At 41.1% G+C, this 67,235-nt stretch overlaps 2 protein-coding genes and 1 pseudogene across 4 annotated transcripts in view; 1 reads left to right on the forward strand and 2 right to left on the reverse strand.

The window, feature by feature from the left end:
• The window catches only part of EIF4G2 (eukaryotic translation initiation factor 4 gamma 2), a 12,823-nt gene extending 9,211 nt beyond the window's left edge, over positions 1-3,612 (forward strand). For both annotated transcript variants that reach the window (XM_067038612.1, XM_067038613.1), the window contains 5 exons: positions 14-272; positions 601-805; positions 962-1,173; positions 1,261-1,382; positions 2,784-3,612. In XM_067038612.1, the coding sequence (XP_066894713.1) occupies positions 14-272; positions 601-805; positions 962-1,173; positions 1,261-1,382; positions 2,784-2,849 (864 nt within the window). In that variant the 3' untranslated portion in view covers positions 2,850-3,612. The remainder of the gene's footprint in view (positions 1-13; positions 273-600; positions 806-961; positions 1,174-1,260; positions 1,383-2,783) is intronic.
• Positions 3,613-24,643: 21,031 nt separating this feature from the next.
• On the reverse strand, positions 24,644-49,343 carry CTR9 (CTR9 homolog, Paf1/RNA polymerase II complex component). 2 transcript variants are annotated; one of them, XM_059067900.2, is made up of 25 exons: positions 49,088-49,343; positions 47,460-47,558; positions 45,523-45,762; positions 44,891-45,008; positions 44,095-44,184; positions 42,885-43,033; positions 41,659-41,766; positions 38,934-39,041; positions 38,590-38,826; positions 38,269-38,358; positions 38,026-38,154; positions 37,732-37,915; positions 36,351-36,439; positions 35,655-35,840; positions 35,479-35,566; positions 35,188-35,336; positions 32,980-33,096; positions 32,694-32,839; positions 31,709-31,780; positions 30,429-30,564; positions 30,133-30,279; positions 29,361-29,518; positions 28,217-28,313; positions 27,881-27,993; positions 24,644-25,733 (listed from the first exon to the last, which is right to left on the reverse strand). In XM_059067900.2, exons 1-25 carry the CDS (start codon positions 49,130-49,132, stop codon positions 25,292-25,294), a joined length of 3,537 nt encoding a protein of 1,178 aa, XP_058923883.1. In that variant the 5' UTR covers positions 49,133-49,343; the 3' UTR covers positions 24,644-25,291. The 2 variants fall into 2 exon arrangements, with proteins under 2 accessions (XP_058923883.1, XP_058923882.1); XM_059067899.2 differs by having other exon boundaries at positions 38,026-38,358; positions 49,088-49,311.
• Positions 49,344-56,987: 7,644 nt separating this feature from the next.
• On the reverse strand, positions 56,988-57,310 carry LOC131759191 (large ribosomal subunit protein eL42-like; annotated as a pseudogene).
• Positions 57,311-67,235: the final 9,925 nt, after the last annotated feature.

The raw sequence follows: 67,235 nt of genomic DNA on the forward strand, positions 1-67,235 counted from the left end.
TATTCCTTCTAAGGCTTTCCTGAATGTATTGGACCAGTGCCCCAAACTGGAGGTTGACATCCCCTTGGTGAAATCATATTTAGCACAGTTTGCAGCTCGTGCTATCATTTCGGAGCTGGTGAGCATTTCAGAACTAGCTCAACCACTGGAAAGTGGCACCCATTTTCCTCTCTTCTTACTTTGTCTTCAGCAATTAGCTAAATTGCAAGATCGAGAATGGTTAACAGAGCTTTTCCAACAAAGCAAGGTCAATATGCAGAAAATGCTCCCAGGTAAGAGAATGCTGGGGATTTTTTTGTTTATTTTTAATACTAAATCTGGGGATTCCTTAGTACCCTGCGTGAATTTATATAGGTCAGTGTGATTATCCTGTCCAGATAACAATAAGCATTCCCATAGATAGACTTCATCTTTATAAAAAGAAGAGGTTATTATGATATAACTATTTTCATTTGGTCCAAATACTGAGTTTCCTTTGCTAGGTTAGTTCCTTATTATTTTACATGAATCTTGTGCATTTGGAAAATCATTTGTAGAGCAGTTTTCTAGGCCAGCATAGGTAAAATGAACTATCTGATGGGAATGGCTTTCTCTCTTCAGAAATTGATCAGAATAAGGACCGCATGTTGGAGATCTTGGAAGGAAAGGGACTGAGTTTCTTATTCCCACTCCTCAAATTGGAGAAGGAACTGTTAAAGCAAATAAAGTTGGATCCATCTCCTCAAACCATATATAAGTGGATTAAAGATAACATCTCTCCCAAACTTCATGTAGATAAAGGATTTGTGAACATCTTAATGACTAGGTAAGGTAACAGAGTTGTGGTTTTCTACATTTAATAGAGAGTTAACCTGTGTTTTGTTTCCTAGAGAAAAGTCTACAAGGCAAGGGACTAAGAATTGTCTGTTTCTTGAGCTAGAAAATTTACTTTGAGGTTCTAACAAGACCTCTTTCTGTGCAGCTTCTTACAGTACATTTCTAGTGAAGTAAACCCACCCAGTGATGAAACAGATTCTTCCTCTGCTCCTTCCAAAGAACAGTTAGAGCAGGAAAAACAGCTGCTTCTTTCCTTCAAGCCAGTAATGCAGAAATTCCTTCATGATCACGTTGATCTACAAGTCAGTGCCCTCTATGCTCTTCAGGTGCACTGCTACAATAGCAACTTCCCGAAAGGTGAGAGGACCAATATCAGAAGAGAATGATGAGTGAGGGGCAACTCTTAAACAGCACACTAAATAATGGGGTTACATTTTGTCTTAGGCATGTTACTCCGCTTTTTTGTTCACTTCTATGACATGGAGATTATTGAAGAAGAAGCTTTCTTGGCTTGGAAAGAAGATATAACCCAAGAGTTTCCAGGGAAAGGCAAGGCTTTGTTCCAGGTAAATCATGAAGAGAAATTTGATGTGCTTTTTCCAGTTGGTATTGTTTTATATTGAGCGTTTTAAAGTTGAAATACAAGCAAAATAGCCCTGGTAATTTGTTCGTACATGTCATTCTTCACTGTTATAAAAGCTGTGGTAAAGTAGGCAGTTAGCAAAATGAAGTGAAGCTATGAAATAAAAGGCTTCAATCCTAGTCGTGTCTAAGCTGTTAGATTAGAGGTGGCTGGCATTTTTTAGAAGTAAAGCTACTTACAAAGATAGGGTGATTGTACATGATTGGATTGAGACATTTTTTTAAATGTCAGTAAACGTGAGATTGTTTCTGATTTCTCATACCATGATTTTTTATCTTATTTAGTGGAGTAGAATTCTAGCCATGGGGAAGAATTTGTATGTCAGGGGCTTCCATAGCATACGTTAATCATCTGGAAAGTAATTTAAAAGGAAGTTCCAGGTCTGATCCTAGACATTCTGATTTAGTAGGCCTGTGTGTGTTACACAACCCAGGTGATCCTCATACTACTTTTCTAGGGGCCAGGCTGTGAGAAATGCTGGTCTATAGTATCTTTATTCCTAAGGTTCAGGAACTAGCTTTATGGGGATAACCCTCACAACATTTGTCCATAGTCTTGTCCTTGGGAAATCTGATCTACAGTTCTGGGGTGGGGCTGGAGATCTACTTCTCAGAATCTTCTTTGTTGTCCTGTGTGCCTCCCCGCCCCCCCACACCCCGCATTGCTAATGTATTTAAGTTTGGGAGGAGCCACTGTCCCATATTAAAACAGTCCTGAAGTGTAATGGGAGTGGTGTCAAAGAATGACACCCAAGTTGATGGTTCCTAAACAGCTTGTAATCCCAAATCCAAATAATAAGCCATTTTTTTAAACATCCTTATTGGAGTACAATTGCTTTACTGTGTTGTGTTAGTTTCTGCTGTATAACAAAGTGAATCAGCTATATGTATACGTATATCCCCATATCCCCTCCCTCTTGTGTCTCCCTCCCACCCTCCCTATCCCACCCCTCTAGGTGGACACAAAGCAGCAAGCCCATCTCCCTGTGCTATGTGGCTGCTTCCCACTAGCTATCTGTTTTACGTTTGGTAGTGTATATATGTCAGTGCTACTCTCACTTCGTCCCAGCTTACCCTTTCCCCTCCCCCTCCCTGTGTCAAGTCCATTATCTACGTCTGCGTCTTTATTCCTGTCCTTAAGCCATTCTTTAAAATAACTGACAGCTAATACACAAATGTAGGTTCTGAAGACTGTTTGCAATTACAAAATGTGTGGTACTATCTAAAACTTTTGTCCTTAGGTAGGTTATTTGATCTGGAATAAAAAATTCTGCCATTCTGTCTTCTGTAAGTACTACTTATTTCATTAAATTACAAATTTACAGGTGAATCAGTGGCTAACCTGGCTAGAAACTGCTGAAGAAGAAGAATCAGAGGAAGAAGCTGACTAAAAGAACCAGCCAAAGCCTTAAATTGTGCAAAACATACTGTTGCTATGATGTAACTGCATTTGACCTAACCACTGCGAAAATTCATTCCGCTGTAATGTTTTCACAATATTTAAAGCAGAAGCACGTCAGTTAGGATTTCCTTCTGCGTAAGGTTTTTTTGTAGTGTAATGTCTTAATCATAGTCTACCATCAAATATTTTAGGAGTATCTTTAATGTTTAGATAGTATATTAGCAGCATGCAATAATTACATCATAAGTTCTCAAGCAGAGGCAGTCTATTGCAAGGACCTTCTTTGCTGCCAGTTATCATAGGCTGTTTTAAGTTAGAAAACTGAATAGCAACACTGAATACTGTAGAAATGCACTTTGCTCAGTAATACTTGAGTTGTTGCAATATTTGATTATCCATTTGGTTGTTACAGAAAAATTCTTAACTGTAATTGATGGTTGTTGCCGTAATAGTATATTGCCTGTATTTCTACCTCTAGTAATGGGCTTTATGTGCTAGATTTTAATATCCTTGAGCCTGGGCAAGTGCACAAGTCTTTTTAAAAGAAACATGGTTTACTTGCACAAAACTGATCAGTTTTGAGAGATCGTAAATGCCCTTGAAGTGGTCTTTGTGGGTGTGAAACAAATGGTGAGAATTTGAATTGGTCCCTCTTATTATAGTATTGAAATTAAGTCTACTTAATTTATCAAGTCATGTTCATGCCCTGATTTTATATACTTGTATCTATCAATAAACATTGTGATACTTGATATAGTTGTGTGACTTTAAGTAGCACCTACAAATTTGTGAAGAATTGATAGGTCTGTCTTCGGAACTTTTAATTCATAATCAGAAATTCACAATTTTCTGATTAGACAGAAAATTCAAGGTGGTTATTCCTCTTTAGGTCATGTTACTGGAAGTAACCAATATACAATTCCTGTAATCAGGGGCAGTGCTGAGAATCACAAGTCTTAAGAATTCAGAGGGACGTTGCTAATGCATAACAACAAACTTGGTGACATTTGTCTTTCATCACCATACTGAACTATGTGTGAGCTGAGAGGTTCATCACCCTCATGGTCAAGACAAGTGTTAACAATCATCATTCTCAGTAATTGTTTGTTTCAAGGAAGGTTCCTCCTTGAAACCCCAGAGTAGCCCAGTAAAACTGGCTCCTTAATCTAGCTGAAGCCCTGCATGGAGGTTTAAAATATATTTTCAGAAACCACTTAATAAGCATTTGCTCAAATCCCCAACCCCTTCTTAACCAGCCCTAGGAATGTAACAGTCCTAGGCAGGCTTTGGCTTGGGTAGGGGCTCTTGAAAGTGTTGCTGGAGTCCTGGTTGCTTGTCTTAGCTTCTAAGAGCAACCTGTACTTGGTCTGGGGGAATCCTCTAGGCAGACAGTAATACACCATACTTCTAAATCTGATAGAACCTTTGTCTTCAGTGTTGCACCTGCTTATTCTCTGAGGGGTGGTGGGTAAAAGCAGTATTTGTCCTCTTGGCATCAGATGCTAGCTCTCCCTGTGCCCTAGCAGACCTCTTCATTGAAGTTATAACAGATTCAGAGCTTTTGGTGGTTATTGTAAATACCTTGAAATTAAAGCTAAGTGGAGACTTGTGTAAATTGACTTTAGATAGAATATCAGGAATCTGATTTTACTAGGCTGTAGAAATAAATGGCATTCCTGGTGCTCTGCGCAACCCTCCCCAAGGGGGAAACTGATTTTTAACCCAGCAAATGTGGCCTCTTTTGTTAGAGAGGTGGGCCTTGGCTTCAGTTTACAGCCAGAATTCTCCCAATTCAGCTAGAGAATTGGGCCAAAGGAAGTCCCAGAGTTCGACGTGGTGTGGCGGTTTGGCAGAAGTCAGACCTATGTCCCCCCAACCAGTGCTTCAAGAACAACTCAGATGACCCTTAAAAAGCAACACCTCCCCACTCCATCTTGTTGAAAAAACACTGAACAGGGTGTTTTACAACCTACCGTACTACGGAATGACAGTATGTGGATGTACTGGGCATGTGCCTTGTATGAAGGACATAATGCTTTTAGTATCAGCACACTAAGTCTACAGTGATGTATCTTAAAGATAAGATTCCACATCTTCAGGCTTCCCTGGTGGTGCAGTGGTTGAGAATCTGCCTGCCAATGCAGGGGACACGGGTTCAAGCCCTAGTCCGGGAAGATCCCACATGCCGCGGAGCAACTAAGCCTGTGCGCCACAACTACTGAGCCTGCGCGTCTGGAACCTGTGCTCCACAACGAGAGGCCACGATAGAGGCCTGCGCACCGCGATGAAGAGCGGCCCCTGCTTGCCGCAGCTGGAGAAAGCCCTCACACAGAAACGAAGACCCAACAGCCAAAAATAAAAAATTTAAAAAAAGGTTTCTACATCTTCCCCCAACGTTGGTTTTCCTTTAAATACAGCAAAACAGATTGCCTTCATTTTGCCAGCTCTTCTCCCCATCCCCCAAACAGGCTGCACTTCACTCCTACACCAAAACTTAACATCACCAGTAACTCCAGTGCTGCCTGTTAATCCAGTAGGTTTTGATCATCTTGTAGGCAGTATTTGACAGTAAATCACTCCTTGAGACTTCACTTCTTTTCAGGACACCTCTTAGTTTTCCTTCTTCCTCACTCTCTTCCTTCTTAATGGCAAATGCCTGATGTCAAACCCTATGTCCAGTTATCAAATCTTGTAAATTCTTCCTTCAAAACATTAGCAATTGGACAACTCACCTGTTCAACTGTGGCTCTCATTTCTCCCCTAGATACCACACCACCCTTAACTGGATTCTCTGCTTTACCCTTGCTCTCCTTTTAGTCTGCAACACAGCAGCCAGAGGAAGAGGAATCCTTCAAAACAAAACTTGCTTAGGACAAAATCCACCAAAACGACTTTCAACCTAGATTTTTAAGTGGAAATACTTAAAATTGATCTACACAGCCTTAGGTCTGATCTAGTCTCCCCTCCTCCCTGCCTCTACCCGCACCCTGTTTCTCAGGTCGTTTCTTGCCACTGGCTCTTGCTCATTCTGTTCCACCACCCTGGCCTCGTTTGAAGTTCCTGGGACATGCCAAGCACTGGAGGTTTTCTGTTCCTGCTGCCGACTGGAAAACTGGATGACTGGCTCTCTTCCCGTCAAGTCTTGGCTCAAATACCACTTTTACTAGTAAGGGCCACACCAGTCTGCCATATTTTAAATGTAATGCTGAGCACATCATCTCTTTTCCATCTCTTCATAATGTCTACCATAGTTATGTGACGTGCTGCGTATTTGCAGTTGACTCCCTCCAGAATGTGAGGAGCATGACATTTTTGACTGTCTTGTTCACTGCTGGATCTCCAGAACCTGGTGCCTAGCATGCATAAGCACTCAAGTATTTGTTGAACGAAATCGCAAAACAAATGATCCTACATTGCAGGATCTGGACATAGAAGAAAGGAGGAATGGAAAGAACTTGGACTTAAGTTGTAGATCTAGGGTTCATTCCTGTCACTAGCAATGTGATCTTAGGCAAGATATTTCATTTCTGAGTTGATTTCTTTTGAAAACAGGGCTAATGCTTAAGGGTTGCCATGAGAACTAAATAAGGTGGTACGTGGAAAGTTACTAGCAGAGAGGCTCAAACAGTAGTCCTTCGATGTATATGGGAATGACCTTAGCAGATTTTCCAAGACTTCTCGCCATGAGAACTGCTTCCAGCCTGAGCTTCCAATCGCCAGCTCAGTCCAGTGGGCATTTCTCAGTCTTCCTATTTGACCTATCAAAAGCATTCAACAGTTGACTGCTCTCTCTATTTTGTCTGTTTTCCTCTCAGGCTTCTCCTTGGTCTCCTTTTACATCTCTCTTTTGTTGCTTGGTTCACGAATGTTACTGTTTTACTTTCCTCTCTCAACACTCACTCCTGTAGCTCCACTTACCACCTGTGTGCTGATGATGTCTGTATCTTGAGTTCACACTTCTTTCCAAAATATCAAACTTGTGCATCCCACCAGCTGCTGGACATTTTATCTGAGTGTAACACAAGCACTTCAAACAACATGTCCATCGCTGAACCCTTTCCCTCAAACCAACATTTCCTCTTCTGGCTCTGTATGATACCCCATCCAAGCCAAAAACCCAAGTCATTCTTTACCCCCTTTTTAGCCAATCACCATGTGTTATCCATCTTACTTCCATTATAGCTCTTGAAGGTATTTACTTCCTATTTCTTCACTGCAGTGCTGTAAAACCACCCACATCAGACTCCAGAGTGTTCCCTGCCTGTATCTGAATGAACTGCCCAGTGACACCAGGTCCAGGTCAGAGGCCTGGGCAGAAGCCCCACAGTTGACAGCTTGAATCATGTGTCCACCCCTTGTTGCCTTGGTTTCCTTTAGTGGATCAAGCGTCTGGCTTTTGGGGCCCCCTTTGTGTCAAGCTGGCCCCAACTCCCAGCTATATAGTGTAGGGGGGGAAAAAGGAACTTTGGGAGGGATTTGGGTGGATAGCTAGGCAAAAAAACGATCATTGTCCACTGTGAGTCCACTCTGTACCCCACTTCCCCACCTAGCAATTACTACACTGCATTGTGACCAACTGCTTAATGCGTGTCTTTCCACTTTCTACTCCAAGAGGAGGGTGGGGACTGTCTCATTCATTGCTCTATTCCCAGTGTCTAGCACAGTGCTGGGCGGCACATATTAGGGATCAGTAAATAGGTATTGAATTCGACATGAATCTAGGTTTTGAGAAATCCTAATTTTATGCAGTTGGGGTGGGGGAGAAGTTGTGGCTCTTAAAAGAAGACAAAATTGTGTTCCGGGCCTAGAGGAGTCCTATGTGAGAAAATGGCCTTGAAACATAAGCTTCGTTGACTTCATGGTAACTCTGAGTGAGAGACTAGAGTCTATACACTACATTATAATAATTTTCATACCTATCTGTACCCATTAGACAGAAACTAAAAACGGTATTTATCAAAAAATTCTTGTTGAAGCGACTTGACTTTTTCTCATTAGTGGCTGCCCAGCCTTACCATTTCCCAATGCTTCCAGTCCAATTACAAAGCACCGAGTTCCCCACATTAAATTAATTTATTCATTTGTACATGCAAATGAATAAAGTGAATAAAGTGAGTTCCTCATCTGTGCCAGCCTGGCGCTAGGAGCTAGGACACAGCATGAGTTAAGATGCCATCTCTCCCCCCAGGGAACCCACTGTCAAGAGGGGGAGCAGACAGGAGCAGACCCCTGTGGCCATAGGGCAGGCAGTGGACATACTGAGATGGGAGAAAGGGGCCACCTGAGGGGAGAGGAGGAAACATCCTGGAGAAGCTGAGACTTCAAGGAAGAGTTGCTTTCCCAGCAAACGTTTGAGGGAGGGCTTTCCCGGCACAGGCGGGGAACCCACCTCCACCTTTCTCCTGGCTCCGCAGAGCTCCCATCTCCCTTCCACTCTACACCAGAGTCCACTTCCAAATGAGGGGGCATCTTTCATCTTCTGCTGGAGGACAGCAGCTGTGCAGTGGGGCCAGGAGGACAGGGAATCACGAAGCTGTTTCCCACTTAATAGATCCTGAGACTTCCAAGGAGCATCCTCCAAGGAAAGCCAGGGCTCTCGCCAAGGGGACTTCTCAGCGCAGAGCAGAGAGGAGCAGAGGCAGGACACTGAAGTCACACAGGCTGTCCAGACCCACAGGCTGTCCTCCGAGCCTACATCACCAGGAGTTAGTCCAGGAGGATGGGATAGAGCAAGGCCACCCGTCAGGATGCTGTCTCTATAGCGCCCTCTGCTGAGCTCCCAGGAGAAAGACCCTCTTGGCAGGATATTGTATCCTTGTTCCACAGGAAAGGCCAAGACCTATTGGGCACACCCATCAATGGGAGAAGAGGCAGTGAGAATTTTGGCCTCAACGATGCAACACTGTGACTGATAAGCAGTGAATCCTTGAGGGCTGTTCAGGTCTGCCTGGGACGTACAGAGTCACAGACCAGAGCCTGCATCCCAGCTCCCCCATTAATTAGTTCCATGAGCTTAGGTCAATCACTTTACCTCTCTGGGCTTCATTTGCCTTATCTGTGAAATAATCCTTGGTTTGTCCACCTTCTAGGGTGTTGTGAGGAGACAGATAGGTAATGAAAAACAGCGTTGGACAGGTGTGGGATTGCTCTCCAAGTCCATTCGTCTCATAAATATTGAGTCCAAGCTATGTGCCTGGCACTATTCCAGTGCTGGGGATATAACAGTGAATGAGACAAAGTCTTCTTACGGAGCAAACATTCCAGGTGATTGGAGAGAAAGAGAACAAACACACATATAATGTCAGTAGTAAAAAGTTCTCTACATAGAGAAATAAACAAAACAAGAGTGATGTAAATGCTACTTGAAATAGGGTATTATGAAGAAGTGACCTCTGAGCAAAGATCTAAATAAAGCGAGGGAGTGAACTATGCGGATATCTGCAGGAAGAGGGGTAGCAAAACCAATGGCCCTGAGATGGGAACACAGGTGGAGTGCCTGAGGGTCATTGCAGGGGTCAGTGTGACTGAGCAGAGTAGGGGCCTGAGGCTGGAAAGGGGCAGGGGCGACACATGGAACTAGTAGGACATGGTAATAACTTCGGTATGTTTTCTAAGTGGAATGGAGTGTCTTTGGAGGATTACTATCATTATTTATTAATGATATTAATAATGCATTAATACTATCCAGGGCTATGCTGTGGCTTATTATTATGATTATTTTAGCTAACATTTCTTGGGCATTTAGTATATGCCAGGCTGGACCAGGTACATTAATCATTCCATTTCATCTTCCCAACCTCCCTGAGGCAGGTACTTTATCATCTCTGTTTCATTGATGAGGAAACTGAGGCTCAGAGAAGTTAAGCACCTCACCCAAGATCTTTCATTTATTCAGCCAGTGGTTAGGAGCACCTTTCTTCATGCTCTTTCAAAAGTTTTACGTCACAGCATCGTGATTCGGACCCTGCACTGCATCTCAAGAGCCAGCCCTCACCACCACGTGCGCAACTGCATGTTGAGGGGACAGAGAGGGGGAGAGAAAGGAAGAGACCCGTCCCAGCGACAGTGAGTCCCTCCTTCCTGGGGGTGCGCAGAGCTAGTGAGTATGTGAGGGTCACAGGACCTGGAGTGAGGAGCAGTCAGCCTCCAAATCCCCCTGTAAATAGGTTCAGTTGTGTCCCTCTCAAAAGATATGCTGACTTCCTAACTCTCGGTAGCTGCCAATGTGACCTTATTTGGAAATCGGGTCTTTGCAGATGTCATCAAGCTGTGCCAGAAGGCGCAAATAAATTTAACACGGATTTAATCATTATTCCTGGGGACACTATCACACAATCTAAAGAGTTAGCAAAAGTTGTAAACAAGCCATTTTAAGGATCACTTAAAATCTCTGTATGCTAGGGACTTCCCACTCCAGTGGTTAAGACTCTGCGCTTCCACTGCAGGGGGCACAGGTTCGATCCCTTGTCAGGGAACTAAGATCCCACAATCCGTATGTTAAATGGAGATGGAAAATACCCCACCTACTGGACAAATGGAAAGGCCAAATGTCCTAATGTGATGCAGTTGGGCACTTGTAACTCGGGTGCCAGGAGCAACGTTGCTCCTGTAGTTCTTTTTTTGGGGGTTTTTTTTTTTTTTGGTGATACGTGGGCCTCTCCCATTGCGGAGCACAGGCTCCGGACGCGCAGGCTCAGCGGCCATGGCTCACGGGCCCAGCCGCTCCGCGGCATGTGGGATCTTCCCGGACCGGGGCACGAACCCGTGTCCCCTGCATCGGCAGGCGGATTCTCAACCACTGCGCCACCAGGGAAGCCCCAACTCCTGTAGTTCTTATGTGCCGCCCCGAAAAGGACTTGCGTGTTACCAGAGCTGCCGGAGCCGCTACCCCCTCGGCCCCACTCCCTGCAACCTGAACTGGTTACGTATCTTCCCACTGGGCCTCCCTCCCTCCTCAGGCCAGCAGAAGGCTAACTGCCCCCTGTCATCCACCCTGGACCCCCCACCCCCGAACGTCTCCATACACCTGCTAATCATGCCAATTCCCCGCCCCTGCTCTCTCAAGCCCTTCCTCCACACCCTCTGGGTCCCACAGTCCATCACCAGCAAATATCCCTGTATCCCCAATCTCTCTCTGAACATTGCTGCCACCTTGTTCTGAAGGAAACCCAGCTGTCCCCTGATGCCATCACTTCCCCTGCTGTCCTTCCTTTCCTGCCAATGGCCTCGGGTGGGCCAGTGTCCACCTTGCTTCCCACCAACGCTTTCCAGCCACGTCTGCCCTCCTTTCTTCCGAACACCCAGATCCTTTGAAGTTTGTGCCATCGGACGTCACTACCTTCCCAGTATGTTGACTTCCCTGTTCTTCAAAATAATCATCTCACATCTTCTCCTCCTTCCCTAAGCCTTCTCTGACTCTCCCCTCCCTGTCTCTCCACACCCCAGCCCTAGCTGGTGAAATTGCCTTGCCAGGCTTTTCAGCCCCAATGAAAAAAAAACTGTGGGTGTTCCCCCAGCGAGGGCACATTTGTAATGATATACAACCTTGCTACTCCAGGTATAGTCTTCGGACTGGTATCACCTGGGAACTTGTTAGAATTACAGAATAACTGGTCTCACTCCAGACCTACTGGATCAGAATCCCATTAAAGTTTGACAAGCCTTGATATACACCTAATACAGCCCCCCTTGCTGACCACCAAGGATTGTACTGTGTCCCCAGCTGTGGTGGCCGGGACTCAGCTTCTACTTCATTGAGAAGCAATTCTATTCCCCCATCTCTTCCTACCATTGAAACTACCGACTTGCCAACAATTGTCCCCATGTGATTCTCCTCCTTTTACTATGGATCAAAGGTCCTAGCTCTTTCCGGGACTTCCCTGTTGGCACAGTGGTTAAGAATCCACCTTCCAATGCAGGGTGCCTGGGTTCGATCCCTGGTTAGGAAACTAGATCCCACATGCATGCCGTAACTAAGAGTTCACATGCCATAACTGAGGAGCCCACGAGCCTCAACTAAGGAGCCCACCTGCCACAACTAAGACCCGGCGCAACTAAAATAAATAATAAATAAAATAAAATAATAGTTTAAAAATAAATAAAAAGGTCCCAGCTCTTTCCAAAATCCAAACCCTCTCTCCATTCTCAGACCCCATTCCCTGGGGCTAAATAACTATAAGGCACTTGCTGTCCACACCACAGGGAACAGAGGGCCACTGGCCATAGCACAACTGTCCCTGGGATTACACTGTCAGCTCATATGACAACTGAGAGCTTCAAAGCTGCTTTGAATAGGGGTTTTGCACAAGATCAGCTGTATGCAATGTGAGATTGCAGCATGAAGAGTCCCTGAGTCTTCTTGGAATCAGAAGAGTGGAAATCTGACTTCTGAAATTTCTGTGAACCATGAAAAAGAGGGATGCTCGTGGCTCCAATGCCAGAAAGTTCAGACTAGACCGATAAGAGGGCTGCAGGTGCTGAAGCAAGGTTTGAACATCCATTAAGCCAGCCCCAGAATTTGTTCCTCCTTTAATTGCTCACAGCCAAGGAATACGGTGGTGCTGCCTTTTCCCACCTCCTTGGCCCAAGAGGGCTCCTTTGCATTGCTTCGCTGCCACTGAAGGCTGGGAGCTACAAGAGGAGAGAGAAGCGAGGAACGTGTCTGCAGGCAGGCGCAGCGCATACACGCAGGTCAGGACAACCTGGCAGCGGGCTGTGGCAGGAAATGAAGTCTCCACTTCTTTCCAGTCAAGGAAATTGGAGCACTGGCTCCCACTGCAGAAATCAAAGCAGCATTGTTTCAAAGAACAAAACAGTCCAGGAGAGAACAAAGGTTTTGGCATTGAGCTCTCTCGGGAGAAGATGCTGTCAAAGACACTCCACCCCACTTAGAGGAATCCAGTCTATCTGGGACCAGAAACCAACCCACAGTTTCATTTTTTAGGCTCATGCTCAGAGGGGTCATCTTTTGGTAGTTTGACTAATATTTGGTGCCTTCACAATTGTCAAAATGAGACCAAAATCTGGTGAGCCGTATTAAAGGTTTCTAAGAAACTGCAACGTTACAATTTACAACCATGTGGAGAGTCTGGCAGTACACTTGCTGATGGCTGCCATGTCTGGGAAGGGGCATCTGGGCTCGGACCAAATGGCTGCCATGGACAGTCCAAGTGTAAACATGGCTCCAATAAAACAAATTTGCCAAAATCCATTGTAGGAGAGAAGGATGGAGGCACCAGATACCTCAGAGCAGAGAGTCCAGTCTTTTCCTGCAACCTCCATTTTTAGATAAGAAATTTGATTTTAAGAACAAACTATAAATGAGCACCTACTTCTTGTGGTCTTATGCTGGGCCCTTGGAAAAGAGATGAAAAAGATATAATCCTGGTCCTTGAGTTCACTGTCTGGTGGGGCCATATGAATAGATCATTTCAATCAATAGTCTGGGGTCATTCAGGGCAGAGCTGAGCAGCCTGACACACCTCGCTTTCTACAGGAACACGCAACAATAACCAGTGTTCAAATTATGGCCCTGAATCATCACAAGAGGGTTAATACCTCACTCAAAAGTATCGTATATGGGAATGGAGAGGGCAGCAACAGAGAAGGGGCATACAGGAAGCCTGTGGTAGGGGTATAGGTCTTGTATTGTTTTCATATTCCATTACATCACATATTCTTCTGTGTTCATGATAAAGTAATGAGTGAAGCTGAGTCTTTGACAATACTGAGTCTTCTGATTGAACTGTACCTTCCTTTCCCCAAATCCCAGATGTCCAGCACAGGATACAATAAATTTTCCTTACTGTTAAATCAGTTTGAAACAGTGTTTTCTGTGACTTGTCACTAAAAACATCCTAATTGCAATGGGACACAGCATTTTCCTAACCTATCTGGCTATGGAATTTCTTTTTCTTTTTTTTTTTTTTTGCGGTACGTGGGCCTCTCACTGTTGTGGCCTCGCCCGCTGCGGAGCACAGGCTCCGGATGCGCAGGCTCGGCGGCCTTGGCTCACGGGCCCAGCTGCTCCGCGGCATGTGGGATCTTCCCAGACTGGGGCACGAACCCGTGTCCCCTGCATCGGCAGGCGGACTCTCAACCAATGCGCCACCAGGGAAGCCCCTTGGAATTTATTTTTCAAAGAATATCTTTTGGGACTGATGTTTCATGGAAAACATTCTGGGGAATACACTGGATTAGAGTTCTACTTAGGAGACAGAATTGACAAGATGGTGAATTCAAAAATTTAGTGACCTCTGGATAAGAGGCTTGAAAATCCAGCTCTGATATCTTTTACCTAAAATTGTCCTCTTTGCTACTTAGCTGTGGACTACATTAAAAAAAAAAAAATACAGATTTGCCCTGGGAGTGTTGCCACAGGCAATCTAGAATTGATCAGCTATGTCAAGGGAGATGAATAAAAAGTTAAGATATTTTCCAAAACTCAATATTTTTCAAAAGGAAAAATGTTACAAAAACTTTTTTTTTGCTGTAGTAAGCAGAATAAATAAGCAAAAAGAGCAAATACATATATTTCGTAAGCAAAAAATATAACCTGTATTGATGAAAAAATAAGTTTCCAGTCACTTGACACAGAAAGACCTCAAGTTACTAATGCAGTTGACATAGACTAGACAGTCTGTTTAAAATTCTCTGCAATGACCCTGGAACATATAACTTAGAAGGATCTCAATCTTTTTTTTTTTTTTTTTTTTTTTTTTTTTGTGGTATGCGGGCCTCTCACTGTTGTGGCCTCTCCCGCCGCGGAGCACAGGCGCCGGACGCGCAGGCCCAGCGGCCATGGCTCACGGGCCCAGCCGCTCCGCGGCATGTGGGATCTTCCCGGACCGGGGCACGAACCCGTGTCCCCTGCATCGGCAGGCAGACTCTCAACCACTGCGCCACCAGGGAAGCCCCTCAATCTTATTTTATAGGTAGGGATACTGAGACTGAAAAGTGAAGCATTTTGTCACACCAGTGGGGGTGACAGTCAGGCTAGAGGCCAGGGCAGCCTTCCTATTGCCGGCGCTTGGTGCAAAGTAAGACTCTGAGGACAGGCTGCAATCTGTTGATCTACTCCACCCAAATCAGTGGGCGCACTGAGATCTAGATGAACTGGATTAGCCTGTAACATAAACCCTATCCTGTGCTCCTGATGTTACACAGCGAGCATATCACAACTGACCTGCACTGCTCTAACTTACCCAAATGACCAGAGCATCAAAACTATCTTTAGGAAAATGTTGTGCTGCCCTACACTCCAAATTCTAGTTTTAGGAGTTGATTCTTATCTCTTTTAAATGGTCTTTCTTACCTCTATTGGCTACTTACTCTCCCAGGGAAGAAATTATTCATTAGTGGATTCAAAACAAGGGATACTACTTAAAAATATTTTCCTCAACAGGAACTAGGAAGAAGCAAGCATTTTTAAAAGGATGACCTATGAAAGGGTAACTGACCCAGCCCCACTTGGTCTGAACAAGGATCTGTAAGTTTGACGGATACTGTCAGACGTTCGGAACAGATTTGATCATAGGGAGGACGTTACTGAGAACTGATCACAGGCTCATCACTGAATCTGCCTTCATAATCCTCCCAACAATCCTACAAGTTAGGTATAGTCTTCTGCTATATTAGAATAGTTGCCCAATTAGGAAACTTCATGTTATAAACACAGTAACTCCAGCGGAGGAAGTGAGTTTCGAGTCAGAATAACAAAGTGGTTTTTCTTGCCACAATTTAAGCAAAATTTATTTTAAAGCTTAATAGCTAGAATTATGGTTGTGGCACTTGGTCTGGTTCTGAATTAACATCAAAGCCAGAGCAAATAGCATTCTCTAATTGTGACAGATCCAATTGAGGCTTTCAAAACATCAGGGTAGGAGAAATGGCTCATGTTAGAAAGTGACCTAACTAGGTAAGTAGCTTGCCCTAGGTCCCACGGCTTATTAGTGGCAAAAGGCGAGATTCCAGGACTCCTGGACTCCAGTATCTCTGCTCTTCACCAGTTATTCCCTGATGCCTTCTGCTAACACCAAGTCCACTAAGAAATGGAAGGTGAATGTTCCAGTTCAAGGAGGGGACACAGAAGGATCCTGAATTCACCTCCTCCCACGGACCTGCTGAATCTACAGCTACATAGGGAACAATTTTCTCTGAAAACATTCCCTAAAAACCAGCAGAACAACTCCTTCCTAATGGGCACATGAGAAAAAAACCACATTAAAGTGGATAGGAAAGGCTGAAACACCATTTTGTTATGAAGCCCCCAACCCATAATGGGCACAATGAGAAGGGACCCCAAACCCAGAGCTTCTCCCCGAGGAGCAGACAGCTTGAATCCCACGTTGTGCACTCCACCTTTCAAGACCTGCTCCTGAGACGAGCCCCTGAAACATCTAGTTTTGAAAACCACCGGCTCATGCTCCAAAGACCCGTGAGGCCGTGGCAAACCAAGAAACGTCTCCAGAAGAGCTCACATGGACTCGCACACCCAGGACCCAGGGCAGGGCAGCCTTTGCAAAATGCCCAGCCTTGAGGTGACAGAGGTTCATCTGCTAATTTTTTGGTTTTTTTTGTTTTTGTTTTTTTGGCGGTTCGCGGGCCTCTCTCTGCTGTGGCCTCTCCGGTTGCGGAGCACAGGTTCCGGACGCGCAGGCTCAGCGGCCACGGCTCACGGGCCCAGCCGCTCCGCGGCACGTGGGATCTTCCCAGGCCAGGGCATGAACCCATGTTCCCTGCATCGGCAGGCGGACTCTCAACCACTGCGCCACCAGGGAAGCCCCATCTGCTAATTTTAAAGCATCGGACGGAGGGGCCCTGGCCTGCTGGCCCAGAAGGAGTCCTGTGATTTCCTTCTGCACGCCTTCTGCCTTGCTAAAGCCAGCAGGCACTATCTTTTTGTTTTTCTTAAAATTTTTATCTCTTTTATCTTTAAAAATATCTTTCTTTTTAAAAAAATTAAAAAAATTTTTTCAGTGGGCACCATCCTTGCACCTCCCCCCAACCTGGCTCCAGCTGGGCACCATCTTTCCTCCCCTGCTGCTTTCCAGAGCTGGGATCTCCTGGAGGGGAGCTGCTACACTCACCCGGTGCCCTGGATTTTACATCTGGTGACCCAGTTTTTACAGCTGTAGCCCGGGGGACCACCCCCTCCATTGCCTGGCTCTGGAGGCCAGGGGGGCCTTGAGTTCCCTGGGTCCATGGGATTGTAACAATCAGAGAAACAGTTGTTGGCAGACATCCACCCCCAGGCAGCACAGACAGAAGTTTGAAACTTACCCTGTCTTTCTGTTGAAAGAGGCCTATTTTCTTGTCCAGCAGCTGTGGCTGAGGGGCAGACACACTTCGAGGACCGGCTCAGGGAACAGAGACCGGTGGACGCCATCTTTGTGTTTTCCCTCTGCCTTGGCCCAGCTTACCTGAATCTGAAATACCTCCCACCCTCACGGCCAACAGACCCAGGAATTCAGCGTTTTTCTGAAAGAGGCCTATTAGCGTATCATCATTGCTGCTGCCTGAGAGTCTGGCTTCCAATCAGCCTTAATCTAGGTGCTGATTGAAATCCTCTCCTCTGGGACACTGACAGGTGTCAGCACACCCTCAACTACTAGGAGCTATTAAAAATAAAATAGGCTGCTTGGACAAGCACAAAGGTTTGAGAGACAACCAAGAGCTAGGGCAGGGTTGAGCAATAAAGTTTATCTGTCACCATACATCTTTACAAAACATTTTTTTTTCTTGTGATGAGAACTTTTAAGATCTCCTCTTTTAGCAGCTTTCAAATATGCATGACAGTATTAACTATAGTCACCATGCTGTACAGTACATCCCACGTCTTATTTATTTTATAACTACAAGTTTGTACCTTTTGACCCCCTTTGCCCTTTCACCCACACTCCACCACCCCCTGCCTCTGACAACCACCAGTCTGTTCTCTGTGTCTATGAGCTTAGGTTTGTTTGATTTTGTTTTTTAGATTCTACATACAAATGATCATATGGTATTTTTCTCTGACTTATTTCACTTAGCATAATGCCGTCAAGGTCCATTCAAGTCATTGCAAACAGCAAGATTTTCGTATTTTTTATGGCTGAGTAGTATTCCAGTGTGTGTGTGTGTGTGTGTGTGTGTGTGTGTGTGTGTGTGTGTATAATCACATCTTCTTTATCCATTCACCTACTGATGAACACTTAGGTTGTTTTCATATTTTGGCTATTGTAAATAATGCTGCATATTTACAATGTAGGACATTTACAATATACAACATAGGGGGGATATATCTTTTTGAATTAGTGTTTTCATTTTCTTCTGATAAATATCCAGAAGTGGAATTCCTGGATCACATGGAAGTTCTATTCTTAATTATTTGAGGAACGTCCATACTGTTTCCATTTTTGTAAATAAGATGACAGACGTTAATTAGATTAATGTGGCGATCATTTTGCAATACATACAAATTTCAAATCATTGTGTTGTACACCTGAAACTAGTATCATGTTATATATCAATTACACCTCCAAAAGAAACAACAACAAAAAAAGGAAGGCCGATTCTGACATGCAGGCTCCAGGTAATGGAAATGCTCTGAGTTCCCGAGGACAGCGTCAGCACAGCAAAGGCAACAGGTCAGTCAAGTGTCCTTTGTCAGAAGGGCTTTTCCCATCCTCAGAGGCATTCCCTGCTCCTCGGTCCTTTCTATCATATCCAGGCTCCAAAATGTGGCCAGAAGGAGCTGCACCTGAAGAAACTGCACTGTGGCTTCTGACATCAGCAAAGCGGCTGGCAGAGAATACTCCTATTCTGCTGATCTGAGGGCTCGCCTGGGAGAAATATCCATATTAAGATGGAACTGGGGCTTCCCTGGTGGCGCATTGGTTGAGAGTCTGCCTGCTGATGCAGGGGATACGGGTTCGTGCCCTGGTCCAGGAAGATCCCATATGCCGTGGAGCAGCTGGGCCCATGAGCCATGGCCACTGAGCCTGCGCGTCTGGAGCCTGTGTCCACAATGGAAGAGGCCACAACAGTGAGAGGCCCACGTACAGAGAAAAAAAAAAAAAAAGATGGAAGTGATTCAAAAGTGCAAATGAGGATGTGTACTCAAAAGCACCAGTGTTGCAAAACCTGAAGCAGGCAGTGAAACATTAGAGAAATCACTATCCTGATTAGGTTAAATTCCTCCATAAATAGCTCTCCAAGGGACCTTCTACCAATGGACTTGGGTTTAGTTATTGCTTGAAGTGAGTCATCATTTGGGAAATGATTACTAATGTAGTTGGATTTGTCATTTGGGGATTAACTAAGTCACCCCAAGTTACATGTGACATATTTAAATGTAGGGAGAGAGGAGTCAAAAGACCTGGATTCTAGTTTGAACCTCACCCTTACTAGATTCTGAATCTCATGCTCTTCACCTTTCCCGGGGGGATATCTGCCCTGCCTTCCTTAGTTATTCTAGGTCCTGGAGCTGCACATACAGTTCTCCCCTCTGAGAACACCCTCCTTTAAACTTTCCACTTGGTGGGTCCTTTGAGTCACCTCAAGTCTCCCATCCCTCAGGAAACCTTGCCTTGACTTTGTTCTCCCTTTGCTCCCACAACCTGTGCAAACATCACTCCATTTGAGGACAGGAAAGACATTTCACCTCTGTGTTCTCAACGTCTAATATAATGCATTTCATACTTGTTGACTAAACTAATTGCAGTTCTTTTACAAACAGTACAGTGCTACATAAAATAATTACCCTTAAGTTGTTAATCACAAAGTTATTAAAAGTAAAAATACATAGTAGTGCCTTAGTTTTCTTGCATCTTTAAACATTATTTTTTTCTTTTTAATTGAAGTATAGTTGATTTAAAATACTGTGTTAGTTTCAGGTATACAGCAAAGTGATTCAGTTATGTATATATGTGTATATATATATGTATTCTTTTCTACTATAAGTTATTACAAGATATTGAATTCCCCATGAGTTCCCCATGCTATATAGTAAATCCTGGTTATTTATTTTATACATAGTAGTATGTATCTGTTAATCCTATACTCTTAATTTGTCCCTCCCTGCCTTTCCTCTTTGGTACCCATAAGTTTGTTTTCTGTCTGTGAGTCTCTTTCTGTTTTGTAAATAAATTCATTTGTATTATTTTCTAGATTCCACACATAAGTGGTGTCATATGATATTTGTCTTTCTCTGTCTGACTTACTTCACTTAGTATGATAATCTCTAGGTCTATCAATATTGCTGCAAATGGCAATATTTCATTCTTTTTTATGGCTGACTAGTATTCCATGGAATATACATACCACATCTTCTTTATCCATTCATCTGTTTATGGATACTCAGGTTGCTTCCATGTCTTGGCTATTGTAAATAGTTTCTTGCATCCTTAAAAACACTCCACAAAACTACAAAGAATTACAAAACTAGAGAGGGGCCTCCAAGATGGTGGAGGAGTAAGATGTGGAGATCACCTTCCTCCCCACAAATACATCAGAAACACATCTACATGTGGAACAACTCCTACAGAACACCTACTGAATGCTGGCAGGAGACCTCAGACCTCCCAAAAGGCAAGAAATTCCCCATGTACCTGGGTAGGACAAAGAAAAAAGAAAAAACAGAGACAGAAGAATAGGGACAGGACCTGCACCAGTGGGAGGGAGCTGTGAAGGAGGAAGGGTTTCCACACACTAGAAGCCCCTTCGTGGGCAGAGACTGCGGGTGGCGGAGGGGTGAGCTTCAGAGCCATGGAGGAGAGCGCAGCAACAGGGGTGCAGAGGGCAAAGTGGAGAGACTCCTGCACAGAGGATCACTGCCGACCGGCACTCACCAGCCCGAGAAGCTTGTCTGCTCACCCGTCGGGAGGGGCGGGGGCTGGGAGCTGAGGCTCGGGCTTCGGAGGTCAGATACCAGGGAGAGGACTGGGGTTGGCTGCGTGAACACAGCCTGAAGGGGGCTAGTGCGCCACAGCTAGCCGGGAGGGAGTCCAGGAGAAGTCTGGAACTGCCTAAGAGGCAAGAGACCATTGTTTCAGGGTGTGTGAGGAGAGAGGATTCAGAGCACCTGCTTAAACGAGCTTCAGAGATGGGCGCGAGCCACGGCTATCAGCGTGGACCCCAGAGACGGGCATGAGACGCTAAGGCTGCTGCTGCCGCCACCAAGAAGCCTGTGTGCGAGCACAGGTCACTCTCCACACCTCCCCCCCGGGAGCCTGTGCAGCCTGCCACTGCCAGGGTCCCGGGATCCAGGGACAATTTCCCCGGGAGAACACATGGTGCGCCTCAAGCTGCTGCAACTTCACGCCAGCCTCTGCCACCGCAGGCTCGCCCCGCATCCGTACCCCTCCCTCCCCCCGGCCTGAGTGAGCCAGAGCCCCTGAATCACCTGCTCCTTTAACCTTGTCCTGTCTGAGCGAAGAACAAACACCAGAGGACGACCTACATGCAGAGGTGGGTCCAAATCCAAAGCTGAACCCCAGGAGCTGTGCGAACAAAGAAGAGAAAGGGAAATCTCTCCCAGCAGCCTCAGGAGCAGCAGATTAAATCTCCACAATCTACTTGATGTACCCTGCATCTGTGGAATACCTGAACAGACAACAAATCATCCCAAATTGAGGAGGTGGACTTTGGGAGCAACTGTAGACTTGGGGTTTGCATTCTGCATCTAATTTGTTTCTGGTTTTATCTTTATCTTAGTTTAATATTTAGAGTTTATTATCATTGATAGATTTGTTTATTGATTTGGTTGCTCTCTTCCTTTATATATATATATATATATATATATATATATATATATATTTCCTTTTTCTCTTTTTTGTGAGTGTGTGTGTGTTTGCTTCTTTGTGTGATTTTGTCTGTATAGCTTTGCTGTTACTATTTGTCCTAGGGTTCTGTCTCTTTTTTTGTGTGTGTATAGTTTTTAGCACTTATTATCATTGGTGGATTTGTTTTTTGGTTTGGTTGTTCTCTTCTTTCTTTCTGTTTTTTTTAATTACTTTTTAATTTTTAAAAATTTTAAATAACTTTAAAAATTTCTTATTTTAATAACTTTATTTTATTTTATCTTCCCCCCTCCTTCCCTCCTTCCCTCCCTCCCTCCCTCACTCACTCTTTCTTTTTTTCTCCCTTTTCTTCTGAGCTGTGTGGCTAACACGGTCTTGGTGCTCCTGCTGGGTGTCAGGCCTGTGCCTCTGAGGTGGGAGAGCCGAGTTCAGGACATTCAGAGACCTCCCAGCTCCACATAATATCAAATGGTGAAAGCTCTCCCAGAGATCTCCATCTCAACACTAAGACCCAGCTCCACTCAACGACCAGCAAGCTACAGTGCTGGACACCCTATGCCAAACAACTAGCAAGACAGAAACACAACACCACCCATCAGCAGAGGCTGCCTAAAATCATAATAAGGTCACAGACACCCCAAAACACACCACCGGACGTGGTCCTGCCCACCAGAAAGACAAGATCCAGCCTCATCCACCAGAACACGGGCACCAGTCCTCTCCAACAGGAAGCCTACACAACCCACTGACCCAACCTTAGCCACTGGGGGCAGACACCAAAAACAACGGGAACTATGAACCTGCAGCCTGTAAAAAGGAGACCCCAAATGCAGTAAGTTAAGCAAAATGAGAAGACAGAGAAACACAGAGCAGATGAAGGAGCAAGATAAAAAAACCCACCAGACCAAACAATGAAGAGGAAATAGGCAGTCTACCTGAGAAAGAATTCAGAGTAATGATAGTAAAGATGATCTAAAATCTTGCAGATAGAATGGAGAAAATACAAGAAACGTTTAACAAGGACCTAGAAGAGCTAAAGAGCAAACAAACAATGAACAACACAATAAATGAAATTAAAAATTCTCTAGAAGGAATCAATAGCAGAATAACTGAGGCAGAAGAACGGATAAGTGACCTGGAAGATAAAAGAGTGGAAATAACTACTGCAGAGCAGAATAAAGAAATAAGAATGAAAAGAATTGAGGACAGTCTCCGAGACCTCTGGGACAACAATAAATGCACCAACATTCAAATTATAGGGGTCCCAGAAGAAGAAGAGAAAAAGAAAGGGGCTGAGAAAATATTTGAAGAGATTATAGTTGAAAACTTCACTAATACGGAGAAGGAAATAGTCAATCAAGTCCAGGAAGCACAGAGAGTCCCATACAGGAAAAACCCAAGGAGAAACATGCTAAGGCACATATTAATAAAACTATGAAAAATTAAATACAAAAAAAATATTAAAAGCAGCAAGGGGAAAACAACAAATAACATACAAGGTAATCCCCATAAGGTTAACAGCTTATCTTTCAGCAGAAACTCTGCAAGCCCGAAGGGAGTGGCAGGACATATTTAAAGTGATGAAAGGGAAAAACCTACAACCAAGGTTACTCTACCCAGCAAGGATCTCATTCAGATTCGACGGAGAAATTAAAACCTTTACAGACAAGCAAAAGCTAAGAGAATTCAGCACCACCAAACCAGCTCTATAACAAATGCTAAAGGAATTTCTCTAGGCAGGAAACACAAGAGAAGGAAAAGACCTACAATAACAAACCCCAAACAATTAAGAACATACATATAGATAACTACCTTAAATATAAATGGATTAAATGCTCCAACCAAAAGAGATAGACAGGCTGAATGGATACAAAAACAAGACCCATATATATGCTGTCTACAAGAGACCCACTTCAGATCTAGGGACACATACAGACTGAAAGTGAGGGGATGGAAAAAGATATTCCATGCAAATGGAAATCAAAAGAAAGCTGGCATAGCAATTCTCATATCAGACAAAATAGACTTTAAAATAAAGACTATTACAAGAGACAAAGAAGGACACTACATAATGATCAAAGGATCAATCCAGGAAGAAGATACAACAATTATAAATATTTATGCACCCAACATAGGAGCACCTCAATACATGAGGCAAATGCTAACAGCCATAAAAGGGGAAATTGACAATACAATAATAGTAGGGGACTTTAACACCCCACTTTCACCAATGGACAGATCATCCAAAATGCAAATAACTAAGGAAACACGAGTTTTAAATGATATATTAAACAAGATGGACAATTGATATTTATAGGACATTCCATCCAAAAACAACAGAATACACTTTCTTCTCAAGTGCTCATGGAACATTCTCCAGGATAGATCATATCTTGGGCCACAAATCAAGCCTTCATAACTTTAAGAAAATTGAAATCACATCAAGTAACTTTTCCAACCACAATGCTATGAGACTAAATATCAATTACAGGAAAAAATCTTACAAACACATGGAGGCTAAACAATACAATACTAAATAAGAGATCACTGAAGAAATCAAAGCGGAAATTAAAAAAATACCTAGACACAAATGAAAATGAAAACTGGATGACCCAAAACCTATGGGATGCAGCAAAAGCAGTTCTAAGAGGAAAGTTTATAGCAATACAATCCTACCTCAAGAAACAAGAAAAATCTCAAATAAACAACTTAACCTTACACTTAACCGAGATAGGGATAGGGAGGGTAGGAGGGAGATGTAAGAAGGAGGGGATATGGGGATATATGTATACATATAACTGATTCACTTTGTTATAAAGCAGAAACTAACACAACATTGTAAAGCAATTATAATCCAATAAAGATGTTAAAAAAAATTACAAAACTTTTGAGTAAACAACCTCCAGCTTAGCTCAGTTTCTTCCAAATATTTGCATATTTTTATAGATGCTAAATTTTCATATACAAATGTACTGAGCAAAAAAATGTGACACAAAGTTACACATAAAAGTTGGTAAAAGAATTTTATTATGTGGCTTAGGTAGGTCTTTGTATACTACTAACAGAGAAGCATTTTTCCACATCTTATTCAACCTAACAAATGATATATTTGTCATTTTATCTACATGGCTGCAGTATTACACTATTGCAGAAAACCTTCCTTTCATTTGTACTTTGGTGCAATTATACAGTAGATACCTCTTCCTCCAGAAAATAAAAATATTCTTGATCTAAACTTGAAATGGAACAAAGACATTAATACCAAGTTCCTGGCACCACTTGATAAAAGATTGCAATAAAAGTCCTAATAATATGCTGCTTAACATACAAAGATGAGACATCTGCCACAGTTTCAGTCAAACTTCGGGAGGAATGGTTCAGCATGTGGTTTATCTTCCTGGGGTTTTCACATATGATAGGTGGAATTGTACCATAATAAAGAATAGTCACCTTTTGCTCAAGAGACTCAAATATCGGACTCTCGCAAGGGAAACATCTTTTGGGACATAGTAACGTACAAATGGATAGGAGAAAAAAATTGCCTTAGGAAAGATCCACCACTGTTTGACCAAACACCTGAAATGTTTTTATCACAGCTTTCATATATTAAAAAAGTTTCCTGCGGAGATGAAGCTTATTCATGAAATAAAGCCTAGTCACTATCATCCGAACCACGTTCTGAGCCCTGATCCGAGGCCTCGTTGTTGGATCCCTCGGGTTCGGATTCATTGCCGGAGCCTCTGCCAGAGCCTCGGCCGGACCCCTCGTTGTCAGATGCTCTCTCGGAGTAGCGGTCCGACTCGGCGCTGGGGGACGCGGGCCGAGAGTCCATCTCAGAGCCCCCGGAGCGGCTCCGCCCAGACTGCAGGGATTCGTTGTCCGACTGTTCGGAGCCCGAGGGCCTGCGCTTTCTGGCCGGCTGGTCGCTATCTGAGTCCTCATCCGAGTGCTGCCTCCGGGGCCGCCGGGGGCTGCCGGCCTCGCTGCCGGACTTGTTCTGGTTCTCGTCGGAGTCGCTCTCCTCCGAGGAGGCGCCCGTCTTCCGCCGCTGGCCCTCGTCGGAGTCGCTGTCGCTGTTGCTGTTGCGGGGATGTCTGGCAAAGACAAAAGCTTGTTAGACCAGGGTTCTGGCCGAGGGAGCCTTGACAAACCGGGGATGCGCTTGAAAAAAGAAGGGCATTTAATGTCTTGACCGCATCGCTGTTGACACAGGTGTTCGTTTTGTGATATTCCTTTGGTGTGCTTTTTTGTAAATGTGATAGGGTTATTAAGAAAGAGAGGATTAAAAACTTAAAAAGAATAAGGCACTTTAGCTCTGAGACAGAACATAGACAGTGAAGGGTGACCGCACTGGTCATCCCAGGAACCCTTCATGAGAATGAAGCATTTCTCAATTTCGTACATAAAATTATGCAAAGGAAGGGATACATTTATCTATCTTTATAAATCAATACACAGCGGCAGAGGTGCAACCCGGGACCTCACTGGGCTGCAGAGACTCTGAAGAATGCACTCTGTCCCAAGGCTGGCTCCTCTGTGCCACTGCCACCTGTGCTAGAAGATCGCTGAGGAGTGAAGTCACCCTTTCCGTCCGGTGCCCTCCGCCACGACTAGACCTACTCAACATAGGAAGCTGGGGTTAGATAAAAAGGTTCTGCAGCTTGTTTGTGTACTTTTGCCAGAGTTCCCCCTCTACTTATCAGATGTTAAGGGCAGGGGACCTGTGCTTATGCTTGGGGGTGCAGTGGCACCCAGAGAATCTTGGCTTCTTGGAGGAAAGAACAGTTCCTTCACTACTGTCACAGCTGCTCCCCCACCAGAGCTGTGGAGAGGAGGACATGCTTCTCCTCGGGCATATTCCTTGGTTTTGGTTTCCATGACAGATATTCCAAGAAAGGAATATTAAATCCTACAGGGTCAGTCTAAGAAGGGTGAGGGAGGTGAAACATACTACTCTCCCTAGAAATGAAAACATCCCTGCAGACCAAAGAAAGGCTCTTTGTGCTTACATCTGAAAGAAGAAACCTAGACACACATCACATAACTCATTCTGTATACACGCTAAGGGCCAGTGGGCCCCTGGGATCTAATTCACTCCATTCCATCTGGCCAAATAAGCAAACACTTCATGAAGGTCTAACCATCACGTCTGTAATCAATGGACCAGGGTAACACTGTGGTCAAGGGTGAAACAGTGTTTTAGGAAAAAGCAATCCAAATCTGTGTCAACCAGCATCTTCAGAGAAAAAGGGAACTGCAGATCTTTACAGATGCTTTACCCTACCAGACCAGCCCTGCACCGGGACCCTTAGCCCCTTCGACATGCTAACCTCTCACCCCTGCCTCACCTCTAACCAACCAGGACTCTCTCCTTCCTTTTATTTTTAAAAAAATTCTTATTATTTTTATTTTTTATTGAAGTACAGTTGATTAGGACTCTCTATTCTTCTTCTAAGACTTAAACAGCCTTTCTTCCACAAAAAAACACCTCAATAATTCCCCCCACTACCTCAACTCCAGATGACATGTGGTCACTGAAGAGCAATAAATGCAAAATGTAAGTGATATCTTCCCACTCTAATGTAGTTTTGGTTTATTTGTCATTCTCCACTGTCTCTAAAGCACAAATTCCTTGGGGGCGGGGTCGATGTCTTTATCCTCTGCATCCCCAGAACTCAGCTTGCTATCTCATAGCATGGATGTTCAAATGTCCGTTGAATGAATGAATGAAATGATGGCCGTCAGAAGAACCCAGCATAGTATGGTATTAAGAGACTTAGTCTAGGAATCCAAATGCAGAGCTTGAGGAGCAAGTTCAGCACAAGTAAAACAGAATATTGTTTCACCAAGTAGGCTGTGAGCTAGAGGAGTCTACGATAAGCCCTCCATAGAACAGGCAGTGCTGAGTCATCCCTGCCTGACAAGGGAAGAAATGGTCAAGAAAGTCCCTTTCTCCCTGCGACCAAGATCAGGCTACTCTTAATACTTTAAGCCAGTCAATGGCAGTGTAGCAAAATGATAGAAAATTTCAGCTAATATCGATGAAGAAATGAGATTTCAAAATAGGTTTCTTTCTTTAAGGGACAAACATTTAGCAGGACAAAATGACAAGACTGGAATGAGATGTGTGCTCAGGCTTCTTCCCGCCCTAAGAGTCTAAGAAGCTGCAGAGATGATGCTTCGGCACAGTGACCACTCTTGGTTATCCTTCACTAGGAGAACATAAGTGAAAAATTCCTACCCTTCATCAGCAATTTTCAGTTTATCTTCATCAGATGAATCGTCACTTGATGATATTATGGCTTTGGATTTTATTTTTCCCTTCATTGAAGGAGGCAGACGTTCCGGCTTGGGCTGAAGAAAGAAGATCAAACGTAATAGATTGGTCAAGACTCTTTACATTAGGATGTCTTGTTAAACTGGGTCTGCACTGCAGTGATACTGATACAATCATACAGCAACCAACAAACTTCAACAAGTGTCTGTACTTGAAGACACCGCAAGGGAAGAAGGTATTCTAGCGTACCGCAGTCTTCTATGCCCACTGGGGATGAAAACCACAGTGCTGGACACTTACAGCCTTCTTCTTCTCTGCTCTTGGTAGACGGCGCTTTTTCGGTTTGGGGCCATTTTCTGTTTCATCATCATCAGATCCTTCATCTCCCTTCGGGGGTCTAAAATAGTGAACACCAAGAGAAAGTTTGTCACAATTCACTCATGCCTATAAAACCCAAGACTTCTGTGCCATTCAAATAGTATTAGTCATTTTGAACACCCTTCTCTACAGGCGCTGGCCTCGACCAGACTGTACACCCCTCAAGGGCAGAGACCACAACTTACTCTTGCTGCACATGGCTCGGGAGTCTGCAAAAGCTGTATTTATGCCATGTCTGCTGACTAACTGAGTCACTGTTAAGCCCTCTTATTAATCTAAGATGAGCTTGAATCTTGCCCTTGGTGAGTGATAGAAGATGTGAGAAAAGACCCAGGCTCCAGACTCAACCTCCTTCCCCTCTTCTTTCTTCCCTTCCAACTACTCATCCCGGGCCTGCTAATATCCAGCCACAGCTTCAATTCCACAGGTCTGAATGAATTCCACAAGCAGAGTCAGACATGGGTTGGAAAGAACAGGTCTAGCTAAGACTGGAGGTTCCCGGACACGGAGGCACCACGAGAGGAACAGAAAGCTTAGGGGCACTTCCAGGTGAGAGGGGAGCAGGGCACCACTTATCCTAACAGCGGCTGGCACTAGGAGGATTAAAAGGCCCTTCTTTCACATAAATTCACATTTTATACATCCTGTAAAACCAGGAGGTGGGCCATCGCTATTTTACAGAGAGGAAACTGAGGCTCAGTGGCTTTTCTAAGATTTCAAAGATGGACAGTCAGTGTGGACACACTAACGTTTCTCATCCTAAACTGCATAGAGTTTCCAATAAATATTGCAATTTTCAGTCATAAGAAAGGTAATTATTGACTGACTCGGAGCTCTCCGAAGCAAAGCTGTGGACATGTGTGGAGACTCCAAGCAGGCCGGGAATTTGGTAGTGGGGCCCATTTTAGGATTAAAGTAGGAAGTAGGGGAATGAAAGGCTTCCCTGTCTGGGAGGATCAAGTGATAAAAAGGTGTTCACAGATTCTAAACCTAAGATTCAGAAGGTGAAAGTTCTTTTGCTACTTTCATGAGGTGGTTTAAAACCCAGGTGATTCCATGACACTACCTTCTCCTCTTCTTCTTCTTTCTCTCGCCACCCTCCTCCTCCTCGCCTTCTTGCTCACTACCACTGCCCTTCCTTCTCTTCTTCTTTTTGGATATAGGCAGGTCATCATCGGTGTCATCGTTGACAAACTCATCAAACTCTCCTCCCTTCTTGGACCGCTGAAAGCCAAACAAGATCACAGTCATTGCTTTCCTGGTTGGTGGACTGCTAAGTATGAAAGAGGCCACTTCCCATCAGTCCTCTAAGTCAGAGGTCTCTGATCCCCGGGCCATGGCCCGGTACTGGCCCACGGCCTGTTAGGAACCGGGCCGCAGAGCAGGAGGTGAGCGGCAGGCGAGCGAGCAAAGCTTCATCTGCCGTTCCCCATCGCGCCCCAACGCTCGCATTACCACCTGAACCAACACCTCCCCACCACCCCTCCCCACTGCCACCATCCGTGGAAAAATTGTCTTCCATGAAACTGGTCCCTGGTGACAAAAAGGTTGGGAACAGCCGTTCTAAGTCACATGGAAGAAGTGCATGGTGAGGCCCATACTTTAAAAACTTCTAATTGGGATGAATGCCTCAAACAGCAAAAATCATCAACTACAAAGTTGCTACAAGGTAAACTGTACTCAGCTAACAGTGAAATGCATTTCTAAATACTGGATACCATTTAAAGCAGTCTCTGTTGGAAAACTATCTTTTAGCAAAGGAGGAAGCCAAAGCTCAGGACTAAGTACTGAGTGAATTTAACCAATTAGCTTCGTTTCTAACTGGAGTCATATCTTACCCGTCCACTACTGCCACCTCTTTTCTTTTCTTTTGTTGCTTCAGTCTCTCCAGTAAACATAAGAATATTTTTGGTCTTCTCTACGTACTGGGCCCGCTGTTCCAAAAGTTTCTTTTGCTCTTCTTTTTCTCTGAGACGTTTCTCTTCCTATGAGGAAAAAAGGAGTAGGAAAAAACCTCACCAAAATGTTCTTATGATAAAAAAAATCATGGCTACCATCAGAAGAACTTTTTTAACATACAAGGTGTGTGTATATACACCTTTAATTCTAGTATAACTGAAAACACAATACATACCTGTTCTTTGAGAAGTTTCTGCCTTAACAGTTCTTTCTCTTGTTCTTGTTTGGCCCGCAATTCCCTTTCTTCTTCGTCCTGTTTGCGTGCCCTGGCCACGTGGTACTGGGCCTGGCTCAGTAAGTCAGAGCATTGCCTAGAACATTCCAAATTTAGAGAAATATGTATGTATGTAGCTAGTATACTTTTTATTAAAAAACTTAGAGCATCTGTATTCCTTACACACATTTAAAAGTTTGAAGCAGGATCATTAGGTGATACCTAAGGGAAGTCTTTTTTTTTTTTAATTGTTCAGCCGTTTTCTTTTTAAAAATTTTTATTTTATCTTATTTTTTTGGCTGCTTTGGGTCTTCGTTGCTGTGTGCAGGCTTTCTCTAGTTGTGGTGAGCGGGGGCTACTCTTCGTTGCAGTACGTGGTTTATCATTGCAGTGGTTTCTCTTGTTGTGGAACATGGGCTCTAGGCACGTGGGCTTCAGTAGCTGTGGCACGTGGACTCAGTAGTTGTGGCTCATGGGCTCAGTAGTTGTGGCACATGGGCTTAGTTGCTCCGCGGCATGTGGGATCTTCCCAGACCAGGGATCGAACCTGTGTCCCTTGCACTGGCAGGCAGATTCTTTTTTTTGTTTTTTGGTTATTTTTGTGGTACACGGGTCTCTCACTGTTGTGGCCTCTCCAGTTGCAGAGCACAGGCTCCAGACGCACAGGCTCAGTGGCCGTGGCTCACGGGCCCAGCCACTCCGCGGCATGTGGGATCTTTCTGGACCGGGGCACGAATCCATGTCCCCTGCATTGGCAGGCAGACTTTCAACCACTGTGCCACCAGGGAAGCCCTGGCAGGCAGATTCCAAACTGCTGCACCACCAGGGACGTCCCGGGAAGTCTTAATTAGGAAAATTAACTTAGTTTCTCATAAGCCAATACTGTCAACTATGTTAAGTTTGCAAATTATAACCTTCCTCCCAAAGCACAGCTAAAAAGATTCCCAACACTATCTTTACATGTGACAAGATTCAGGAATCGTGTCTTGATTCTGACTACATAGCTGACATTAGTGAAAGAGAAAAGTATTTTCCCATACAACTTAAGTACTTGAACTTTGCCATATTCCCTGAAAGGACCCTTAGGAAAAAGCCTTGGTCCAGGTTGGAGTGTCCCAGAGAGGAGTATGAAAGACTGACCTCTGAAAGGTCAGAAACCCGTTCACTACTGTGTCACTCTCCCAGTCCACACTGCTATCACTGCCTCACCAAGAGTCACCTTCCATAAACAGTAACATTACCTGGCTTCTGTAGCAGCGAGGGCCAAATCAAATCTCATTTTATCTCCAACTTTACTCAAGTAACTGAAATATCTAAATAGAATGAGAAAATAAAATACTTTAAAAAAATTAATGAAACAGACCCTTTAGATTTTTAATCTGTTCTAAAAAAAATAGTCTGAGAGGAGGCTGACATACTGACTGAAACTTAATGAATACTTAATACTTAAATGAATGTATTCATGAAGGGCTGTTATCTCGATAGGAAAAAAATATATACAACTCACTTAAAGAAGGACTCTCATCAATATACCACTCAATATCAGTAAGTTCATGATGATAAAGTTACAGTTAACAGTATCAGTAAATTCACAAACAACCAAAAATCAATCCCAGCAACGAATATTTACTAAACACCAAATTTACTAAATATGTCAGCATGGAGGTTAGGAGGCTTAAGCCATGAAAAGCACTTACAATCTATTAGGCAAGGCAAGGAATACTTAAACAAGAATTCAAATAAGGCTGGACAAAACCTGAAGAGATATCAGGTTTTAATTTTACCATACACTGAATAACCAAATAAGTACTGTAAGGTTACATAAATTTTGAGCTGAGCTGAATAAATTTATTCAATATTTAAGAGTAAAGGTCTTAATCTCAGCTTAAGTAAAACTAATATCGCATAAAAAGACACTAGTATAACAAGTAAAACCAGCGTAAGTGGAGTCCAAAAATTTCTAGTGTGTAAAATGCTGGGTCATATTATTGTCAGGTCAATGAAAAATCCAGGGTAAGTTTGCAAAGCCAGCCAGCCAGTTCTAGGGGTCGGACTACATGATCCAATTCTAGCAGGATCCTGGCTACAGTTGGGTGCCACCTGGCGGAAGCTGTCTGCTTTGGCTTAAAAATCGCTGGAATGATTCTAATAGAGAATGATTCTCCTTTGAGCCATGTGGGTTTAAAGAAACAAAGCATTTCAAAGGTTGTTCCTACAAAATCTTACCTGTGTGCAAGCTCCAGTTCTTTCACAGCATTGAGTACTTCCTTCAGATTACTCTTTTCATCTTTCAGGACGGAGGTAGCTAATCTTTGCAGGACCAAGGCAACATTAAACATAAGAACTGTATCACTGGGTGCCACGTGCCTAGCCTATAAACAAAAACAAAGCAAATCTTTCATATGGTATAATGATATGAAAAGGATTTTAGTCAAATAGAGTGTTAGGTGTGTAAGCATGCGTAAAACAGGATAAAAAATACAATGCAGCATAGAATTGAGTTCTTTTTTACCTTCAGCAGAGTCTGTTTGCATTCCTGTAACTTGCCACACTTGAAGAGGGCCCGGGCCAAATAGAGCACAACTTCAGTGTTCTGGTGCTTATAGAACTTTCTGAGGCAGTTTTCATACTACAATAAAAGAATAAGTTAATTAAAACACAAAAAGGATTAAATGATATTGTCATTTTGTGACAAAATTTCAAGCGATTTTAAAGCTATGTGAAAAGGTATTTTGTCTTTTGAATGGTTAATTTCAAAGACTAATTTGAGAACGATATTTTACACTCACCAGCATTTTTCACAACATAAAAACCTGACAAGAAAAATTACATACTAGAAATAGTTCTTCCATGTGAAATTTCGACCAACACTGAAAGGTTAAACAGATTGGAAGGTCTTTTTTTGTATCTTCAGCAATACTATCTAGAACAGGCTCACTGACAGCTAATTAGAAGTCATACACCTGGCTCCTAAGGTGCTCTACCACCTTTCTTTAGGACTGGTGGAACCTACTGGCAATGAGAATGATAAGTCTCACTGTTCTTGCTGTTAATTTCTTAGTAAAACCAATATAGCAATACTGGTATTAATTTTGCTGTGAACATATCACTTTCTGACCATGGAACATATCTTGTCATAGGTAAGTTCTTTTTTGTGGAAGATGGTTAGATGGTTTTTCCCTGAATACCCCTAGAAATTAATTTGCAGATCAAGAAGGCCCACCTCCCAAAACACAACCTCTTAGACCACCATATGCAATCTGGGTTCTGTAAGTCCCTGTGACCAGGACCTTTCCAATATTCTGAATACAATAATAATACCACCCCCCAGATAATAATAATACCCATCCTTTTAAGAAAAATCGTTAACCACTTCCCAGAGCCTATATTCTTTTTTTAAAAAAATTTATTTATTTATTTATTTATTTTTGGCTGCGTTGGGTCTTCCTTGCTGCACGCGGGTTTTCTCTACTTGTAGCAAGAGGGGGCTACTCTTGGTTGTGCTGCGTGGGCTTCTCGTTGTGGTGGCTTCTCTTGTTGCAGAGCATGGGCTCTAAGCGTGTGAGCTTCAGTAGCTGTGGCACGTGGGCTCAGTAGCTGTGGCTCGCGGGCTCTAGGGTGCAGGCTCAGTAGTTGTGGCACACAGGCTTAGTTGCTCCGCGGCGTGTGGGATCTTCCCAGATCAGGGCTCAAACCAGTGTTCCCTGCATTGGCAGGCAGATTCTTAACCACTGCACCACCAAGGAAGCCCAGAGCCTATCTTCTAACTTTGGTCAGAAACCTGTTTTTTCTGACCATAATAATTCCCCCATAAGAGCATTTTTACTTTTTACTATGCTAAAGATGATAAGCATGAATCTTTTACTTCAAGTTCAAGTAATCAACAAATATGAAAAGCATAATAAAATTCTATAGCCATGGGCTTTCCTGGTGGTGCAGTGGTTAAGAATCTGCCTGCCAATGCAGGGGACACGGGTTTGAGCCCTGATCTGGGAAGATTCCACATGCTGTGGAGCAACTGAGCCCATGTGCCACAACTACTGAGCCCACATGCCACAGCTACTGAAGCCCACACGCCTAGAGCCCATGCTCTGCAACAAGAAAAGCCACCGCAACGAGAAGCCCATGCACCACAACGAAGAGTAGCCCCCGCTCGCCGCAACTAGAGAAAGCCTGCACACAGCAACAAAGACCCAGTGCAGCCAAAATAAATGAATTAAAAAAAAAAAATTCTATAGCCATGAAAACTTATCCCCATGGAGTTTCATTTTAAATGTCATTTAATCTTCCTGAAACTCAGTTCTCTCATCTGAGAAGTAAGAGAGTAAAACAAGCAAACGGATATTAAATCCCACTAACTTCTGGGTACTTACTGCTATGTGAGGCAAACTAGTGCCAAGTATGGTGCCAAGTATTTTTCATTCTGGATGCTCACAAAATTCTATGAGATTAAGGTACAATTATTTCTGGTTTATAGATATGAAAACTGGCTCAGAGAAGATGTCCTTTGTCCAAGACATGCAATTAAAGGTGGAACTAGGACTCACATCTCTGTCTGGACACCAAAGACTGGCCTTAACCATATATAATTATAAGCCTCTGAATAGACACAGTATCGTAAGAGATAGCACCCAGCTCCAAGGCAGGACCAGAATGGTTAAGGAAACAAGTGCTCAACCATGAACACAAAATAAAAATATCTTGAAAAATAAGACATTACCATCTGAACAGCGCTGATATATTGCTTTTGTTCCACGTAGATGTGTGCTAGGTTCAACCACACATCACTGATATCTGCCGTTGCTTCTCTTACTTGGGCAAATACATCACGAGCTTCACGGAAATATCCTTTGTGGGCCAAAACAGCTCCTAAAGTTATAAAAAGGTTCACAGAATTAGAATTTTCTAGTTGTAGCCAGAAAAACAACTAGAGAGAAATTCTGATCTATAAACATCTCTCCAAAAGCATTCATTTCACAAATTATTATGGATATCCCAACTGTATAATTACCTATGCCATTAGCAGCATACAGATTCTTTGCATCATTTCTGAGTACTTGTTTGTAGATGGCCAGAGCACGATCTTGGTGACGCTTTTCCTATAAAAAGATACAAACATTATAAAAAAAATTCAAACAAGAATCAAATAAGTATCAATTTTGTTTTAAAGAGATGAAAAAAGATTACCTTTTCTCTATCTCGGGTGGGCTGATGCAACGTTTGAAGCCAGACGTTGCCAAGGGCCAGCATAGAATAAGTGTCACTCTGAGTAGCTGGTTGTTTTAATATCCTCTCGAATTTCTTCTGGCCTGGACCCCATTCTTGTTTTGCCAAATGAAGATTACCAATCAAAGACCAAGCATCCGGATGGTCCTAAAAACACACATATAAAAAGAAGCAAAATCTGTAATTTGGATTCAGAGAGATCAATCATCTTTCCACAACAGCTCATTACTGGAGAGGTTTACAAGCTACATTTAAAACAGTGTTTTTCAAACTGAGAGTTGAGATGGATCAGTGACTTGTAACATCAATTTAGTGTTTAGTTATCACCATAAGAAATGTAACAGAATGGAATACAGTAAAAATGTCAATGTACTGCCTATGGAAAGAGCACAAAATGATTTGTAAAACTTTGATTTCAGTTGTCTGTATACACATGTGTGTACGTACTAGGCTGTGGTGTGAAATCTATTCCTTACCGTGGGCCACAATCCAAATGTTTAGATGACTTTTATACCCTTTAGTATCTTTAACAAGTAAATGAAAAAAACAGGGAGATGCAAGTCTAGAAATACGATAGCCATTAAAAGGAGAAATTGATTTACTGGGGGGAAATGGTGAAATAATTATTTTTCAAAGCTAAGAGTTAATATTACCAACCTGATTAATCTGAAGAGCTTCCTTAAACCAATCTGAAGCCTCATAAAAATTTCCTTTATCTCTAGCCATGGCTCCTAGGCGCAGATAGCCTGAAAATATACAAGTTTTCATGTTTAAAATATTAGCTATAAAGTAGAATCATAATTTTAAAGTCATACTTTTGAAACATTTGTTTTTCATTAATACATTAATACAATGAACAGAGAAGTCCCACAGGTAAAAATATATCAAGCATCAATATAACTAATTAATAACCTAATAAATTCAAGAGCAACTCTGCTACCATCAAGTCTTCCTGTTTGAAATCTCAGATTATCTCTTCCACTCCATTCCCCAGGCTAGCACCCTGGACCAAGTCATCATCTCAAGTTATTTTAAAAGCATTGTTCTGTTTCCAATTTCTCTCTGATGCACAGCACTGTGCTTGGACAGTGAAAGCACAGACTACTAGGGATTACTAGTTAGAAAACCTGGCCTCTAACTGTGGCTCTTCACTTAAATTAAAAAAAGTGCCATACAAATGTTGCTATTTTCTCCCAAAAATGTCACTCTCTCCAGGAATCAACAATGGCTTACTACTGCCTATCAACTCAGTTCAAATTTAGCCTGACATTCAACTAAAACCTTATTTATTTTAAATCACTTTTGCATCCATAACAGTATGACAGGGGCCAAATTGCTAGCCCCTAATTTGACCAGAGTCAAAACATCATAGCTTTAGGTTCTTTTAAGGGAAGTACAGCATATAAACTATTTTTAGTTAAAAACTTACCAAATTTCACATTGTCTAGGTTGTAAAAACTCAAGGTAGGACATTTTTAGTAATAATTATTTCCAGGAAAAGCACTGTTCTTTCTCACTATTATAAACATTGCAAAATGTTTATATGAATTCAAAGTAGGACCCATCATAAAGATAAAGCCATCACCAAATATGTCAAGGAGTTGTTAAAAGCCTAATAAAGGTAGCTGACCCACTGAAGATGGCCTAGTCTATAAAATATGGTCCAACTGGTTTTTAGTTGTTTCTTTTTGTTTCTAGCATAAATTTAACTGAAGCTGCATCTTTTTTTTTTTTTTTTTTTTTTTTAAAGGCCACAAATTTGCCTTGAAGAAAAGGGGGCATATAACCTTCAAAACTGTTTAACTTTTGTTTTTGGTTGCACCACAGCTGCACTGTGGGGCTTACAGGATCTTAGTTCCCTGGCCAGGGATCGAATCCAGGCTCCCTGCAGTGGAAGCATGGAGTTCTAACCACTGGACCACAAGGGAATTTCCTAAAACTGTTTACTACTGGTTCTAAGAAAGATTTTTTTCAGGCTAAATTTTTTGCTGCTGTTGTGGACATTTTAATACACACAAAAAAAGTTTAAAATTCCTACAGTCAACATAATTAGGATGTTCCCGTAAGATGTTTTTATATAGTTTTTCTGCTTCATGGAATTCACACATCGCCTCATACAGCCTGGCTAAATTGTATGATGTTGTGACAGAAATGGCATTGTAATAATGTTCATCGTGCTCAGCTTCTGCCTTTGCACGATCCAGTGATGCCAAGAAGTATTTCTAGGAGAAAGAAAAGAAAATTACATTGTTAAAAGACTTGGTTGATACATAGGATAAAGTGTGCATTGAACTTGATAGTATAAAAGAAGGGACTATTTCTATGTTCCTACCTTTGCCTCTCCCAGATTTCCAAGCCTGAAATGGAGGGCACCCACATTATTCAGAATCTCTGGGGGGACATCGGCTTGCACTTTCTCCTGAAGGATCCGTGTCGCTGTTCCGTAGGCTGACAGGGCACCCTGTATTTTCATGGTGGACAGAAAAAAGTGTAAGTGAAAATGAGAGGAAGAGAAACACTGCATCATGCTTACCAAAAACACATCAGGTAGCAGATGGAAAACATGGCTAAATACCTGTATATCGGTCTGTTCTAAGATTTGTGCCAACTCAATCCAAGCTTCAACGTCATCAGGATACTGTTCTGTGACCTTCTTCAAATGGCCCTGGGATGAAAGAGATCATTAAGCTAAAGCATTCCAACTATAGGGTATGACAGTGAAATGTGGTGGCTACTCTACCCTGTTTGATAAGTCAACTGTTAGTTCAACTACAACAAACTCGGCTAACAAAACTGTGTCCATCATATTTCTACTAGCAATAACAAGAAATGAGGAATGTGCATCTAGAGATAGCTAACAGAAAATAAAATAAAATTTTAGATTATTAAAACATACCTTGGCGATATCTCGTTTTTCTTGGTCTTCTGAGGCGGCATATAGAGAGCCAAGAATTTTCATAGTTTCATAATTATTAGGATAAGCTTTCAAAACTTTCTCAAAGCACTGAGATGCATTTTCTTTGTCACCTCGATAAATGTACATTTGTCCCAAACCAAAAAAAGGCAGCACAAAAGAGGATGAGGCAAACTGTGTGGCTTGATAGTAGTACTGGAAAGCTTGGTCATAATCTTCCTACAAAATGAAATAAAACAAGGCCAACAATATGTACAAAAGTTTTTAAATGATTTGGAAAACCATTAAAGAATTACATATTTAGAGAGGGTGTAAAGTTAACTTACCTGGACGTGGAATGATCTAGCCAACTGATAGCAACTTTCTGCTTGCATGGCCTCCACTTCTGTATTATGGAATGCATGGAGAGCCAAGTGCTGGACTTTACTGTAATCCTGAACAAGGAAGATCCAAAACTCAATTGAGTGAACCCAAACAACTAGACCAGTCTCAGTCATAAGGCTTCCTCAAATTTCACTTTTAAAATCTGTTCATTGAGTGAACAATAACAGCACTGTATCCAGGATTACAAATCATTTTCCTCATTCCCCTTGCTGGTAAATTCAGGGAAGATGGGAACTAACAGTTGTACAGTACTTAACATTTCCCCAGTACATCTATTACTTCATTTAATCCCCACAACAATCCTTTGAGGCATTAGTCCCTATTTTTGTGATGAGAAAACCCAAGAGAGGTTAAGTCCTTTATTAACAGTAACGGAAGCAGTTACAATTTATTGAGAACTATTATATCCAAAGCCCTCTGCTAGGTATGATACTTATATTAGTTCTAAGCTTAATCAACCTTCCTGCAAAGTGTGTCATTATTACCATTTTATTGATGGGAAAATAGACACTTAAAGAAGTAAAGTTTGTTATCTAAGGTGAAAAGCTAGAATCTCAATTTAGTGGGTTTTTTTTTTTTTCTGACTCCAAGGCTATGTTCTATCACATGAGGGTAGCAAGTGCCAGCACTTGGACTTGTACTCAGCTCTATTTGAATGCATGGGTCATGACCTTTCTATTAGGCCTGACTTTCCTTTGGATTAATCTCCCAAGTGTCTCAAAGTCAGAGTTCATACATCAGGTGTAGAAACAACTTTCCAGTTTTAATAGGAATGTGTTTTATTCATTTGACTAGAAATCTGGTCTGAAGTAGAGTTTTTATTTGGTCAATGACCACTTTTGACATTTTTTTTTTTTTGCGGTACGCGGGCCTCTCACTGTTGTGGCCTCTCCCAGACTCTCAACCACTGCGCCACCAGGGAAGCCCGACATTTTTTAATTTTTACATTAGAAATAATAATGGGATTTTATCAGGAACTGAGTGTTTTACATTAGATAAGTATTTAATATGCATATTACATTTAATCCTAACTACCACCCCTCACATCCTATACAGTAGGTATTATTACTAATTTACAAGTGAGGCAATTAAAGTTTAGGGAAATTATTAGTTTATTTGCCCAAAGCCACAGAACTATATACAATGGTGATGCCAGAATTTGAACCAAGTGATTCAAACTCCACACTTTTAATTACATGACACAGCCTTTTGGCTTAATTTATATACTGTTCACTAGAACGAGTATATGGAAATACCCTGCCTTCCTTCTAGGGCTGTTGTAATGACAAACTGAGAAAACATATGTAAACATGCTCTGTAAACCTTAAAGACATATATCCAGTGCAAGATGACCTCATGACACCTGGCACAGTGCTGATCACAGATCAGGTGTTCAGTAACACTCAAATATACTGGCTTGATTTACATATTTCACCTATGTAATCTTTAAGGTTCTGAATATACTGATTGTTCTCAGTAGAAGCAAGTCATTATCTTCAGCAGTGGAAGGGTGACTAGCATTGAAAATTAAAAACTGAATTATTCTCATTTGGTTCAAGGAGGCTGTCCTAACGGCTGTGAACAATGACTACTAGATATGCCCTCAAATATTTAGAATCATCCATCCTCTGTTTTTGTGCTGTTGCTGTTTTTCCAGTAAAAACCAAACTAACTTGTGTAACTGTTTTATCTTAAACTCTACAGCCAGAGAGAGCAAAGCATCATGGTGAATAGCTGTATGACCTCAGGCTATTAAATCTTGCTTCCATTACATCCACAAAATGAGGAAAATATTACCTACCTCATAGGATTATTTTGAATATCATATAAATTCATAGCATGCACTTTTAACAGTACTTAGCATTTTACAAGCATACAATGCATATTAATAGTAACGATAACAGCAACACAGCATCTATTACTAATAAGAATTGATGCAGTTTTGTGAACTTTTACCTAAACTGCTATTTAATTAAAGTTCTTGGTATAATTTAGTACCTGGTTTCAAAATGACTGATTAAACTCATGCTTACTAACTATATAAAAACATTTTTAGTATTTGAGAAACCTAGAATGCCACTGCTTTTACAGTCAGTGGCAACTTAAAAAATTACATCATGATCAACATGTGAAAATAAACAAGCAAAAATTTCACCATATGCTACACTCTTACTAAACTACTAAGACCATTTCATAGATCTGTGCCTGTCTTCTTTCAGCCACCTAGTGACCTTCTAAAAATGTAGTTCAAGAGCTTTCTCATTCTTGGTGATGAAAACTCTCCTTAATCACTTCCTCTTTCATTTCTTTATCACAGCAGGGCAGACACCTTTAGTTTTACATTTACATTTGTTCCCATGTCTGTGTTTTCTATGAAACAACTCCTTGAGTGCAGAAACCACATCTTACTGAACTCCACATCCCTATCACAATGTTGGGTACAGTATACAGGGTCAATAATTATTAAATGAATGAATGAATGAATGAATGAACAAACATACCCAGATACTAATTAGTATCCCCAGATACTAATACAAACTCTAACTTGAAAAAGAACTCTTTATTCAAATTTCTTTCCAAATTAAAAAGATAAAGTATCACCTGCAGTACAGAAAAACAATAATCAGGCTTTAAAATTAAACAACTTTAATAAATAATTTCTCCTACCTTTTTGAAGAAAAAGTGATTTGCCAAGTGGTTCAATACCATAGGGTTGCTAGGATCAATAGTATAGGCTCTGGAAAGAAGTTGGACACCATTTTTGATGGAATCAGCCTAAAAGAAAAACAATGATGGCAGGGTTGAGTGAAATATTACTTAAATAGCACTTTTTCAAAGTTTCCTTTATAGTTGAAGAAATAAGATTATACAAATCTAAGTTCAGATAGCAAAATATAGCTCTTGTTTTAGTTAATCATCAGGGATAAAAAATTTCAAACAGTGATGGTGAGAATGAAAATTGGCATAGCCACGGTGGGAAACAGTATGAAGGTTTCTCAAAAAACTGAAAACAGAACTACCATATGACCCAGCAATTCCACTCCTGGGTATATATCTGAAAAAAAAAAACATACTAATCCGAAATGATACACGAACCCCAAAATTCATAGCAAGATATGGAAACTGCCAAGATAATGGAAACAACCTAAGTATCCATTAATAGATGAATAGATAAAGAAGATATGGTATATATATATATATATATATATATATATATATATATATATATAATGGAATACTACTCAGCCATAAAAAAGAATGAAATTTTGCCATTTGCAGCAACATAGATGGACCTGGAAGGTATTATGCTAACTGAAGTAAGTCAGAGAAAGATATATAATGTATGATATCACTTATATGTGGAATCTAAAAAATACAACAAACTAGTGAATATAACAAAAAAGAAGGAACCTCACAGATATAGAGAACAAACTAGTGGTTATCAGTGGGGGGAGGGGCAATATAGGGGTGGGAAAGTGGGGGGTACAAACTATTGGGTATAAGATAGGCTCAAGGATGTACTGTACAACATGGGGAATATAGGTAAGATTTTGTAATAACTGCAAATGGAAAGTAATCTTTAAAAATTAAAGAAAAAATAATAAAAATAAATTCAAATAGTAAGGTAAACTTCTAGAATTTAGCTTTCTTAACATGCTTAACTGCAGAAACACTGCCACTGGAAAGCATTTCCTGCCCTTTGAAATTGGGTGCATGTAGTAAATATACTTGATATCACTGTCCTAAATAATTTACTGCTAAGGCAAATAATAGAAAAGACTCCAAAAGATTGCATTTTTTAACAGCTCTGTTGAGATATAATTCAATATATAATTCAATACTATTCACCTGACAAATCAGTCAGGAACTAGACAGTTTTTTCACTCACATACCTCTTTATTGTTGAGTTCTAGAACAGCCAGTCCCACCAATGCTCCCACACATTTGGAATTGAGTTCCAGGGCTCTGCTGAATGCCAGACGAGCCTTCTCCAATTTGTTAAGTTTCACAAAGCAATGGCCCATTCCTAAACGAACTTCCGCTACAAAAATAAAATCAAGTCATTCAGTCTGTCAAACTAGGGCATTTTTAGGATTCAAGTTTTTTTAATGCTTAAACATTCTCTATTTATTAGTTGCAAAATCGCAGAATTAACCTCAGTATAACTATACTATAAAATCTTTGGGTGTATCACAAACTTGCTTTCACTGGAGGTCAGAGCATACCACTCTCCCCTCACACCTCCCAACCCTTACCCCCTCGTCAGGGATACCTTTCTCACCATAGAACAGAACACCTATAATAGTGGTATTTTTCTTGTCTTCCAACACTTCTGGCTACACTGTACCTTCAATATCTAATTTTTAAAGAACAATTTTTAAACAGAGAACAAAAAGCTTCATTAAAGGCTTAAATATGTGACTGACTACACGCACATCTGCAGAGCTATGCTTATAAATGCTTCCCAATTTCAAAGCCATGCCAAAACACAACCATGTTTCTAAGGATAATCTCTCCACTGTTCACTAGATCCTACCCCTTCTCATCTAAGGACACTGCTACTGCAACCCTGCCCTATTTTTCCCACATCATCAAATTTTCCCTCTCAACTAGATCATTGTCATCCATATACATTCTCGCATCTTAAAAAAATCCCCTCTTGATTCCATTTCCCTTTCCAGTTGTCAATTCATTCCTACTCTTCCCTAGATAGTAAAACTCCTTGAGAGATCTACATTTGCTGCCTCCCAATTCCTTTCCTTCCCTTTTCTCTCTTGACTCCACCCCAATGAGTATCTCACCTCCACCATTCCAGTAAAACTGCTTTATCAAAGTCACTAATGATTTGTATGCTGCCAAATCCAATGATCAACTTTCATTCCCTATTTTACTTGGCCTAACAACAGAATTTGACACCGACACCCTCTCCTTCTGGAAACATTTTACATTTGACTTCAAAATTTGCTAAATGAATGAGATTTTGGAAAGAAAAATAGTATAGGGCAAAAAGATTATATTATGATCTACTATGCAGCTTTTGAATCAAATATCAATATTTTAAGTTGGATCATACACAGCCTAGACTTACAGTTTTTCTCTTACCTGGACATCCTGGGTTAGTTCGCAAGGCTTTCTTATAGTAAGCGAGAGCTCCTCTGTAATCCTTCTTGTTGAATGAAATGCAAGCTTTACCTGTAATGATTTTTTAAAATAAACATGCACTTATTAAAGAACACAAGTCTCATATGCTCTCTACTAACTCACCTAAATCAAATATATCTCTCAGTAAGAAATACTTGAAAATAGTAAAAATGATTTCATATTTAAACTTGTTTTCCATGAGGGTATATTAATCTATGCCTATAAATAGAATGGTACTGTATTATGTTAAATGTTATAAAATAATTAAAGTAGCTTAGAGTTGTCCAAATAGATTGTTTATTGACGCTTTAGAAGTGTATAACAAATTATGCTTAACTGGTATATATCTTATTTCTGTAATTTCAACAGAAACAATGATCTATTGTAATAGTTTCTTTTGTTTTTGTTTTTTATTATTATTTTTTTTTGCGGTACGCGGGCCTCTCACTGTTGTGGCCTCTCCCATTGTGGAGCACAGGCTCCGGATGCGCAGGCTCAGCGGCCATGGCTCACGGGCCCAGCCGCTCCGCGGCATGTGGGATCTTCCTGGACCGGGGCACAAACCCGTGTCCCCTGCATCGGCAGGTGGACTCTGAACCACTGCGCCACCAGGGAAGCCCCAGTTTTATTTTTAATAAGGTAAAGCTCTTCTACTTTGCTGTCCAGCCCAGTTACTAAGGAGTCATCAACAAAGAAATACATTCTAGGCATAGCTGAAAAATACAGATTCCTAAGATGGTTGCCAAAAATGACTTACCAAGAAGGGCTGGAATATTATTTGGAGACTGGTTGAGTACGAAATGAAATTGTGCATCAGCCTGATCCATTTTGTCACCTTCAAGTAGGCAGAAGCAGGCTCTTCCCAACAAATGGTTCTGAAAAAGAAATGCATCATCTTAGACTTGACTTTATCCGGGACTAACCACAATTTAACACAAATGTGTAACATGAAAATGAAAACCATATAGGAAGGAAGTGGCTCATCACACAAATTCCTCTATCACTGTAATGTGTTTAAACTACCAGTAAGCAATTCTTAAGTGCAGATTGAGGAACTATCCCGAAACGCAAGTTGTCTGTGCCAGGAATGATGACAAAAAGATAAGTTCAAACTCCTTAAAATATGCTTGAAGTTCACCTGAGGATGTTGGAATTACCAACTCAACATGTGGATAAGTTTCACATGCCAAATTTGCCCATATTACTTCAACAGTACAAGGACCAAAGAAATTTCTATTTTTTTAAGGAACTCTTCTTTTTGACTATTCTTATCAACTATGTTATTTTACGAAAAACTGAAAGAAAATCTGTTGCCTGTTATACACATTTTACTTTCATGTGGTATTTTTTTTCCCATTCATAAATTCAAAGATATCTGATTTAATTTACCTGATCATACATAATAATTTTATCTGCCATCGTATACAATAGGGTTGCCTGTGTAATAAGATCTTTCTTATTGTCTTTATTCTTCTCCTTCCGAGCCTGTTGTACATAATAGGCTGCCAATGTATCCAAGCAAGTCATCTGGTCTTTTTCATGGTCTCTGTAGTCCAAATTGCCATCTATACGCGCTGCTTCCAACAACTTTACAAACTCTTCTGTTTTTCCTTGCTTGTAGTATTCCAGCTATAAGGTAAAGAATCAAACTAGAATTACTGGAGGATATGTCAATACAAAAAGTTGTACACAAATGTTTATAGCAGCTTTATGTGTAATAGCCCCAAACAGGAAACAACTAAATTGTTGAGCAAAAGGTGAACGGACAAACTGTGGTCTATCTGTATAATGGCTACTACTCGGCAGTAAAAAGGAGCTATTGGGTACATGCTACAACATGGATAAATCTCAAACTAATCTTTAGTGACAAAAAGCAGATCAGGGGTTGCCTGGGCACTGTGGAGGGGCAAGGGAGAGGTGGGAGGAAAGTTTTAGGGGTGATGGATATATTTGTTATCTTGATTGTGGTGATGATTTCACAGGTGTACATATATGCTAAAACTTCTCAAATGGTACATGTGAAATATGTGCAGTTTACTATAGATGAATTATACCTAATAAAACTGTTTAAAAAATTATAATCACTATAAATGCTTCCATTTTCTTACCTAGCAATAGTTGATTTCAAACTGAATCAGAGCCCAAGAGAGAAAGCAACAGTGAGAGGGTATAAAGAATTCCAAACAGAAAACTTGGGTTCTAATTATAGATCCACCAAAAATTATCTATGACTTCAGGTCTGCTGAATAACTTCCCTGGGTATCTGTTTCATTTATTAATAATAAAAGGAATATCCACCATTTATCAACCCCTTACTGTGGGCCACAAACAATGCCAGGAGCTTCATATACATTATCTCTAATCTGTACAACCACCCTTAAGGTGAGTGCTAACAACCCCCTATTTAAGATGAGGAAATAGACTCAGAAGGTAGATCATCTGTCTAGTTAGTAGCCGAGTTGGAATTTGAACAAAGGACTCTCTAATCCCAAAGCCTACATCCTTTCTAGTGTAACAACCTACAGCCCACAATGCTTCATGAATTTATTTTACTACAGGTTCCATGCTAACCCTCCAAGTCTTCAATTTTCATGTAAGTGCTGTTAAAGGAGGCATTTGTACTAAAAAATACTAAATTCCCTTCTGGTTTTAAAAAATATGTGACAAGCATTAATGTCTTGTTCTCCAAAGACTAGGAAAACTTAGTACTTCAAGTCAGGAGGGCACTGCTTGTCACTGAAAGTACCTCTCTGTAAATCCATATATAAGATACTCTTTAAGAGTTAGGCTTAAGCACTGGACACAAGCCCAATTCCAGATCTACTTCTCTGACCCTTCAAGGTCAGAGGCCTCCTATGTATCTTTACGTGAAAGGGACCTGTGACAAACTTGCTTAGGAATAATGATCAAAGTATTTACTACATTTTATTCATAATCATTTACTTTAATGTTCCCACAAAAAAGAAACATCATTATGCAGTTGGTGCTGGGGAGGGTAGAGGGTGTTAAGATTGTTTAAATTGTGGCACCTCGTTTTTTCTCAGTTTTTCTACAAACCATAAGCCAGTCTTCGCTGAGTAATCACTAAATAATCAAATGCTCAATATAGAGTACTCTTTAACTTAAATGAATTCTGCTTTTACCAACATATACTAATTTACCAGAGGCCAACACATCACTTAGTAAACCTGCCTTTAATACAGTTAACTTCCATATACATGGTACTATCTATCATTCACCCAAGCTGGCTATTACTGTATCTGAAAACAGAACCACATATTTTTTCCAGTCAACATATAAAAAATATTTCTCACATGAATACTCACCGCCAAAGCAATCCATATGTGCAGTTGTGTATGTTCCTGTTTCAGAATACTGATAACTTCATCTCCCTCCGGTAACTGATCAAAGTCAAGTTCAATGACCTAAAATACAAAATGTAGGTTTTAACTCTTATTTTTCTTTTTTAAATTCACATTTCTTCTTTGACTGCTGCTTTCCTAAAGATACATCAGTATGGTTATACATAGGATTTGTGTTCACTTTCAATAGGGCTGAACAAACATACATTAAAAAACATTTAAGGAGCATATGACAAATATGCTATATGGTAATATTAAAGCATAGCAAACAAACCCTGCTAGTTGTCCTCAAATCAATAGAACTATAAAATGCTACGAAAGCTTTGCTTACTGAAAAAACTAAGAGGAAACCCTGCGTAACGTATAACACAGGTAAAGTACAGATAAGCACCCCAGAGACTGATGCCACAGACTCTGAGACTCGGTCTGACAACTTTTTATTTTTATTTTTGGCTGCATTGGGTCTTTGTTGCTGAACGCAGGCTTTCTCTAGCCGTGGGGAGCGGGGTCTACTCTTCACTGCAGTGTGCGTCGGCTTCTCCTTGCGGTGGCTTCTCTTGTGCCTAGAGCCTGTGCCCTAGGCATGCGGGCTTCAGCAGCTGTGGCTCGCGGTCTGGAGAGCACAGGCTCAGTAGATGTGGCGCACGGGCTTAGTTGCTCCGCGGCATGTGGGATCTTCCCGGACCAGGGCTTGAACCCGTGTCCCCTGCATTGGCAGTCGGATTCTTAACCACTGTGCCACCAGGGAAGTCCCGGTCTGACAACTTGAGAAGCACAATCCTAGAGGCAATGCAAAGCTGAGCGCCATCGTACACACTAATCATGGAGGCATCATTTGTGTCACACACACTCCTGAATGTGGCACAAAAATAACAGTAGGAAAATGTTCTGGAATTAGATAGTGGTGATGGTTACACTGCTAAAAACCACTGCATTTTACGGTAAGTGAAACATATCTCAATATTGTACCTCAATCAAAAGTAAGAGTATGAGATATCCAATAAGACAACGTAAATTCTGAGGGCTTTACTCAGACAAGCCATAGGCCACCCATAAAAGAGGCGACAGGAAGGGAGACGGGGTTAATTCTATCAGCACACTGCAGCGGCTATTATCTTGGGGTCTCTATTTCGTTGATGGAGCCTTGTGTGGTAGATGTGGTGCACCATGACACTCGAGTTTCTAAGGGAGGAAAGGCGACATCCTATATATTCCCAGGGAGAGACACTTAGTTTGAGTAGCAGAGAGAACACAGTGACATCTGCGCCCACCTCTGTGATCTATGAGGTGCCTTATATTTTATCAGGCACTGTCACACCCCTGTGCTCCTGAATTAGGAAAAGAGCAGAGTACGGACAGGTTGGTGGGGAACTTTAAAGAATTCCTTCTCGGGGTGGCTTCGAGGTTGCTGGGACCTGATGTTCCCAGCCTGGGAGGGCGCAGGGGCTGGGGAAAGACGTGATCGGAGCTTCGGCCGGGTAGTTGGATCTGGGGAGAGGGTGCTCTCGCTTCGGAAACGAAGTCGAGAGAAAGGGTGAGGGGGAGATCGTCCAAGTTCAAGGTCCCCACCCTCCCCCATTCTCGACACTTACCTCGTCAGTGTCCCGGAGGGGAATCTCAATGGAGCCCCGCGACATGGCGAGATCAGAAGGCGAGCGGGCGTTCGGCCCCGCCGCTCCGCAGCTGGTGCTCCTGGCTTCTAGCTCGTCCAGAGGTTAGCGGCGGCTCGGGCTCCGGTCGTGACTGCCGCCCCGCGGCGCCGCCGAAGCTCGGGCTTCTCCTTCCCGTCAGCAGCTCAAACAACGAACAGCAGACTGCGACCGGCGACTTCCGGCAGCCCCTCCCCCTGCCCCGGAAACTTTCCCCGCGGGAGGGCCTGTCCGATGGGACGGCTCCTCCCGTGGCTCAGGTTCTCCGACTTTAGGAGGAGTGCTCGGAGGCTTCCGTTGGCCTGCCCACCTTTCCGAAGGCCTGAGGCTACTGAACCTGAAACCTTACAGGCGCCGGAATAAATACGCAGAGGGCGTATCCGCCGTCTGTCATTTTTACCAAGTGCCTCTTATATGTATCGGCTTCATCACCACCTCCATTCTAGCCCAAAACAATATCATCACTTTCCTGCAAGTCTCCTGTTTTACCCAATACTTCATCCACTGTTGGTCCCAAACTCCAATCCAGTTTCAGCATGTTACACAACTATCTTTAAAAAAATACCAGTTTGATGTTTGTGTTTCCTCCCACCTCCCTCAAAACCTTTAAGTGGAAACTTTGTTAAATTTAAGTTTTGATTAGTTGTCCAATACAAACATAATACTAGCTATGTAGGTATATAGGTAATTATAAATTTTCTAGTAGCCGCGTTAGATAAAAAGAAGTAGATGAAGCTAGTTTTAGTAAAATATTTTGTTTTACCCGATATATCCAAAATATACCTTCAACATGTAATAAATATGAAAATTGAGATAACTTACATTTTTCTCATATTGTCTTGGAAATCCAGTTTGTACTTTACATTTATATACTTAATTCAGTTGCTTAATTTTAATTGGAACTACTGGACCTGTACTTAGATTTCATAAAATTTGCAGCTGAAAAAAATTGATCCACATACTTGAGTTTGCCAAGCATACTCAAAATTTTTCCAATAACTGAATCAATTATCAGGTTAAAATTAAAATTTTCAGTTAATTAAAAACAAACAAAATTTAAAAGTCAGTTCCTTAGTTGCATTAGCCATATTTCAAGTGTTCAATAACCATATGTGGTTAGCGTATACTGTATTGGACAGCACAGCACAGTATTTCCAGGAAATATCATTTAATACATTTCAAGGTTTATAAAGTAAGCATTAAACAAGAGTACACCTAGTGATGAGTGTTACTCTTGCCCAAAACATCCCTGGCCTTAAAGACCCTAGCAACACATTTGAAATGGTGTTTCAGTTACTGGCAATCAAAGGCATCCTAACTGATAGGACAGTTGTTCTGCCCTATCAGTTATTATGATTGAATAATACAAGAGCTCAGTTTAGACTGGGATTTGGAAGAACTGACATTTAGGTTGCCACCAGGAAGACAAGTAAAATTTGGCTAAGTAAAGGCAATAGGGGAGTGTGTACCAGACAGAGGGGACAGCATGCTGGGGAAGAGCATTGTGAACCGGAAAGAAGGCCATATCACTGGAACGTAAAAATTGTTGGGGAGAGTAGCATGAGCTGAGGCTAAAGACATAAGAAGTAGTCAGATCATGCCCAGATTTATCCATGTAAAGCAAAACTGGTGCGTTGCCTCGCTTCCAATGTAAGTGTAGACGTCACAGTCAGGAAAAATAAAACATTTGCACTCTGAGGTAAACCGAAAAAAAAAGTCAGTGTCACACTATCTATAAGTCTCCAAAGTGAATGAAACCTTCAGCGTTTCCCACATGTTACTGACTTCCTAAAAAAACGATTCAATCACTAACTTTTGGGACTTCCTGGTGGCGCAGTGGTTAAGAATCCACCTGCCAATGCAGGGGACACAGGTTCGAGCCCTGGTCCGGGAAGATTCCACATGACTCAGAGCAACTGAGCCCGTGTGCCACAACTACTGAGCATGCGCTCTAGAGCCCGTGAGCCACAAGTACTGAGCCCGTGTGCCACAACTACTGAACGTGCACTCTAGAGCCCATGAGCCACAACTACTGAAGCCCGCGCATCTAGAGCCCGTGCTCCTCAACAAGAGGAGCCACTACGATGAGAAGCTCACCAACAGCATGGAAGAGTAGCCCCTGCTCACTGCAACTAGAGAAAGTCGTGCGCAGCAACGAAGACCCAGCACAGCCAAAAATAAATAAATGAATAAATAAATAAAATTTTTAAAAAGAATCGTTGACTTTTGCAATGCTGACTTTTGCAAGTCTAAAGATATGCAAAAATTTGGAGAAATACGGCAATCATATGAAAGAATTGCTCTTTTTCAGTCATGAATCAGCTAACTATAAATCTTATAACCTTGGGTGGGGGAGGGATGTCTGATGAACCAGTCCTTCTAAAGCTTTAACTCACTTGTAAACTTTTGCAAGCAGTTTTTCTAAGGAAACATTTTTTTCTAATGCTTTTGTCTCTGAGACTTCTTTTGACATAAGGTATGTTAAGGATTTTGGATTTTATCTTAGGTGCAATGTAACTGAAAAGTTTGAAGTGATGTATTGCAATATATGTATCAATGAATATGTGTGTACAAAAGAGAGAATTGACTCTGTGGTATTAGAAGATTGTCCTGGCTACATTGTGTAAAATGGATTGGAGAGTATTTGAGAGGATGTGGGCAGAATACTTAGGAAACTTCTGAGTGACACATGATAAATTGCTAGGAATAGATTTAAGGTGGTAGAAGTGGAGAGAGATATATATCTCCATTTCTCTCCACTTCCACTACCTGAAATATACATATATCCTGAAATATATATATGTATATATATTTGTATATATGTATTTATATAGCGAATCACCAGGACTTGCTTAACTGAATACAAGGGTCATTGAAAAAGTAGTGTCAGAAAGGACGTCCAGGTTTCTGGCATGGACGACTGGGTGAATGAAGTGTCATTTTCCAAGATAGAAATGATTAGTGGAGGAGTACATTTGGGCAAGGGTAGATCACTGGTTGGGTTTCAGGTATGTTGCTTGCCCTGTCTCTGACATCTCTGAGACAGATATCAGACAGGCAGCTGAATATACAGCTTTGGAACCTAGTAGACAATTCCTGAGCTGGAGAAATAAGTCCGAAAGCTGCTAGTATATAGAAGAAATTTAAAATTATGGGGTAGGATGAGGTAAACTCAAGAAAGAATGTAGAATGACAAGAGGAGGGTCCAGGACAAAGCTCTGAGGAATTCTAGCATACAGCAGGAAGGTAGGGGAAGAGGTTCTGTAAGGGATCAAAAGACTAGAAGGAGAGAAAATCCTGTGGCAACAGTTGGGACTTAAACTGTAACTTGACACAGATAGCTACAGGCAGCTTTTTGTTTTTCCCTAACTGTAGCAGACATGGGTGAAATTAGATGTTTTTAAGCTGCAGATCTAGTTTTGGAGTGAGTACAGAGATTTTCCTTCAGCTGACATGATTGTGCAATGTCCGTTCACAAATGCCTTGCTCCATGTTGGGCCTGAGTGCACCAGATCAAGGTAAAGCAATTAGTGTACTTGCTTAGTGTGGGTTTTGTTGAGTACATATTCCAACTAGATTGCTAAGGTTCTTCAGCTTCCTGTTGTTGATTCTGTGGTTGGTTGTAGTATTGGTAAATACATATATTTAGCCACTCTGAAGAATGAGCTATTTTACATGCTGATCAAATATGCTAACTATTAAAATATTTGATCTTAACAAAGAATATTTGAGATCTTAAATTAGATATCTTTTAAATAGTGGGACACAAGGCATATATTTTTAGTAGTTCATATACATTATTAAGAAAGAATAGGAATTGTATTTGTTTGCTAGGGTTGCCACAAGAAAGTACCACAGACTGGGTGACTTAAACAACAGAAATTTATTTTCTCATAATTCTGGAGGCTGAAAGTCCAAGATCAAGGTGTCAGCAGACTTGGTTTCTTCTGAGGATTCTTCTCTCCTTGGCTTGTATATGTTTTCTTCTCCTTCTGTCTTCACGTGGTCTTCCCTTGGGTGTGTCTGTGTCTTAATTTCTAATTCTTATAAGGATGCAGTCATACTGGATTAAGACTCACCCTAATGACCTCGTTTTAGCTTAATTACCTCTTTTAAGATCTATCTCCAAATAAAGTCAAATTCTGAGGCACTGGGGGTCAGGATTACAACATCTGAATTTTGGGAGGACACAGTTCAGCCCTTAACACAGCCTATCAATAGGATAAGTCTTTGCAGGTGAATTTTAAAATTGTGCTTTTCCTTGTCATTTATTAAAGTAAGGCTTGTTTCTGAAGTAGTAGGTCATCTGATCATTAGTAAAACATATTAGGCTTATAATTTGTCATTATATATTTCTGGGCAGTTGTTTTATGATCTATGTCATAGTTTCTTCTAGGTTTTTTTTTTTCCTTATCCCTTCCCCACCTCTAGGTTTTTAATAAACTTTCATCTTTAAAACATGAGCTTATTTTCAAGAATTTAAAACTATATAAAATTCTCCCTTAGGTAAGAACTGGGAATGTAAAGATTAACAGAACTAATTTGATTGTCAGTAAAAAAAACTATGATAGAAATCTTAGTTCTGGCAAATTAGAATAACCAGAAAATCCTCCTACTATAAACACCTAGATATGCTGAATTAAAAAACAACAAGAACAGTATAGCATAGCATGTCCTTGTAAATACATAGGTGAGAGATCTACTAATCTGAATAACAGGAATTGAAGCCTGTGCTAAGACTACCCAGATAGTGGTGGGTTCAAGCAGGATTCTGTTTTCTATTACTTCAGGACATTGAGTTTTAATGCTCACACAGAGACAGAGTTAGAGGCTTTGGGTTCATGCTAGAAGCCTTAAAAGGCTATTCCCTATGTAAAAGGGGGTAAGGAAAAAAAATCGCTAAAGAAAAAAAATCCCACCGATACAGGTAACAGTCTGGCCTCAGGATATAAAAGTTGCAGCTTGTGATGGGAGATGAGTCGGGTGGGAGAGGGGTGGAAGAACTTCCCTGGTGGTCCAGTGGTTAAAACTCCACGCTTCCAAGGGAGGGGGTACGGGTTCAATCCCTGGTCGGGCGACTAGCATCCCACATGCCACCCGTCTCGGCCAAAAAAATGAGAGAGAGAAGTTGCAACCACGGGTCTGTATATCAGGTACGTTGGGTGTTGGACATTTCCCACTTGGTCTGGGAATTCCCAAGACAAGAAATTAGCACAGGGGGCTTCCCTGGTGGTGCAGTGGTTGAGAATCTGCCTGCCAATGTAGGGGACACGGGTTCGAGCCCTGGTCTGGGAAGATCCCACATGCCGCGGAGCAACTGGGCCCATGAGCCACAACTACTGAGCCTGCGCGTCTGGAGCCTGTGCTCTGCAACAGGAGAGGCCACGACAGTGAGAGGCCCGCGCACCACGATGAAGAGTGGTCCCTGCTCGCCGCAACTAGAGAAAGTCCTCGCACAGAAACGAAGACCCAACACAGCCAAAAATAAATAAATTTATTTAAAAAATTAGCACAGGAATTATCCCTAAGTGTGTGATATCTCTGGCATGTTTGGGCAAGTTACTTAATATTTTTGATTGATTGGTCCTTACTTCCCCTAGTGGGAATTAAATAATGGTAACTAAGAGGTATTGAATGTTTACTTGTGTCAGCACTTTACCTGCCAAAACTCATTTAATCTTCAGAACAGCCCTATGACATGGGTACAGTAATCTGTCAATGGTGTGAGGCCATGGGGGGTGGTCATATCTGTCTCCAGGGATTGGTATGGAAATAAGATGAGGTGTAAAGTGATAGGCCAATACTCATGTGACTTGACTTTGGAAACTGCAACCAACTCTCTATCCCTTGGAGTTTGCTCACTTCAAATAGGACACACACTCTCAAACTCTTCACTTCCTCTCTTTCTTGTTGTCCCCAAAGACAGGAAGCACAAGATTCCTTCTTATTTTAAGGATTTTATTATTGATCCTTGTTGAAGGAAGGAAGGAAGATGGACTTTGAAGTGGCTTTGAAAGATGCATCGGATTTGAGTAGGCAGAATGTGGGAAGCGTTTCAGGCAAAATCTTTTTTTTTTTTTTTTTTTAACATCTTTATTTGAGTATAACTGTTTTACAATAGTGTGTTAGTTTCTCCTTTGCAACAAAGTGAATCAGTTATACATATACATATGTTCCCATAACTCTTCCCTCTTGTGTCACCCTCCCTCCCACCCTCCCTATCCCACCCCTCTAGGTGGTCACAAAGCACAGAGGTGCACTCCCTGTGCTATGCTGCAGCTTCCCACTAGCTATCTAATTTACATTTGGTAGTGTGTATATGTCCCTCAGGCAAAATCTTAATGGCAAGAATTACACTCTTTAAAGGCCGGTGACAAGTGAATACATCCCAGCATTAAAACTTACCAATTCTTTGACATCCATCATGTGTCTGTCGACAAATATTCAATTAGCAATCAAGTTAAGAAGAAGAAAGAGAATTTTATTTAAGCCAAACTGAGGATTATAACCCACAAGACAGACTCTCAGAAGCTCTGAGAACTGTTCCACCTGTTAGAAGTCAAAGGCACAGTTATATAGCAATACGTTTTTAAGACAAATACATCAAAATGATACACTGATATTTTACCTAAAGTTCACCAAAGATACATAGTCCAGATAAACATGTACAAATCGAGCTGTTAAGTCACTATGACCACCTACAGAGTTGGGAAGAAATGTGAATCTTCTGAGAAGTTATGTTGCTAGCATCAGAAGAAAGAAAAAAAAATTGATGTTTAGTGTCGAGTAGGCATTCCATCTTTGAGGAGCTCTGGTTAATGTGTAATGCAGATGCACACTGCACATTAGGGAGGGAGGGAGGAGGCCCAAACAGACAGAAAGAATTTTATGTTTAAATGTTCTCATCCTGCCTTAAAATATAAATTTTATTTTATCTTGTCCCATCTCCAGGAAACCTTCCTTGTTAATATCATTCAAGAATCTGTCACCTGTTTGTCTTATTGTCTCCAAAAGTAGCTTGGCATTGAACTATATTCAGTTTGGAAGACAGTATATATCACAGTATACTTTTTTTTTTTTTTTAACATTAAAAAAAATTGAAGTATATTGGGGTTTCCCTGGTGGCGCAGTGGTTGAGAGTCCGCCTGCCGATGCAGGGGACACTGGTTCGTGCCCCGGTCCGGGAAGATCCCACATGCCGCAGAGCGGCTGGGCCCGTGAGCCACGGCCGCTGAGCCTGCGCATCCGGAGCCTGTGCTCTGCAACGGGAGAGGCCACAACAGTGAGAAGCCCGCGTACCGCAAAATAAAAAAATAATAATAATTGAGGTATAGTTGATTTACAATGTTGTGCTAATTTCTGCTGTCCACCTAGAGGGATGGAATAGGGAGGGTGGGAGGGAGGCGCAAGAGGGAGGGGATATGGGGATACATGTATACATACAGCTGATTCACTCTGTTATACAGCAGAAACTAACACAACATTGTGAAGCAATTATACTCCAATAAAGATGTAAAAAAAAATTTCTTCTGTACAGCAAAGTGATTCAGTTATACATATATATACATTTTAAAAAATATTCTTTTCCATTATGGTTTATCACAGGATATTGAATATAGTTCCCTGTGCTGTACAGTAGGACCTTGTTGTTTATCCATTCTATATATAAAAGCTTACATCTGCTAACCCCAGCCTCCCACTCCATCCCTCCCCCTCTCCCCTCCTCCTTGGCAACCACAAGTCTGTTCTCTAAGTCCGTATATCACAGTATATTTAAAATACCTATTTTTAAAAAGTAAACAATCTCAAATTTTTATTGCCTTCACAATAAAACAAAATAAACTCAGAACTGGGTCACTTGGCCCTTTCTTTTTTTATCTCCTACCAGCACAAAATACTTTTTATGCCTCTTGATAGCCAGCGTTCTCTTAGATCTGCAGTTGGGCTCAATGCATTCAAGTTTCAGCACAATCGCTTTGTAGTTTTAGCCTTTTTCTGGAAAATCGACTTAGTCTGGCCGCCATAGCCACTCTGCTTCCTGTCATAATGCCGCTTTCCCTAGGCATACAGAGAATCCTTGCCCTTCTTATACTGTGTGACTTTGTGGGGTTGGTGCCTGCCACACTACTTGCAGAAAGTCCGGCCGGTTTTGGGAACGTTCACCATGTTTGCAAGACTGCTATCAGCATGGAAACAAGCTAAAATACCTTTTTTTTCTTTTTTTTTTTTTTAAGATTTAAAAATATATATTTATTTTATTTATTATTATTTATTTTTGGCTGCGTTGGGACTTCGTTGCTGCGCGCGGGCTTTCTCTAGATGCAGCGAGCAGGGGCTACTCTTCGTTGCAGTGCTCAGGCTTCAGTAGTTGTGGCACGAGTGCTCAGTAGTTGTGACTCGCAGGCTCCAGAGTGCAGGCTCAGTACTTGCGGCGCATGGCCTTAGTTGCTCTGTGGCATGTGGGATCTTCCCCAGACCAGGGCTTGAACCTGTGTCCCCTGCACTGGCAGGCAGATTCTTAACCACTGCACCACCAGGCAAGACCCTAAAATACCTGTTTTGAATGCAGTCTTTTCTCCCCTCTGACTTTCCTCAAGGTCAGAATATTTTTTGAATACTCCCCTCTCATAGTGCAAGGAGCCTAGAATTCTCAATACATGAATAGATTTTGAATTGCTTGATAAAAGCCACAGTTGGAAGCACAGCAAAGGATATTGCTTCCAAAAGCAAACGTACACAGGAATTTGCATACTATTGCTTTGTCTGTAGATGAAGCTTGAGTGTTTAAATAAATATTTTGAAGATATTCTCAGAACTTTGAAAAGTGAAGATTGTTCTTCTCATTCATCCCTAAAAATCATGAGAAGCATTTCAAATTCAAGGAAAGATGGATTATTTTGACTGAGTTATCTTAGATTTTGTATATTAAAAGATGTCTGTTTATAAAATGAGTTTAGAACAGTTTAAAAATACTTTTACCTCATTCTTTGTCCAGATTTATGTATGTGATAAACATACCACTATATTCCGGGACTTGTTAGGGCAGAGAAAAAATTAATGTGCGCTCCAGCGAGAATTCTTTTTACTTACTCTCAGGGTGAATTTCTGCCTAAAGAAGTATGTTACAACAACTTAAGAAATTCTTTTCCAGCTGTCCTGTCGACTTACCCCCTCTATAAGTGTGGGAAATCAACTCAACTGTGTAGTTTATGATTGGTCAAGTTAGTGGTTTACACAGTGTAACCAAAGTAAGCCAATTTATCAGTACTTTTTGGCTGAGGGCATGCCAAGGCTCGGTCATACTGACATATCAATATTTGCCCCAGAGTGTAGATGACTCCTGCCGGTGAAGCCTATTTACAAAGCTGTTTACATATATATGTAATTTTAAAAGGCATTTGGAACAACATTTCAGCACTATTCTTATTTTAAAATAATTTTATATTATGGTGGGATAAAGGGAGAACTTTTCAAGTTTTGGAGAGATTTCCCATTCCTCTGTTTCAGAGTCAGGACTGTTGCTTACAGCTGTGCTTTTCAAACTCTTCAGTGTAACAAGCATCACCTGGAGAGCTAGTTAAAACTCAGATTTCTGGGTCCCAATCCCAGTTTCTGATTCAGTAGGTATGGGGTGAGATGGAGAATTTGCATTTCTAATGAGTTCCTGGTGATGCTGGTGTTATTGGTCCAGGGACCACACTTTGAGAACCGCTGCTGAGAAACCCTGGGCTTAGAGAATCCTACAGTCGGACCTCCGAATACTTACATTACGTCAGACACTGTGCAAATCACTTTACATCCATTATATCTAATCCAGATGACAACCTTACAAATTAGGAACGATTACTCCTATTTCATAGATCGAGGATCTGAGGCTCAGGAAGTTAATTAAGTTATCCAAGATCACACAGCTTGTAAGTGGCAGAGCCAGAATTTGAACTAGGGTTTTCCTGTCGCCAGATGAGTGTTACTTCTCTGTTAAAATATGCTTTTTTATCTGTGTTAAAGTTCTTATAGTCCCAGTTTCTTCCTCACATGGGAATAATTTCTCTAACATCCCTGAACCATGGCTCTTTGGCTTTTGCTCAAATCTGTCAGGAAGGGACACTCACTACTTCATGAAGAAAGTCTTGTTGGGGACAGCTAGAGTGATCAACCATGTAGTTTGCCTGGGACCAAGTGGTCTCCCAGGGTAGGACTTTCAGTTTTAAAACCTACACAGAGCCAGGCAAACGGGAATGACTGGTCACTTTAGGATGGCTAAAGCCATTTCAAATGCTTTGTTATTAGCCCACCTTCTTTTCTATATTTTTCCATTTCTGTTGGAGTTTTGTCTAATTGGGTCTTGTACATGACAGTCCTTCAGATATTTGAAGATGATGATCCTTCCGGTCACCAGACTACCTTCATGTCCTTTGACCTTTCTTCACATAACATAGTATATACAGCATTTACTATGTGTCAGGAACTCTTCTAGAAGTTTTATGTATATTAACCAATTTAATTTGCACAAGAGTCTGATGAGGTAGGTACCATTATTATCCCCATTTTACAGATGGGGAAACTGAAGCATAGTTAAGTACTCTGCTCCAGGTCACAGTTTTTAAGAGGCTGAGCCAGGATTTTAACCCACAGAGTATGGCTCCAGAATCCACGCTCTTAATCACTACGCTTTACTGCTTTCCACTCAGTCAGTAAGGGTCTAACAAGTACCGACTATGCACTGAAAAAGATACAGAAGAGAGACACGGTCCTTGTCACCATGAAGTGTATGGTCTAGTGGGAGACACATGAGCAAAGAGTAATTAAATTAAAAAAATTACAAATTAGGATAAGTGCTATGAAATAAGTAAGTGCTAAGATAAAAAATATTGGTGAAGCAGTTTGGGTCCAGTCAGGAGACAGAAGCCACACAGGAGGTTAAATAGAGGAAGTATAACATAAAGAATTATTAATTGTGATAAATGAGTAACCCTATGATGTAAAGACACTTTGGTACCCTAGGGCTGAGGGAGCATACCCAAAGAAGGACAATCCCTTAGGAGGGATTCAGCTTTCACTGGAGAAGGTGTGTGTATTAGTCAGCTTGGGCTGCCATAACGAAATACCAAGACTGCGGGGCTTAAACAACAGGAATTTATCTCACAGTTCTGGAGGCTGGTAAGTCCAAGATTAAGGTGCCTGCTGATTAGGTTACCTGGTGAGGGCTTTCTTCCTTGCTTGCAGATTGCCACCTTCTGGCTGTGTCCTCACATGACTGAGGGAGAGGAAAGCAAGTTTTCTGACAAGGCACTAATCGCACCATAAGGGACACACCCCCATGACCTTAGCTAACCCTATTTACCTCCCAAAGGCCGCATCCACATACCATTGCACTGGGGGTTAGGACTTAATTAATATATGAGTTTTGGGGGGAAAACAAGTCAGTCCATAGCAGTGTGGTTCTACAGTGGGATAGCAGAGGAAGTTGGCTGATTTGGGTAGACTGGAGCTGTTCTGGAGTCACTGGACAAGCAATAGCCCAGCTTCTGGGATGCAGGAGAGGGCACAGGCCATCAGTGTGGGTGGTCTGGGGCCCTGGCTTGGGCAGGAGCCCTTAGAGAATGTAGGCTGCACTGAGGTTCAAGGTTTTTTTAAATTAATTAATTATACTTTTGGCTAGGTTGGGTCTCCGTTGCTGCTTGTGGGCTTTCTCTATTTGTCGTGAGCAGGGGCTACTCTTCGTTGTGGTGTGTTGGCTTTTCATTGTGGTGGCTTCTCTTGTGGAGCATGGGCTCTAGGCGTGTGGGCTTCACTAGTTGTGGCATGCGGGCTCAGTAGTTGTGACACATGGGCTTAGTCACTCTGTGGTATGTGGGATCTTCCCAGACAAAGGCTCAAACCTATGTCCTCTGCATTGGCAGACAGATTCTTAACCACTGCACTACCAGGGAAGTCTCCCAAGTTTTTGAGTTTTGTGGAAAGGTTATCCTACAAAGGCTGAGGCAGCAGGGTTACAGAGGGACAGCATGCTGGGCCATGGCTGGGGCAGGCTCTAGCCTATGTCCTCACACCCACCCCTCCAACCCTGGAAAATGGCATGAAAGCCCCTTGCTCCTGCAACATCCCTCCAGTGCATTCGATTAAGAAAGTGTTCACATCTTGCTCACTCTAAAGTAGACACGCTTAAAGGAATTCTGTTGTTTATCACAGAACATATATTGAAAGGGGCATTCATAGCTGAGACCATAATTTCGTTACAAACAGTTGAGTGGCAAATTTTTTTAAAAATGTTAAAAAATAATATAAATCCAAGGTGAAAGTTTTCAAGTCCTTTAACTTTACTCCAGAGAAGTACAAAATGAAAAGAGAAAATCTCGCTCCTTCCCTTCCCATCTCATTTTCTCTCTCCAAAGGTAAAAAGCAAAATCCTGTGATTCCTTCCAGAAAAAAAAATACACTTACCCATATATGTGTCAATGCTATAAATTATACAAAAGGGATCATTTTCCTCTACAGCATGCCTTCCAGAATAAAAGAGAATTAATAAAGTTAATTATTAATTAAAATTAAATTATTAACAATAATGTATTAAAAGTCTTTCCACATTGGCATGTCCAGATCACCCTTACTCTCTTTAATCTCTGCACATAATTGCATCATGTAAATGACAGATAATTTTTTTCTTCCAGTTGTATAGAGATATGTGACGTACAGCGCTATATAAGTTTAAGGTGTGCAGCATAATCATTTGATTTACATACATCATGAAGTGATTATCACAATAAGTTTAGGGAACATCCATCACCTCATATAGATACAAAATTAAAGAAGTAGAGAAAAACACTTTTTTTCTTGAGATGAGAACTCAGGATTCACTCTCTTAACAACTTTCATATATAACATACAGCAGCATTAACTATATTTACGATGTTGTACATTACATCCCTAGTACTTACTTACCTTATAACTGGAGGTTTGTACCTTTTGACTGCCTTCATCCAATTCCCCCTCTGCCCAACCCTTGCCTCTGGTAATCACAGATCTGATCTCTTTTTCTATGAGTTTTAAAATTTGTTTGTTTGTTTTTGAAGTAAAATTGACTTCTACACTATGTTATTACCTGTTACACAGCTTAGAAATTTAATATTTCTATATATTCCACACTGATCACCACAATAAGTCTAGTTACAACTAGTTACAATATGTCACCAAAGATATTACATAGTTATTGACTATATTCCCGCCAATGTACATTTCATACTTGTGACATTTATTTTGCAGCTGGAAGTTTGTACCTCTTAATCTCTCTCACCTATTTCTTTCCTTCTCCTACTCCTCCCCTCTGGCAACCACCTGTTTGTTCTCTGTATCTGTAACTCTGTTTCTGCTTTGTTATATTTGTGTATTTGTTTTATTTTGTTAGATTCCAGATATAAGTGGAACCATACAGTATATGTCTCTGTCTGACTTATTTCGCTTAGCATAATACCCTCCATGTCCGTCCATGTTGTTGCAAATGGCAAAATTTCATTCTTTTTAATGCCTGAGTAGTATTCCATTATATACATGCCACATCTTCTTTATCCAGTCATCTACTGATGGACACTTAGGTTGCTTCCATATCTTTGCTATTGTAAATAATGCTGCAATGATCATACAGGTGCATTTTTTTTTTTGAATTAGTGTTTTTGTTCTCTTCAGATAAATACTCAGGAGTGGAACTGCTGGGTCATACAGTAGTTCTATTTTTTCCATACTCTTTTCCATATTAGCTGCACCAATTTGCATTCCCAACAGTGAAGAGGGTTCACTTTCCTCCACACCCTCACCAACTTTTGTTATTTGTAATCTTTTTGATAATAGCCATTCTGACAGGTGTGAGGTAGCATCTCATTGTGGTTTTGCTTTGATTTCCCTGATGATTAGTGATGTTGAGCATTTTTTCATGTGCCTGTTGGCCATCTGTATGTCTTTCTTGGAAAAACATTTATTCAGGTTTTCTGCCCACTTAAAAAAATCTGGCTGTTTGTTTTTTTGATGTAGAGTTATGTGAGTTCTTTGTCTATTTTGGATATTAACCCTTTATTGGACAAATTGTTTGCAAATATATTCTCCCATTCTGTAGGTGGCCTTTTCCTTTGTTGATAGTTTTCTTCACTGTGCAAAAGCTGTTTAGTTTGATACAGTTCCATTTGTTTATTTTTGCTTTTGTTTCCCTTGCCTGAGGAGACGTATCCAAAAAAATTACAAAGACTAATGTCAAAGAGCATACTGCCTAGGTTTTCTTCTAGAAGTTTTATGACTCCAGGGCTTATATTTAAGTCTTTAATTCATTTTGGGTTTGTTTTTGTGCATGGTGTGAGAGAGTAGTCACAGTTTGATTCTTCTGTATGTAGTTGTCCAGTTTTCCCAGCACCATTTATTGAGGCTATCTTTTGCCTGTTGTATATTCTTACCTCTTTGTTGTAATTAATTGACCATAAGTTGTGGGTTTATCTCTGGACTCTTTACTCTGTTACATTGGTCTATGTGTCTGTTTTTGTGCCAGTACCATGATGTATTTTTTTAAATGTTATGTATTTATTTATTTTTTTAATTGAGGTACAGTTGATTTACAATATTATATTAGTTTCAGGTATACAACTTAGTGATTCAAAATTTTATAGATTATACTCCATTTACAGTTATTATAGAATATTAGCTACATTTCCTGTTCTGTACAATATATCTTTGTAGCTTACTTACTTTATACATAGGATTTTGTACCTCTTAATCTTCTACACCTATTTTGCATATCCCCCCTTCCCTCTCCCAACTCATAACCACTAGTTTGTTCTCTATATTGGTGAATCTGTTTCTGTTTTGTTATATTCATTCCTTTGTTGTATCTTTTAGATTCCACATGTAAGTGATAACATACAGTATATGTCTTTGTCCGTGTGACTTATTTCATTAAGAATAATACCCTCCAGGTCCATCCATGTTGTTGCAAATGGCAGAATTTCATTATTTTTCATAACTGAGTAGTATTACATTGTATGTATATGTGTATATATACATATATCACATCTTCTTTATCCATTCATCTGTTGATAGGCACTTAGGTTGCTTCCATATCTTGGCTATTGCAAATAATGGTGCTTTTAACATACGGGTGCATGTATCTTTTTGAATTAGTGTTTTCATTTGCTTTGGAGATATGCCCAGGAGTAGAATTGCTGGATGATATGATAGTTCTATTTTTAGTTTTTTGAGGAACCTCCATACTGTTTTCCACAGTGGCTGTACCAATTTGTATTCCCACCAACAGTGCAAGAGGGTTTCCTTTCCTCTGCACACTCACCAACATTTATTTGTAATGTTTTTGTTGATAGCCATTCTGACAGGTGTGAAGTGATATCTCATTGTGGTTTTGATTTGCATTTTCCTGATGATTAGCAATGTTGAGTGTCTTTTCATGTGCCTTTGGCCATCTGTAGGTCTTCTTTAGAAAAATGTTATTCAGTTCTTCTGCCCATGTTTTAATCAGGTTTATATGTTTTATATTGAGTTGCATGAGCTATTTATATACTTTGGATAGTAACTCCTTATTGGTCATATTATTTGCAAATATTTTCTCATTCAGTAGGTTGTCTTTTCTTTTTGTTTATGGTTTCCTTTGCTGTGCAAAAGCTTTTAAGTTTAATTAGGTCCCATTTGTTTATTTTTGCTTTTGTTTCCTTTGCCTTAGGAGAGAGAACCAAAAAAAAATTGCTATGATTTATGTCAAAGAATGTTCTGCCTATATTTTCCTCTGGGAGTTTTATGGTATCCAGTCTTACACCTAGGTCTTTAATCTATTTTGAGTTTATTTTTGTGTATGGTGTGAGAAAATGTTCTAATTTCATTCTTTTCCATGTAGCTGTCCTGTTTTCCCAGCACCACTTATTGAAGAGACTGTTTTTTCTTCATTTTATATTCTTGCCTCCTTTGTTGTAGATTAATTGACCATAAGTGCATGGATTTATTTCTGGACTTTTTATTCTGTTCCATTGATTTCTGTGTCTGTTTTTGTGCCAGTACTATACAGTTTTTATGACTGTGACTGTGTAGTATAGTCTGAAGTCAAGGTGATTGTGATTGTTGTCTATTTGGGTTCTTTTGTGTTTCCATACAAGTTTTTAAATTATTTGTTCTAGTTTTGTGAAAAATGCCATTGGTATTTTGATGTGGATTGCACTGAATCTGTAGATTGCCTTGGGTAGTGTGGTTATTTTAACAATATTAATTCTTCCAATCCATGAACATGGTGTATCTTTCCATCTGTTGGTGTCATCTTCAATTTCTTTCATGAGTGTCTCATAGGTTTCTGAATACTGTTCTTTTACCTCCTCAGTTAGATTTATTCCTAGGTATTTTATTCTTTTTGATGGGATTGTAAAGGGGACTGTTTTCTTAATTTCTTTTTCTGATAGTGTATTGTTAGTATAGAAATGTAACAGGTTTCTATATATAATAATTTTGTACCCTGCAACTTCACAGAATTCGTCGATGAGCTCTAGTAGTTTTTCCATGGCATCTTTGGGATTTTCTATGTATGAAATCATAGATAATAGATATTTATTTCACTTTTAATGGACATTTTGGGGTTTGCTTTTATAAAAATTCTGCCAGAAAGAGAACTGTACATATGTGACTGAATTTTTGTAGGTATAACCATATCTAAATTTTTTGCTATATGAAAAGACATGTGCCTTTTAAATTTTTGTATTTATCAGATTTACCTGCAGTAAGAAATTGCATCAATTTGTATCCCCCTTCCATCAAAAGTGGATGAGAGGATTAATTTCTTCACATCCCTGCCAGCATCAGAGAAGCCTTGTACCAGTTTGATAAGTGAAAAAAAATGTTTTCTTACCATTTTGATTTGCATTTCTTTAAGTATACATGAGTTAGAGCATCTTTCTGCAGGTGTATGAACCTTTGAATTTACTTTTCTATGATCTCTTTCTATCCTTTGCACACTTTTCTATAGGGCTTTATTATTATTATTTTTTGCGGTATGCGGGCCTCTCACCGCCGCAGCCCCTCCCGTTGCGGAGCACAGGCTCGGGACGTGCAGTCCCAGCAGCCATGGCTCACGGGCCCAGCCGCTCCGTGGCATGTGGGATCCTCCCGGACCGGGGCACAAACCTGTGTCCCCTGCATCGGCAGGCGGACTCTCAACCACTGCACCATCAGGGAAGCCCCTTCTGTTGGGCTTTAAATATATATATATATTCATTTATATAAGTTTTATTTACATTAAGGAAAAGAGCTCTCTGACAAATATGTTTTAAATTTGTTTTCCCTGTTTTGGAACCTAGTCTTTCATTTAAGTTTCAGTTTTTGTTGTTGTTTTCCTTTTTTTTTCATATCAAAATTACATTGCTACCTAGACAAGTTGACTAACTTTTCCCCTTCTAGCTTCTGGATTTCATAGCCTTCTCAGAAAAGCCTCTTTCTTAGATTAGTATTTAGTAAACCCCCTTTTAAAAAATATTTTATGATTTATTTTTTAGAGTTCATATTTGATCTATCTGGAATTTACTTGGATGTAAGGAGTGAGATAAGAACCCAGCTTTGTTCTTATCTCAGTAGGTATTGACTAGTTGTGCTACCACTACTTGCTTTTATTTTATTTACTAACCTCTTTTCCCCAATGATTTGATATCTCATCTTTCCACCTTTACAGTAAATTCCCTTGTGCGTTAGAGTCTATTTCTTATTTTTCTTTAGTTTCATTAATTTCTTCTCATATCAAACTGCTTTATTAATTGAAGTTTCAAAATATGTTTTGATATCAGATAGAACTAGAAGTGGACATGTTTTGGATGGGGAAGGCAGAGAAGGTCTTGCTGATGGGTGACATTTAGGCTGACATTTGAAGAGTAAAAAGTAACCAGTTTCATGGAGATGAAGGTAGGAGCATTTGAGGTAGAGGGAGCTGCATATCCAAAGGTTGGGAGACAGAAAACAGCTTGGCTTATTTGCAGAAGCTAAAAAAAGACCAGTGTGGTGAGCACAGCAAACACAGAAGAGAAGGACACAAGATGGAGTTGGAAAGATAGGCCAGATTTTGTAGGGACAG

The sequence above is a fragment of the Kogia breviceps genome, chromosome 7 (genome assembly GCF_026419965.1).
Source record: "Kogia breviceps isolate mKogBre1 chromosome 7, mKogBre1 haplotype 1, whole genome shotgun sequence".
NCBI classification, from domain to species: Eukaryota; Metazoa; Chordata; class Mammalia; order Artiodactyla; family Physeteridae; genus Kogia; species Kogia breviceps.

Excerpts from the sequence above, each read along its gene's own strand:
- CTR9 (XM_059067899.2), bottom strand. The coding sequence starts at position 49,132 with ATGTCGCGGGGCTCCATTGAGATTCCCCTCCGGGACACTGACGAG. Across the intron at positions 47,559-49,087 it reads CCCTCCGGGACACTGACGAG|GTCATTGAACTTGACTTTGA; the intron begins GTAAGTGTCGAG and ends TTTGTATTTTAG. Across the intron at positions 29,519-30,132 it reads GAGGTGGCAGTAGTGGACGG|CGGTCCAAGAAGGGAGGAGA; the intron begins GTAAGATATGAC and ends TTTGGCTTTCAG.